This window comes from Aulostomus chinensis, chromosome 6 (genome assembly GCF_037954235.1).
Source record: "Aulostomus chinensis isolate RoL2024-O1b breed Wild chromosome 6, RoL_Achi_v1.0, whole genome shotgun sequence".
NCBI lineage: Eukaryota > Metazoa > Chordata > Actinopteri > Syngnathiformes > Aulostomidae > Aulostomus > Aulostomus chinensis.
The window spans coordinates 17,385,933-17,458,021 of record NC_141325.1 but is presented as its reverse complement, the minus strand read 5'-3'; the positions used below and the strand labels follow the sequence as shown (position 1 = coordinate 17,458,021).

At 41.8% G+C, this 72,089-nt stretch overlaps 1 protein-coding gene across 1 annotated transcript; it reads right to left on the bottom strand.

Moving 5' to 3' along the window:
• Positions 1-18,207: 18,207 nt before the first annotated feature.
• Positions 18,208-56,675, bottom strand: npffr2a (neuropeptide FF receptor 2a). The gene is made up of 4 exons (XM_086206879.1): positions 56,463-56,675; positions 45,402-45,736; positions 34,483-34,582; positions 18,208-30,130 (listed from the first exon to the last, which is right to left on the bottom strand). Exons 2-4 carry the CDS (start codon positions 45,727-45,729, stop codon positions 29,278-29,280), a joined length of 1,281 nt encoding a protein of 426 aa, XP_086063005.1. The 5' UTR covers positions 45,730-45,736; positions 56,463-56,675; the 3' UTR covers positions 18,208-29,277.
• Between the last annotated feature and the right edge of the window lie 15,414 nt (positions 56,676-72,089).

The window sequence follows — 72,089 nt, the reverse complement described above, 5'->3', positions numbered from 1 at the left end:
CAATGGAGAAATTGTCCACAAAGTGAACATATCTCATGATCTTCTCAAATCTGTTGACTGGCATGGCATCAGCAACCAAATCAAGGCGAAGTCCTTGCTCTGATGACCAGTACACCCTTGCTCTTGGGTACTTTATGTAGGACATTACCATGTTTATTCCCAGGAATGTTTTGAACTCTTCAGAGGTCAGTCCAAGATTCTCATTTCCTTTTTGGACGGCAAACAGGTTTGTATTGAAGACAATGTCATCGATCATCTTCTGTGTGAGAAGATGTGAGAAGAAGTCTATTGGATCCCTTCCCTCTACATTTATCTGGCTCTCTCCTAAGAAAGTGGGCAGATCTCCTCCAAACTCGTTTTCCATAGTTTTCCATCTATTTCTGACGCTCTGACACTTTCCTTTTGCTTTCTTCCCCTGAGCTCTGGGTGGTGGTGAATTCTCAGCTTCCTCAACCTCATCTTCCTCTTGACTCTCATCTTCTGCCTCATGGGCCTCACTTTCTTCTTCCTGGCCCTCATATTCTTCCTCCTGTGCCTCATATTCTTTCTCCTGTGCCTCATCTCCCTCATCGCTGTCACTGCTGGATCTGGCTGCTTCTCTGTTTGCACCCTTTTGTTCTGGTGTCCATTCCTCATCACTGCCACTATCACCACACTCTTCCTCACTTGATTCAGGAAATTCCTCTATAACTATGTACTCCTGTCTCTTGAAGCTCTATAAAATGTAAAGAAACAAATCATTTTCAATGCATAAAATATGCATTGAAAGTGCAAACATTCAGTGTTGACTAGCTAGAACACAGTGGAAATAGAGTATTTTCTCCAAATGTAAAATGAAAATTGAGATATTTATTGGATAATATGTTACCTAAGATGCTCATTGATCTTATTTTATTTTATTACCTTCAATGGATTTTTTTTTTTTTTATAGAAGGTAGACGCTGGGATAGATAAGGGGCCTGGTCTCTGTTCATCTCCATCAGCCATCTTGGGATCAGTGACCTCTGTACCCCTCTCAAAGGATTTTCAGTGGGTTTTTTTTCATGAAATGGTGAAATAGCACCACCTAGTGTTAACTATATGCAACATCGAACAAGATTTTATGCATTTGAGGAGATAAACCACTTTTAATCAGCTGTCCACTGCAGTGTCATCCATGCATAAGGGATTGGGTTTCATTGTCAATTTCCTCTGCCAGATATCACCGAAACTCACAGCCTCTGCCCCTCCCAATTCCTCACTGTTTTTCTGCCCACTTTTTTAGGATTTATCAAGTAAGATTCACTTGAAGGAGATACAGTATGGTACAGTAGTGCGATGATTAGCACTGTTGCCTCACAGCAAGGAAGTTCCTTAGTTCGAGCCCTGGCTTGAGCACAGGGTCTTTCTGTGTGGAGTCTCCATGTTCTCCCTGTGGCTGTGTGGGTTCTCTCTGGTTACTTCAGCTTCCTCCCACAGTTCAAAAACATGAAAGAGAGGACTAGGTTGATTGATACTCTAAATTGACCGTAGGTGTGACTGTGAGTGTGAATGGTTGTCTGTCTCTATGTGTTGGCCCTGCGATGGACTGGTGACCTGTCCAGGGTGAAACCCATCTCTCGCCCAAAGGCTGCTGAGATAGGCTCTAGCCCCCCTGTGACCTTTAACAGGATAAGTGGCAAAATGAGTAATAAATACCAATGAATTTTTGATGGTTTTATGTGGCCTTGTAAAGGATCTGAATAACTATCTGTATGTGTGTGTGTGTGTGTGTGTATGTGTGTGTGTGTATGTGTGTGTGTGTGTGTAGATGTTGTCATCGTCGTCCTACACATATCCGGGTCCAGGTCGCAGGGACAGCAGCCTTAGCCAGGAAACCCAGACTGCCCTCTCCCTAGCCACTTCCACCAGCTCTTCTAGGGGAATCCCAAGGCGTTCCCAGGCCAGCTAAGAAATATATAAAGATATGTAATCCCTCCTGTGAATCCTAGGTCGGCCCTGAGGCCTCGTCCTGGTTGGACATGCCTGGAAAGGGCATCCAGGACACACATTCACACACATGTAGACCTTGCCTGGCTGGCTAGATGGATGCCTCTCAACCTCCTCACGCATTGACGCTTTGATTTTTAACAGCTAATATCTCTCCTTTGCACCTCACCTTACACTCATGCACACACGCACCCACAACAGATTCTACCGACAAACATCCCATTGTTCTTTTAATGCATTTCTTTGTTTCTTGTTGCAGTTTTTGGTTAAATGAACTCATTATTTGGTCTTCATCCTGCATCTCCCACTCTTTTGTCATGGCTTCAGAGCCAGGTCGTGACAAAATTGGTGGCTCATCCGGGACCTCTCGCACCCCCAAGCAAGAATCATACCCCTAGACCTTTCCAGTGTCCCCATTTGTGCAGTTTCTCCGACTCAGGCAGATGACTGCTTCCTTCACCCTCAATTTGAAAGTTTTTAGCATGCTGGTGAAACGACTCTGCACTATCCCTGTTTCTAATGTTAAGTCGGGGCTCCCCAAAACTGCTATTGTGAAATAATTCACGAGAGCCGCCGCTTCACCTGCGTTTTTGTTTTAAACTCATTATTTGGTCTTCAACCTGCATTTCCCACTCTTTTATAATGGCTTCAAAGCCATGTTGTGAATATATATGTGTGTGTGTGTGTGTGTGTGTGTGTGTGTGTGTGTGTGTGTGTGTGTAATGAACTTACAATATAACTTATGATTCCACCATTGACAGGGACAGGATGGTGTCAAAGTGTTTCACTGCATAGTTTCCTCAAGTTGATTGTCCTTTTTTTCATATTGAGGTGAATTCCCTTGGATTTGGACAAACTGTAAATTCCTTTGGACATGACAGAGACATGAATGAAGTCTGGATTCTTTTCATACAATGTGCAGGAATAAAAATGTAGCCATACACTGGCCATCTTGGCATCTATTATTTCAGCAGCACAGACAGCTCCTTAATGTTGAAGGAGCCACAGGCAGCCAAGTGGACACAATCCTCTGAAGATAAGGCTGGTTGTCAGGAATAAATTGGCTTTTCTCGCCCGAGCCAGAAGAAGAGGAACAATAAGTCAGGCTATTATTGTTTAATACAGTAGCTGACCCAAAGTCTGACTTTTTGTTTTTGTTTTGTTACTCTGGTTGTATCGGGTCATTCCTGAAGGCTACAGTGAGGCTCTTGCAGCTGCAGCTGTTGAATTGCTGTTTGGGCACTTAGACTTACTGATGACTTTGTTGTCATCACATCATGAAACACAGTGGAAATTTTTCTTAGACATTACCATGTTCCTTGGCACCTTACCATTGCTTTTTTTCTTCTTTAAGAAATACTTCACAGATAGTTTGCCTTTGAAGTTCTAACAAATAGGTGTGTTGGGCTCACAAATACGGTATGTTCTTCCCCAAAGCATCACTTGTTTATGACTACAGAATGCAACCAGCCACCTATCTTTGAAAATGAACGGCAACCATCTCGACCAACTACTAACAGTAGAAAAGCTTTGTGAAAATATTCAAAACACTGCCTGTAGTCTGTGTGAGCAGCAGAGAGACTGCTGAGAATGCACTGGTAACATAACATCATGGACCATCACACTTAGCACAGGGGCCCCTCAAGGCTGTGTGCTTAGCCCACTGATGTTCATGCTGCTCACACAAGACTATTCTGCCTAGTTCCGCATTGTCAGCATCACATTTAGTTTACTGATAACGCCATTGTAATGGACCTCTATAGCAATAATGACAAAACATCACACAGAGTGGAGGTGGAGAAACTGGTGGGCTGGTGTAACAACAACTTCTTTGACATGTACAGTATAAAACCAAGAAGAGTGTCATAACCCTCAGGAGATGTAGCTCTGCTGTGGAGATGATCAAGAACATCAAGCGGTTTGGTATGCACATCACAGATGTTCTCACCTGGCCCAGTAACACTAACTCTGCATCCAGGAAAGCACAGCGGCACCTTCATTCCCAGACTGAAGCTAGCCTGCTTACTGATACCAATCCCCATCACTTTCTACAGATGCACTCTGGAGAGTCTTTTAACCAGCTGTATTACTGATAGTAAAGGGACTGCAAGGTAGAGCTCTAAATGGGTCAGGCCAGCCCAACAAACCAAAGTGGGTAGTGTCGGGTTGGATGTCAGAAAGGTTTGTTTTTCAAAAACAACAACAATAACAACAACAAAATCACCAGTAAAGAAAGACTGTCTGGCTGCTGCCTGCAACATGAATCATGGGGGGGGGGGCAGACCTGGCACTGCTGCGTGAACGCCTTTGGCTTGGCCCTGAAGGAAAAGATGGAGTTGGTGAACTTGCTACAGGTGAATTCACTGTTGCTAGACTTGCTACAGAGGAGCAGGGAAATCAGAGGAGTGGCGTGTTTGCAGTGGTTCTATATTTTGATGGAGTGGTTGCTGTGGATGAGAGGAAAAAAAAGGGGGGGGGTCAGGCTGATAATTCCTGCTGAGGTTTGGGCTTTAAAACCTGCTGGCTGGATCGGGTCGGGTCGTAATTTTCAGGCCCATTGAGAGCTGTACCACAAGGCAACAGAGCACAAGAACCTACAATGTATGGTGAGGTCTGCTTGGAATGTCATAGAAGTCTCGCTCAATTCGCCTCTGGGTGTTAATCAATGGAACTTTGTCCAATATTGTAGTGTCTAATAGATTTACCCCTGGGCTTTGTTCTTTCTCCACTGCTTTTTATCTTATACACAGACAGTTGCTGTTGTCTGATTCTTTTAAATTTTTTATTTGTATGTATTGTATGTATTTACATATCTGTACTGAACTTGAATTGCACTTAGTCCTCGTGTGAACCTTTTGCCCATATACTGGCCAAATTTCTCTAACATACTGTTGGTGTTTGCTGTTGTTGTAAGCTGGTGTTGTGTTTGTCTGTGATCTGGTAGACTGGAGAAACTGAATTTTTTGGGGGGGATTTTTTTTTTAGGACAAATAAATTTGTCTGAATCTGATACCGAATGAGTTCCATCCAGGAGATCTTCCACAGATGGTGTGTTCACAGATGCCCTCCCATCCCTCACACACACAAACACTCTTCCTCTGCCACCAAACAAAGGTTCTGCAGCATCACATATGGCTGGTATATTCATGGCAGTCAAAATATGACAAAATACTTAAATGTTGCAACAGATCTAAGGAATGGTTTTACAGTTCCGTTGAGATGCCACCAATTACTGTACAAAATTGCAGTCTTCTGGGATAAAACACAAGCAGAAAGCAGAAAGTGAATGCCTTGAGTATACATTGTGTCTTACTCCTGCTAAGTTAACTGCTGAACATCAGTGTTGCTCAGTTAAAAAAATTATATATGTGTGTGTGTGTGTGTGTGTGTGTGTGTGTGTGTGTGTGTGTGTGTGAGTACGATTCTTATCTACAGTTTCAAGCCATAATCAGAATTTGTTGTTTCAAAAATGGAATGAATCTAAAAAAAAAATAAAAGTAACAAATATGGAATAGAGAAAATCAATAGTTTGAGAAGGAAAAGAACACCAAAGGCTCTGGATGTAAAAACAAAACAAAAACAAAGCAGTAAAAAAACCCAACAAAAATCCACCATAATATAGTGGGGTAGCTATCAGATCTATCAAAGCCAATTATTTTCTCACTCCTACTTTTTGGATGCTCTTCTTGTTTAATGGCTTGGACGACCATGAACATGAACTTAAAGCAGATGACACAAGACTTGGAATAAATGGGAAATTTTCTTAAATCTACAACATATTTTTTTTTTGTTTCAAGATCATCAATACCTTTGCAATGCCTGTAAATGATTTCTTGAAGAATGTCTGGTCAAACAGAAAAGAGTATGTATTGTTGTTTTGTTTTATTTTTAAACACACCATCACGAGCAACTGAAGTCACTCTTAAAAGCAGCATTTGACATTTTCATTGACTATGACCCACATGCAGATTCGGATGCTCAACAAGATAAATGAATGCATCATTGACAGGTCACATATTTTGTGAAAATTGCTTTTGTGTTTAGGGAGGAAGACTCATAATGCCTCCAACCAGGTGAGGCAAACAAAGCGCACATTTCAAAAATCTGTGAAGCGAAGGGGGTCCAGAAGATGGAAGCAGTCAGTTTGATACACTTGAAAGAGAATAGCACACAATACAATAAAAGATTGTATTACTCTCTCTTGCTTTTAAGCTCACTACCTCTAAAACGACTCTTTAATACAGGGAGGATTTACCGTCTAGTATGAATGGCTGCTTGGATAAAGGCTTTTGAGATTTTTAAATGAACTGACTTTCAGAGAGACTGACTCAAGAAACACTTGGAAAGGTTTTCTTGCCATCATGCTACTGTATATGAGCTAAATCTGTTGTACAGTATGTGATGGCAGCAATTCAACTGAGACCAGTCTGAAGCCTTTCATTTAACTTGCAATCAACTACAATAAAAAGCTGTGCAAGTTTATGCAGGGCCATGAAATCCATCAATAGAACCAGTATGGACAAAGACCACGAAGACCAAGAGTGTAGGGCCAGCATAAAAAAATATATTTCTCTCTAAAATTTAGAGGAGAAGGAGGTAAGAATACCAAATATCATCTGTCATTTCCACTTTAAAACCAAAGAAAAAATCAATATTGGAAAAAGAACTCAGTAACACTTTATTCTCTGGCTTTATTACCCACCTAGGCACTCGGGGGTCAAAGGCCTGCCAACTGGTTCCTCAGTGTCATGATCTTTTAAATCCACCTGGAAACAGGAATGTTATTTCAGGTTATTGTCTACCATGGTCTGGAAGCCAAAAGAACAAACAAAATCTGTTGGAAGAAAATCCTATCATCAAGCCAGTTAATAACAAATATGTACTGGTGTCAAGGGCCTCATTGTCTTTAAGAATCATTTGTACTCTTTAGGGTCTAAAGGAATGCTGCTCATCACTGCTTCCCCCAGCCAAAAATAAAATCTTAATTTACTATCATAGGTCAAAATGTTTGAACTCATACTGTTTCCATCTTCTGCCCTGTCTTCTTTTATATCTGCTACTTTTGTATTTTGTCTTCTAATTTCCACAGAAGGACAAAATAACTTCCTTTAATCGTTAGATTGCTGTTTTTAATCAGTTTTATCTGTGCTACCAAGCTTAAATAAAACATGATCATCACCACTACAGCATTTATTTCAAAATGAGAACATTAAGAACTGACATATGAAGATCGGATGCATCATCTATCATCAGGATCGACGAGGGAAGGCATTATTTCATGGGTAAATCTTCAACTATTTCTTCTCGTCTTAAGTCAAGTCAATTTAATTTTATTTGTATTGCACCAAATCAACATCAAACCAAAGTTGGCATATGACACTTTACCAGTGGAGCAGGTACAGCACCACACTCCTTCAATTACTCTACACTTAACAATCTGCTATGAGTTAGCACATCTTGAAACAGCCTTGACAAAAGCCTTCCTGTCAACAGGGAGGAACATTGGGCTGGGGAGGACAAAGAGAGAGCAGGAAAACGGGGGGGGGGGGGGCATGACTCACAGGAAGAGTGGCTGTCTAGCAACTGAAAAGTTGCTGGTTTGATCCTCACTTCCCCCGGTGACCATGTCAAAGTATCCTTGAGGAAGATACTGAGTGACCCGTCCAGGGTGAACCCCGCCTCTCACCCAATGCCAGGCTCCGCCCCACAAAGACAAGCAGAGGGAAAGACGGAGGCACGGGGGCACTCAGCAAACACAAACAACAACAGCAGGAATACCAGCTACAAATGATAACATCTACCGGTTGCTTAAGCAATCAATTTCAGCATATTATGAGTATTTATGTGGGCTGGCAAATACAACACAAACACAATGATGATGTTAACATGAGTGCAGTATTGAGAATGCTAATATGAATACTACTAGTACTGATAGTACCAGTCAAGTGAAGTCAATTTTATTTGTATAGCACCAAATCCTAACAAAACTTATCTCATAACACTTAACATCTCCTTCAATTAATTAATGCCCAACAATTCTCCATGAGCAAGCACATCTTAGCAACCGTGGTGACTTTCCTTTTAACAGGCAGGAACATCGAGCAGATCCAGGCTTAATAGGAACAGACATCTTTGACATGTTGGGGGGGAAAGAGACCAGGAAAGCGGGGCAGAGACAAAGACAGATAATGGAGAAAGACCGATATAAAGACGGAAAGAGAGGGACAGAGATAAAGAGAGAAGGAGAAAGGGAAAAGACTGATATACTGTATGTTATTTTGAGGGTGACCTTAGCTGTGCTAACCTTTTCTAACATACCATTTCCTTGCTAGATGTCATACTGATAAGGCAAAGGTTTTGGCGCATTGCTTCCTCTGACTATTACACGGTTAAAGCCTGTATAAACCAGCTGCTAGAGGCCCCAGTTATTAGAGAGGGTAGTAGCCCCTATGACTTTCCCTTCACCTGTGTGTCCACTATTGGCAGTTAAACCGCAAGACGAGGAAAGACGCCTTTCCCCTCCGTCGAACAGAGGAGTACTTTGATGTGCTGTTTAGTGCTAAGTGCTTCTCCAGCATGGACTTATTCAGTGGCTTCAACCAGGTTCCAGTAGAGTATAGTATGCTGAGTTGTCTGTGACAAGAGGGGCTCAAAGTTAAACTAGAGATGTGCTTCTTCCTTACAAAACAATTAATATTTATTCATATTAGCATTCTCAATACTGCACTCATGTTAACATCATCATTGTGTTTGTGTTGTATTTGCCAGCCCACATAAATACTCATAATATGCTGAAATTGATTGCTTAAGCAACCGGTAGATGTTATCATTTGTAGCTGGTATTTCTGCTGTTGTTGTTCGTGTTTGCTGAGTGCCCCCGTGCCTCCGTCTTTCCCTCTGCTTGTTTTTATGGGGGTGGAGCCTGGCACTGCGAAGGCAGAGCAAAAAGTGAAAAGTGTATGAGTTTATACATTTTGGACTATAATGGTAAATTAAGATTTTGTTTTTGGCTGTGGGAAGCAGCATTCCTTTAGAAATAAAACCTAAAGAGTAGTTCATTATAATTGTTTTATTAGTTTTGTTTTATTTTATTGGGTTTTAATATGCGAAAGCATATATAGTTGATGATGGAGATGATTAGAGTGAGAGAATGGTGAAAATGTGTGTGCATATGTATGTACTGTATACACATTTACACACATAAATATGCACATCATTTATGCAGAGTTATCTTATAATCAAGGGAGGGCTTGTTGTGGTTTTATCTGTTGCTGTAACATTAGCACTCTTGTTGTGCCCTTTCAGTTAATTATGTTGAGTTGTTGCATTGAATTCATTTTAAGCCGGCCAATTTACTCCCCTTTTCAATTTTTTAACACTTTTGTATGTTTTCCCTTTTTTTTTTAGGTACAACCTCTACCATTGGTTTTATATTTTATATATATTGTTCTGCCCTCAGAGAAGTTTATTTAATTTCAGTATAATTTACTTGAAATGATTTAATGATTTGTAATAGGTTAAACTTGTGCTAGGAATATGTACATGAGAAACACACACTCAGTTGTTATTGTTCTGGAGAAAACGGGAGACTTTTATTTTGAAGCGTGATGGACGAAGTAGTGTTTCCCGTAGCAGCAACGGTAGAAGCCCGGCAGTTAGAAAAACGGCTAGTTTCATGAATCGTCTCTTCCCTTCTCATGCTCACAGAAGCAATGGCTGTAAATTCGTAATGAAGGACTTTATATGATTGGTTAGGAATGTGTGACGTTAAGTTTAGCAAGACAACATGTGAATGGTTATTTTTGATGCGCAGTTCTTATGCTACATTTGAATAGTATAATTGAACACTGTTTATATTAGGGACATGGCGGGAAAGATATTCAGGGTTTTTATTATGTTCTGTTACAGTTTCACTCGTGGTATTTCACCATATAAAGTAAGGAAATAAAGGGAGCAAGACGCTCCAATCCTGGCTCAAGTGTTGTGTTATACCTGAGTTTGGCTGACTGTTAAACTGTGGTAATGTACAAGAAGTACCTAACGCCCAGGGGGAACAGTACATATGTTTTTAGCAATTTTTTTTTTTTATAATCACGGGATAATGTAGAGACAGTTAGTTCTCCTTTTCCAGTTTTTGTTACAATAACTCTATTGGAACTGTTGATTCTTTCTGAGGAAAGAGCAATTACATTCATTTTATAAATCAATTAACACCACATCTCTGTCCATTTTTTTTAATGTGATCTTTCTGTGTGGGAAACCACTCGTTCTATATGTTAAGGATTTTAATGAAACACGCATTTATAACTTGGTGTATTTTCCTGGGTGAAACTCCCAGGGTGGTGTAGCTGGTTTTATAAGGTCACCAGAATGTAGCCGAGGCCTCACTTGGTTACACTAAGGAACAATCCGCCTTTGATTGCTTCATAAAGTTAGCTGTAAATGAAAGTTTACCCGATTACCCAGAGAGACTAAGATTGTGGATAATGTTCAAAAGACTCCGGATTGCAAACTTACGGAGCCGTTAAAGGGACATGGGGGACAAAAAATTAATGGGTGAAAAAAAAAAAAAAGGACGAACTTTTGCGAGATCTTGCAAAGGTTTTTTCTTTTAAAGTAGCGTCAATGAACCGGAATATAAAACAGACACAAAACGATGGAGGAATATACACATCATCCGCGTAATGTCCTCTTTTGGGAACTCTCTTGAGAGCAAGAACCGCTCCAAATCGTCCTCCATAATTGCAACTCAAAAACTTCTCCCATGGGTTATTTGGTGCACTCATGGGTGCGCTCCATTGTTGTGTCTGTTTTGCTTCCGGTTCACTGACACTGCTTTAAAAGGAAAAACCAGGAAAAAAAAACTTTGCGAGATCTCACAAAAATAATTGAAAATAATAATCAATTCGAAAATAATAATCAATTCGTCCTTTTTTTTTTTCACCCATTAATTTTTTCCCCCCCATGTCCCTTTAGGGGCTCCGTACTAAATCCTTTCTCTTCCTCCAGTAACTAAATTTTTTTAGACAGCAAGCTGTTGAGTAAAGGACCATGATAGTAAACAGCAGCAGTTCTAGTCTGACATGGAAGTTAGTTGACAAAATAATGTAATACAGCAGTGCCCAAGTTCCATCAAAACAAAAAAAATTAGACAAATGACTTTTTTCACGGACAAATTACAAATGCAGACGATCCAGACGATAAAATGTATTCACAAATGATTGTTCAGCCTTTTATATGTACAGCCTTTAGTGTATACCACAAAGGCACATTTGCGCCATTATGCATTGGCAATCAAAGGATCAGCAGAGAAGAATTACTTCAAATTTGACTTTCTTTATGTTTTTCTCTTTTTTTTTGTCTTCTTGGTGTGATATTCTGTTAGTCTGCACCTCTAACTGTTTTGGGTGTGATCCACTCCGTAGTATTTTTTCCTTTTTAATCAACAAACTCATTCAAAAATGGCTGGAGGGCATTATTAACCTCCATGTAAAGGACTAACAGCAAAGGTGGAGACACAAAGGTGATTTTACAAAAAGTTATAGCTTTATTTAGCGAAAAGAAAGATTCTAGGACTAAAAACGTCTAATGTCAATAACTGATATTTGTAGCCACATTGGGACAGTTTTTCTTTTTGTACAGTTCCTCTTGGAGATCTTTCTGGTCCAAAGATGCGACATATCCTCAGGAAACATCCACTGTGGAATGCAAGACAATAATATCATCAGGGTACAACATTTATGACTGGCAATGCCGGGGTGTTGGAACATACCTGGTGCCTGACATCTTTGGAGGCGTTCCATCAACAGTACAGTGTGACTGAAGTGGCATGCAGGTTTCCATCAGATCCTTTACTTGTCTTGAAGGACATTCTTCAGGCCTCTGAGCACTTTTTTTTTTTTTTTTTTTTTTTTACCTGCCCTGTTCAGTAGCTGAGGCAAGCAGCATCAGTGTTCCTGGTGCCTTGTTGTACTGAAGCAGTTTTATTCTGCATAGGAGGAATCTGATAAACTCCTCCTATTGCCATTTATGTTTAACTTTATTAGGAATGGTGTTGGTTCATTGATGAAGTTACCGGACTGAGGCTCAGGAGTGGACAGGAAGAGAGAACAGGGACAGAATAGGGAAGACAAGGGGGAGTGGGGAGACAAAAAACAACAACAACAGCAATAGCAGAAAACAACAACAACAACAACAACAAAAACACTAAAACAAACAAAGACAAAAAACCAACAACAAAACAAATAAACAAACAAAGAAAAAGTAACAACAACAAAAGAAAAAGAAAGAAAAAAAAACAAAAACAAAAAACAATGGTTGCAGAATTTCCGGTGCAGGCTTACCATTTGGTTTAATATAATTTTAAGATAAATGTCTGAGTGTGTGTTTATGGGTCAGCTGTGCGCTACATGCGTGTATGTGTGTATATGCGTGTGTACGTGTATGTGTATGTGCTACGGTTTATCTTGGATGCTGTGCGTAGCTGGCTGTAGCTGATGTGGGGGGCCAGGACATCGCACCCCCAGTCCAGGAAGGCAGGTAGGTCAGGACCAGGTCACCAGAGCACCCCGAAATCCCCAGGACACGGGGAGCCCCAGGCCACCCCTCCCCCAGGAAACAGCCACAGGCCCAACCCATGCCAGGACCCATAGGAAACCGTAGGAGCAGCAACCCCCACCCGGAAGCAACCCACAGAAAGACGGGGCAGAGATGACCCCGGTCCCGCCGGGCACTCCCCCCCCCACAGCATGAGCAGAGCCCAGGGGCACAGGGCCCCCCAGCCTGAGACCCGACCAGAGCCCCCCAAGGGGTCCGCCAGCGGGGAGGCCGACACCCACCCACACCCCACATCCAGGCGGGGCAGCCACAGCCCACCACAACAACCAGGCCCACCGCCCCCGAACAGAGCTATCCCACCCCCCAACCCTCGATCCCCATCCCCTCTACTCATCCCCTGTTCTCCCCCTCCCCCCAGAGCAGGAGGGTTTCAGGCTATAGGGCACCACCAGCCAGCCAACCGGGACCCCCCACTCCCCGGAAAGGTCCAGCCCACCCGCCGGGGTGAGCCGAAGGCACGCACGCCCAGGACCGCCACCCCCGGATAAAACAATCATACTCTCATCTTCCTCCATACAGGGGCTGACACCAATATCACTTATAAATGCAGATATTAAAGTCATCAGCAAGGCGCTAGCTAGAAGGCTTGAAAAAGTACCACCTCACATAATACATCCTGACCAGACCGCGTTTATTAAAGGACGGCACTCTACTAACAACACACGTAGACTTATCAACCTGATAGACTACTGTAACAATCAGAGCAAGGATGCCATAATTGTCTCCCTAGATGCAGAAAAAGCATTTGACAGGGTAAATTGGAACTTTCTCCTCACCACATTACAAAAGTTTGGGTTTGGAGATAACTTTGTGAACTGGATCAAAATATTTTACCGCGCTCCCAGTGCTTGTGTCAGAACAAATGATCAAACTTCTCCAAGCTTCTCTCTCCAAAGAGGAACCAGACAGGGTTGTCCACTTTCCCCTTCCCTTTTTGCTATATTCATAGAGCCACTCGCAGCTGCAGTCCGGCAAAACAACAACATCAAGGGAATTGACACTACAAATGTGATCCATAAGATAAGCCTTTATGCTGATGATGTATTACTTTTCCTACGGAATGCACAATCATCTCTCCCTGAAACGATAGCACTCATTGACAAATTCTCAACCATTTCTGACTATTCTATTAATTGGAGCAAGTCAACTGTTCTTCCCATCAACTCAGGTTTCCAGAGTACGCTTGCCGTACCACTACGGCCAGGAAACATTAAATACCTGGGCATCAACATCTCTGCCAAATTGTCTGACTTGACACAGCTAAATCATACCGCCCTAATCAAAGAAATAGAGGACGACCTCACCCGGTGGCGCACACTACCCATATCACTTATGGGAAGAATAGCAACAGTAAAAATGATGATCTTGCCAAAAATCAACTATGTTTTCTCGATGGTTCTGACCCAACCTCCCCGGACTTGGTTCAAAACACTCGACTCTAACATCTCCAAATTTCTCTGGAAAGCTAAGCCACCACGTATAAGCTTAAAGACTTTACAAAAGAGTAAAGACTATGGTGGCTTGGAACTACCAAATTTTTATAATTACTACTTGGCCAATAGATTGCAATACATACTAAAATGGTTAAAGCCAAACTCATTAGACCAAGCATGGCGTGATATTGAACAAACATTCTGCAAAGAAATCCAAATATCTGATCTCCCTTTTATCAGCCCTGTTATCAAGCATCACAGCTGCTTTAAGTACATTAGCATCAGCAACACCCTCATAGCCTGGTGGGAATTTCTCAAAAGCAATGGGCTCTCGAACACCCCTTGCAGGCTCACGCCTATCTGGAACAATCCTGACATCCTGCAAAATAAAAAAACAATACATTTTGCTGCATGGGCCAATAAAGGGATTAAAAATCTAGAGCATATCTTCCAAGACAAAGAATTCATAGAATTTAACCAAATTACAGCAAATTATGGTATCAACAAAAACAAATTTCTGGAATATCTTCAGCTCAAATCTATAATACAGGCACGGTTTGACCTTACCCAGTTAGACTTAGAGCTTCCACCTAGAATAACAGATTTTTTTTTAAAAATTTCACCCCCTAAGCTACTGTCTAAAATTAACTCAATAGTTTCAACAACAGAACTTATAATCTCTATTCCTTCATCCAAATGGGAGAAAGATCTGTCGATCAACCCACACCCTAACTTTTGGATAGAAATCTGCTCCAACACTTTTAGAATGATTCGCAGTAGTAACCTACAATTAATAAATTACAAAGTTCTCCACAGAACACACTACACAGGACAAAGGATGTTCCGGATGGGCCTCACACAAACAAACATTTGTCCATATTGTGCGACTGGCTCACCAGACTGCTATCTGCATGCTATATGGCTTTGTACACCTGTTCACAATTTTTGGCAGAGGGTTTGTAAAGACCTATCACGGTGGTTAGGGTACCCCATCCCCATCTCCCCCTCACTTTGTCTGCTAGGTGACCTCACTAATGTTAATATGGAAGTAAACAAATCCTGCATGCTTCTCACTGCTCTAAGCATCGCAAAGAAGGCCATCCTGATGAATTGGAAATCAAAGAACAACCTAAGCATTACTCAATATAGAAACCTTTTATTAGACCACATTTCCATGGAGAGAATGTCTGCTTGGGAGGAAAGTCGATCGTCAGAGTTCGAACAAATCTGGTCCCCGATAATTAAATCCATCACATAGTTTTGATTAGGGGGGGCTGGGCTTCGTGGCTCTGGCCCCGGGGCGGGTGGCTATGGACGCTGGCTGCCTTGGGTGTCCGGTGGCTCGCTGGGCTGGTGGGCCTGGGGTTACTGCCTTCTGGGGCGGCTTTGGGTCTCGCCTGTTGAGGGACGACGTGGGGGGCGTGGGGGCGGCTTCCCCTATCATGGCGGCACCCTATGGGATTGGGGGTTGGGGGTCCTTGGGCTGGGTCGGGGCCTCCACCCAGCATGGGGGGGTCGGGGGCCCTGTGCTCTGCTGCCGGGGATTCGCGCCGGTCCCCCAGTGGGGTCCTGCGGTGGGGGGCTGTGGTCGCCTGGTCCCCGGGCCCCGGCGGGGCGTGCTGGGGCCTGCTGTGGCAGCTTGGGCATATTTGCCCCCGGACGATGGGAGGAGGGTGGGGAAGGAAGGTTAGGTGGGGTTAGGGAGGGAGGGGGGTCAGGGGGAGGGGGGTCGGGAGGGAGGGAGGGAGGTAGGGGCTGGAGAGTGAGGTAGGGGCTGGAGAGTGAGGTAGAGGTGGACTGCTTGGCGCCTGGGACTTGCTGACCTGGGGCCCTGCCGCTCCCCCGGGGGGGTCGCACCCACATTTGGGAGGGGTTTGCTAGCCTCGGCCCACCCTCGGGCAGGCTGGGCCCTGGCGCGGTGTCCTGGACTGCCACCACTCTGGACAAAGGGAGGATGCTAGGGGACGTCTGAGGATGGGGGCTGACCTCCTTGATGCTGATCGAACTGGGGGCCCTGACCACGGGCTGCTGGCTGGGGGTTCCGCTGTGCACTGGGGGCCTGGGCCCTCCCTGCCCTCTGACTGCACGGTGGTGGGCCCTCTGCCCGGATCTCCGGACAGTGCCCCTTGGTGCTCCAATCTGACCTCTGGACCAGGGAGGCTAGACTCCCTGTCGGCTGGTTGCAGTGGTGACGGGGTGGTCAGCGGGGCCAGTCTGGAAGCTGACCCCCTGCAGGTCTGGCCCATTCCTCAGCTCCTCTCATTGCCTCTCTGTCCCATCACATCACATCTTATGTATCACTAGGCCTTGAGGGGCTGGACCCCCCAATTTTAATCACATCGTAGACATTTAGGGCTTGGGGGAGTGCATGAGGATGTACTGGGAGACTCTGCCGTCTGCAACCGGCGGGGCTCCCATGCCCTGGGTGCCTCCGCCAATTTTAACCACATTCTAGTCATCCACATCATCACATCTACATTCCCATGCACAACACGCACCCTGCACCATGTTGGGATGGGGGGGCAGCTGAGGCAGAGAGTGGGTCCAGTGCTGCCTCCTTTGCTAACTGCACCATTGCGGGCTTGGGGGCCTGGCCGGGGCTCTTCGGGGGAGGGGGGGGGGTGGTCCTCTTCCCGGCATGGTGGTTGGGCTGGGGTTGGTCACGGGCCCTGCTGCTGTACGGTGGATCACTCGCTGGCGGTTTCACTAAGTCTGAGGTGCCCTGGACCGTATCAGCATCTATGGTGTTCTCAGCGCCTCTGAGCACTTCTAGTTGAAACTTGGATGGCTTTTCTCAATTCATCTCATTGCCCTGCAGTAATCAGTTTCAATAAATACTCGAGCTTAAATTTCTTTCAGTTATTTCTTATTAAGAAATGTTGATGAAGAGATGTTGATAGCTGCAACTAAACAGCCAGTGACCTAGTATGACATTAGTCCCTCTACGTCTTAGGAGACCTCCTCCTGCCTGGAGGTTTTAATCTATTTTTGAGTCATTCCTTTTATTAAGCCTCTTCAATGTCATTTCAGTGGCACCACAATCAGTGCCAGCTGTTGGTGTCAAGACAGCTTTATTGTCATACAGCACATGTTCATCAGTTTTACAGGTGATTATGACTCAAGTGCAAACAATGTATTAACATATAGAGATCAGGGACAAGATGCTTGAAAGCAGATAAATGGATACCGACATTTAATTAGGAGGCTGTATGCACCTCACTGTGTCTGTGTGAAAGGGACCGAACATTATTATGTGTGTAAGAGCACATCAGTTTTGACTTTAATACTGCTTAACATTTTTCTGTTGCGGTATGGTGGTGCAGTGGTTAGCACTGTCGCTTCATAGCAAGAAGGTTCTGGGTTCGAACCCCGGCTCAGGCCCAGGATCTTCCTGTGTGGAGTCTCCATGTTCTCCCTGTTCCTGTGTGGGTTCTCTCTGGTACTCCAGCTTCCTCCCACAGTCCAAAGACATCAAGTGGGGACGAGGCTGATTGATACTCTAAATTGACTGTAGGTGTGACTGAGTGTGAATAGTTGTCTGTCTCTATGTGTTGGTCCTGTGATGGACTGGTGACCTGTCCAGGGTGAACCCTGCCTCACGCCCAATGCCAGCAGTGATAGGGTCCCCCCCCCCCCCCCCCCCCATAACCCCTAATGGATAAGTGGTATAGAAAATGGATGGATGGGCAACTCAATAGAGCACTGCACAACATAAGTGTATCACACGTTTTATTATTAATTGAAATCCCAGTATAAAACAATATCAAATATTAACAAAATGTGAACATTTCATTGAAATTTAGTCAAAGATCAGGCCCTAATTGTGATGCACCAATGAGGAAAAGCTCAGTGCAAACAGCAACTTGACCAGTTTGCAGTAAACACTGTGTCTAGGTAACATGGCCGTAAATGTACACTAATCAAACTCAACAGTGCAGCAAATTATACTAAAATAAAACCCTGACCCGAGCCTGAAGGGTACTTTCAGTAGTAGTAGTAGTAGTAGTAGTAGTAGTAATGTAGACCATAGAGGATTTGACAAGATATTTACAAATTATGTTCAGTTGTGGCTCAGGTTGGGACAAAAAAATGTCCAAACTGCAATCCACGCAGATGGAAGTGATGACAAGTAATAAAAAGGCAAACAAAAGTAGAGGCTACTTTTAATGTGTATGAATACTGCTGACATTGTGGAAGCTCTCCTTCATTCATCAAATGCAAAAAAGTCTGAAAAAATGGACATGCGCTTCCCCTCAGATTATTAAAAAGCCACGACAAGCTTGCAAAGACACAAACCAACTGACTGGAAATATAAATTGCAGCTACAAAGTAGTAGAAGTTTTAACAAAAAACATTCACATAGATCTGAACTTTTTACTGTGTGCTCAGCAATATTTACTGTTATGTCAGATAAACTTGGGCTCAGTGGGTCCTGTCTGAGTTTGAGTGTGAATTAGAGTTGAACTTGAATAGCCATTTTATTGTACTTTACCATGTCTGAGGTTGTTTTTCCCAGTTGTGAGTACAGTCCAAGTACTTTAAACTTGAGTGTTATCTTACTTACAAGGTCCCACCAGTGATTAAAGATTCAAAAAAGGAATGGTCTTATCATTAATATGTGTTGAGTTAACTGGATTTCTCTGTCCTCTGAGAATCACTCACCGTGCCAAGAGAGAGAAAGAGGTTAATACTCAATTTTTAAAGAGTGAAGACCGACATCTTTATTTGGAAATGTTACTGTTCACAACAACACAAATACACCCTCTCACAGTCTGGGCAAATTGAACCATCTCTTAATACAAAAGCAAGACAGGAATCGGCTCGGCAGTTTGACAAAAACAACTACATCTTGATTCAGTTTTTCCTAAATATCATTAAAACAAAAGGTGTTTATGAGAAAATAAAAGCTCAGTGACCAGAAAGCAGACACTTGGACCCCTGCACAGGACCATTTATTCATTGCCTCTTGGTGTATCTGATAAATGTGTTATCATAATCAAGACTGCAGTCCAGGGGCTGGCCTTTGGCAGAGCACTGTGAGAGGCACTGGGCTTTTCACCGTCATTCACTGGGTTCTTTACTTTCTATATGTTGAAAATGAGACACCAGAGCTCTAATTAACAATAAAGAAATGAGGTTGATGCATTCATGTAAATTATGTAGCACAAAATACAGATAAGCTACATGCTCCCACAGTATCACATATTCATTGTATTATTTTCTTTTTTCTAGAACAAGGCACACAAACCAATAACCAGTATGGTGGCGACTTATCACCAAACCACAAATATGTTTGGATTTACTCATCCTTGGCCAAAAATCAAACAAACGGAACATTATATTGAGCACATTTTTGAATGAAAGTGGTGAAAGTATCTGATTCTTATTTTGTTTGTCGCGTACCAGTCGGTTGGCTACTTTTACTCCTCGTCTCCTAGTCCTTAGTCACTAAAGCAATACGTCACTCATAATTGTATTTTTCTATTCAAGTACTCATAATATCTTGAGCTCACAGGTGTTTTTATCCTTTCTGCATTACTTCCTTGTGATTCAAGGGTGTAGAAAGAGCTAGCCACGTATATTTAACTTGAAGCTAATGGTGACTGACAACTGACAGCAAAACTATCAATGTACACACTCTTTTGTCCAGTGTGATCCACATCTTTATCCAAACACACTGATTTGAGCTAATCATAAAGAACCTATAATAGCACTCGTATACAGTCGTTAATGGTAACAAGGGTAACCGTAAGGGTTAGAATTTCTTTATTTTTAGCTCAAATCAAAGTGTTTGTGGGATACTGAGCATAAAACTGGATAAAAAGAAATGGATTAGAAAGCATGAGGCACTTGAGAGTGCAAAATATCAATTTTAGACAGTTTTGGGGTTTTTTTTAGCTGCCAGCTGCCATTAAGAGGAATGTATGTGATTGGCTCGCTCTCCATTCTGAAGACACATTGAAGTTTGTCATGGGGGGAAATGTGCTTGTGAACTCATGAAGGAAGTTTATGACAACTTGAATAATATGAACAAAAGTGCTTTGTCTTTATTTTTGATAATGATATGCTTTCTTTTCCCAGTAAATGAAAATAAACCTGAGCAATGGTTAGGAGAGAAGGCTTTTCGTGCCTGCCACAGTACCTACACGCTCTCATCAGAGTAGTTTGAGGAGGTATTAAACACAGGCCTCCATTGTTCTGGTCACAGAGTGCATTAAGCTTTTCACACAACTACACTGAAAAAAAGCATGGGAGAACTCAGAGAAAAAAGAAAGAAAGGATAGTATCAGAAATCATTCCATTTCATGATTTTTTTTTTATCAGAAAATGGCAAGCTCATAAAATGATGCTGGTCATGATCTTGTGCCAAAAGTATGGTTTGCCAGTTAGTACATGGGTAGTAACTGCTCTTTGACAGTTAGTTCAGGTTACACGGTGGGATTGTACTTGGGCACTTACAAACTGTCACAAGACTAAATCTGGTGTAAAATGGCTCACAAAGACTCAATGTCAATTTTATATCTCTGGTTAAAAATTATAGCTTTGCATCTTTCCTTTCACATAAAATCATAGAAACAAAATATTGACCCAAAAATACAGTTATTCTGAAAAGCATATGATGAAGCGGTGTTTACTAGAACCCACACACTTCTCTCATCACTTCACATCGTTCTGATCATCACGGCATTAGAACAAAAAATTCTTTGTACAAGCAACATGACTAGTTTTAACAGGAAACAGAATCTCTGGCTTTGTCAAAGGTACCAAATTGATCTGCTGAACCGTAAGAATTTCTCAAAGCACAAACTATGTAAATGTGTATAGTCTTAGTCATCCACAAAATTGCTGCTAGCAATCAAGTGTTTGATCGCCAAGTTGTCTCTCCCCTAGGCTGACAAAGCAGATTTGGCTTAAATGACTCAGCCAGTGTGAGGCAAGGTGGTGGGCTGGTGATGTTTTATTCTAATCTGCTTACAAGGAACCTGGGTGAATCACTTCATGAGTAATCAGATTACTGTTTCCTCTCAAGTGCTGCCGTTGTCGGCTGAACTTACTTCAGTTAGATTTGAAACAACTGGACTTTTACATTGACGGTGACCTGGATGGCAGCATATTCAGAAGTAATCTGATCAGGCTCTTTATATCTGCTCCCTGTTTAGTTACTCCATTGCATGATGTGTGTTTGTACCCCGGCTGATATTTCCATGGACAAACTCACATCTGACGAATTGAATAAGGAATATTAAAGTTATAGTTCATAACTTTTACATATTAAATATCCCTCACATTCAGAACACAAGAGCTAGACACCACAGTTATTACAAAAACACAACACACATCAACTGTGCCTAAAATGGCACAAAACTAGAAATTCACTCTCCATCACTTGTTAACCCCAATGAGTGAAATGACAACGAGACATTGAGACTTCAACAAGTACACAAACCCATGAAAATAACCAGCGTTCTTCTTTGGCCAGTGGCCTTGGTGTTCTCTGAGATTTTTGAAAATATGGCCATGTTTGGCCTCGGGTAGTAAATGCCACGCTGCCGTGTTATCATGGCTTCCATTACATTCCGTGGCAAGATCACTCTTACTCTCTTAACACAGTATTCAAAATCCAATGTTTATTTAATCAATATAAATTCTAAGCTGACTTTAATCTAAATTTTAAATCTGCAACGACTGTAAGGCAGAACATTTGCTGTGAAGGACACAAGTGAAATCAGATTTTGTTTTTCTTCTTCTAATTTCCTACAGCTCATGTGCATTGCCTATATCAGGCTAATGTGACTCTCGGGCCCATGTTGAGCGAATTCTACTGGGAAGCAGATATTTGGATCAGCATCTGTTTGAAATTTTATTTCATTAAGGGAGATCATTTTTCCCAATAGGCACAGCAATCCTACACACGTTCTAGTCAGTAAATTCTCAGTCACCTTCATACATGCAAAGTACACCAGAGGACAATAGTACCATAAACCTTGTTTTTTGTGTCGGCAATCGAAGAGGTAATAGATAATGTGATGAATAGCCCTTCACAAATAAATAGGACACAATTTACTCACTTTCTTGTTATAAATACTCTCTTTACCTTTTTAAAAAACTATTGATATTTGTCCCCAACAATTACATATTTACAATTGAACTAGATACATTGTTTGAGAAGGTGAAGACATAAGAACCACACATGCTACTGCACAAGATATTCACATGCAGACGATACAAAGCTACTCTACAAAGTTGTTCACAGTTCTCCTTTAACTGCATCGAAGGAGAAAACATTTTTTTTGTTTGTTTTGTTTTTATACGTCACAGGCACACAAGCATATATTGACTACATTCCAAAATAGAGGATCACACATAATATCTAATGTCTTATGCAATTCTTGTGGAATTCCCATGTATTACAAGTGGCAGGAATTTTTTTCTGGAAGAATGATGCATATTAGTTAAATATATGTATGAATATCTTTATTTTAAGTGTGAAAGAGCATGATTTAGCTGCAGGGGCTGTGACAACTTAACCTTGATCATTGAGTCATGGGTGGATTTACATATGATTTGATTAAAAAAAAACGACAAACTCTTAACACTTCAGGTTCGCCACAGTGAGAGCAAGCATGGACGAGCTGTTTCAACCGCTCCAGCTAGTCATGCTCTTCTCTACCTTTAACGAGCACTGAACTAGAAGGTTTTTTGTTGTTGTTGTTGATTATGAAACACACAGCTGGAAAAAGAAGATGTAGATTGTACTGGAAAGTGCACCTGAGAGTTTTTCAATTGATGTTTTTCAAGCAGGATGGGTGGCTCTTTCTGCATTCTGGTGTCACAAAGAAATGATGCAGGAGGAAAAAATACATATATTTTTGATGTCAGTATACCTATTTGTTTGAAAAGCAAGATACATTTGCTGCTGAAGTATCACTATAAATGTTGGAATTCACAATGGTGGTTCAATCCCTTAAGTTTGTGTAAACTTGAGATTTCTGGTTGTTTGTCCATTTGGTTCCAGATTTTGAGTTTAAAAATATATGAGACATATATTAATATTCTAAAAACCAAAGTACTCCTAAGGGATTTCAAAGGATGCTAATTAGCTACTGATGGCGATCAAGCAAAAAAAAAAAAAAAAGCCTTGTATGGCAGACAGTAATTGTAGCTTACATAACACTCATGAATGCCCTCAGCATAGTTTGTCTAATTAAAACTTTGTGTGATGAATGTTTCCGGAGGATCAGTCAACCAGGAAATCACAGTAGGAATTCTGTTCTAATTGATAATAGCCCTTCTGGTAGCACAAGCGGCACAAAATGTAGGTGTATATCTACAGAGAGGGTTGGAGTTCAGTTGTTAAATATCGAACAGCCTGTGAAGAGGTAAGAGTATCACTGCGGGGTTGAGTTACAGTTGCGGAGTGAATACAATGAACAAGGGTATAAATACTTTGTAAAGGCTCCTCCTCAATTTCTAGTGCCATTTTAGAGGTCCCCTTTAGATCTAGGAATTAGTAATTGCAGTAAATATTCGTGTGCAGTATTTTATTTTCATAGGTAGAGTATGGTAACCCATGTATAACCTCAATGAATGTCTTGTGACACGAACACATCACCAAACATTAAAACGCCTTCCGGCCAGTCAATAGAGATGGCTTCTGTTTTATAGTCTGTTTATTCTAACAGTAGATATCCACTGATATCCAGATAGCTGGGAATCTCAGTCCATCACGTGGTCACAAGCTCCAAAAACGTGAGTAAGAAAAAGTTGGAATAAATTGTCTAAATGCTGTGAGGGTGCCAACAACGTAGCTATAAGATTAAACGAATGCAACCTTTTGGACAATGACCGCAAAATTTTAATATCTCTGATACACTGTGTATATGGTGATAACTTATCAAAAGATAATCACCTTATCTAAATATAACAGGGAGATTACAGAACTGATTTTTGTCATGACAGGATATGACTTTATTAAAAATGGCCTGTCTCATCTTCCATAGTATGTGTTTGTGTTCATGCTCTTGTATAATCCAGCAATGAAGAGCTACAGTTTCAATTTCTTTCCTTTCAAAAAAAAATTAAAAATCAATACGGGCAAAAGTAATTTATGTGTATTCCAACACTGCTGGAGGGCAACTGAGTTATTTTTGGCCAAAATAATTAAAAGATGAATTTTATTTGAACACATACAGGATGCTGTTGTTTGGGGTTTGTTTGTTTGTTTTTTGCCTGTTGTTGTGATGGTGTACCCTCACAATTAAGAGTGAAGAACATTTCCTAGCATAACAATCTGATGCTGCTATCGCTCAGCTTCATATCCAGTCACAACATAAGTTAGGAGCTTAAAATGTGTATCACTTGGGATTTATTTCAAGTGTTCCTTTTCTCCCTGAGAGCAGTATGCATTTGAGTATGAGGATAATAGTACAACGTCATGAATCAAAAACTTGAAGTATAGTGAAGTAACTGTAACGTATTATTACCACTGCAACCACAACTGTCAATAGTGTTTAAAAGTTTCAATAAAATAATCATTAGGTTTACTTAATGTTTCAACAATGATGACCTCTGGTCTGTTGACTAATCAGATCGTGTCCAATCAGGAGCAGCCGAAGATTACCACGGGAAAGGATAGTTATCTGCCGGTTTCTCTTTTCATTCTTGTGGAGCCGTTGCTTGGACATGCATGACACACAGTGGAAACCAAATCATTAGCTAAAAAGGCCTTGGTTAGTTTGTGTTTCACGCAGGCCTACTACTTTTTTGGCACCCATTCAAACAGTTAAGAGCAGTCGTGTCTGTTGCAGCCCAATACTTTTGCTCAGGAGGCTTGCAGATTTTTTTTGGGCAGCTAAAATAGACAGAGAAAAAAAAACAAAAACTTTTTTCAGCCATATTGATATATCATCAACATTCACTGTGGAGTCAACATTTTCAGTTTGTCTCTCAAACATACAGAGATATATAAGAAATAGAGCAGTAGGTTGAGACTGCCTTGCAAATGTGCTTATTTTTTCGATAACACAGGCAAGGTGAAGAGAGATTTCTCTCTCTCTCCTCTTCCACTTTCAGATACACAGGATTCATGTGGAAACTAAATATGAATTAAATTCATTATATGACATGAAAAAATGTCATGCCGGTGAGAATTATTAAAATAAACCTGACGGGCACACAGACAGGGCAGAGGCAGTGTTGCCTGCAGATGCAGCTTGGGTGAGCAAAGATGTGAGGGGAGACATGGCTGACGCGCTGCAAAGCAAGACACAATATTTGTGTCCTAGTCTAATAAAACAAAGACATTTAGAAATTGATGTTTTACATTTTTATTTTTTAAGTGGGATTTACAAGAGCCACAACCAGCTTTAAAGTGCCGCATGTGGAATGTGAGCTGCAGGTTGAGTGTGGCAGAGTTAAAGGCTTGGTTTGAACGCTTGTGAAAGGGATGGGCTTTCTCTAAAGCTGTTATTGGAATGGCACAACAGTGTCCTTATGGGCCATATAATTGATTTTCATAGTTGACCTCATTAACCTCAGAATGTTAATTATATTTAGCAATATAAAGTTGTGCTCCTTTGGGTTTATAGGGGGTTGTCAAGTTACGAGGACAGCTGGGGGACCTCCAAAAGGGCAGGTGTCCTATCATAGAAGGCCCTTCACAGTATAGGCAACATATGTCAAATATATCCAACAGGAATTTTCTTATTGAGCAGTTTGCATCGACAAACAGGATGTTTGTTTTTTGTTTTTTATAACAGCATTAGACTTACCAAGAAATACACCAACAACGGTATGTGATCGTGGCCTCCGTGGGCCCTCAGTCCCAGTTATTTTACAGTTTGACTGCAACCGCAAAACACTTTGAGATTTACATGGAACATTCATAAGAGCCTTGTGATATATTAATGAATAAATAACATTTAATCCAGCATCAGTACAGTTAGATGTACATGTTTGCAAGGCAGATTTCAGAGTAAAAGCTGATTTTAAAAAATACAATTGAAGCATTTAAGTGTTTGACATACTTTACCATGAAAATTAAGTCTTTTATCTCCCTCACCAGGTTTCAGGACTGTCAATATCAATTTATACCATTGATATGTGCTACTGTTGTTCCGCTAATATATTGTAACACCAACATGACTGAATTTTTTAAGATTAGTATAACAACCATAAACATTCCACAGTTTTGTTGTCAGATCTGATGGCTTGCTTAAATTCATCTCTTCTTCTCATGTTTAGTCTTTTTTTTTTTTTTTTTTACAGTTTTAGCAATTTAAATGTCTGTTAACAGAAAACTGTCTAACTCAAGTAATAATAACTAATAATATTCTAATAATATATAATATGGAGCGGTGGCACGGTGGTGCATTGGTTAGCACTGTTGCCGCACAGCAAGAAGGTTCCAGGTTCCAGGTTCGGATCTTTCTGTGTGGAGTCTGCATGTTCTCCCTGTTCCTGTGTGGGTTCTCTCTGGTACTCCAGCTTCCTCCCACAGTCCAAAGACATCAAGAGAGGACGAGGCTGATTGATACTCTAAATTGACTGTAGGTGTGACTGTGAGTGTGAATGGTTGTCTGTCTCTATGTGTTGGCCCTGTGATGGACTGGTGACCTGTCCAGGGTGAACCCCACCTCTAATAATATATAATATGGAGCGGTGGCACGGTGGTGCATTGGTTAGCACTGTTGCCGCACAGCAAGAAGGTTCCAGGTTCCAGGTTCGGATCTTTCTGTGTGGAGTCTGCATGTTCTCCCTGTTCCTGTGTGGGTTCTCTCTGGTACTCCAGCTTCCTCCCACAGTCCAAAGACATCAAGAGAGGACGAGGCTGATTGATACTCTAAATTGACTGTAGGTGTGACTGTGAGTGTGAATGGTTGTCTGTCTCTATGTGTTGGCCCTGTGATGGACTGGTGACCTGTCCAGGGTGAACCCCACCTCTCGCCTGAAGGCTGCTGGGATAGCACTTAGTCATAATAACTAAGGTTTCCCTCCAGTCTAGATCCTTGCTCGTGTTGTACGTTGCTTTGGACAAAAGCATCTGCCAAATGAAATTGTAGAATTGTGGAAAACAAAAGTCAGTGTGCTAATCAGGGTACAACCGCCCTGTTGTGCTTTCAAATTGAAGAAATAAGTGAATAAGTTTAGTTTGGTTTCTCCTTCAAAAATGATTTTTCATTGTGAGATGAAACTATAAAATTTGTGGGACATGTGGATTGAAATTTTAGAAGTACAGGCAGCATAAGATGATTCTCTGCCATTGGTGAATGCTAATGATTTTTCTTTGCTAAAATGAAAAATAGTGAAAAAAAAACACTACTAGCCAGACAGCAGTTGTTACCAGTTCATGTTGTATTTGTGGTTTTCTGCATTTTCTTCATCCAAATGTGTGCATATTCTGAACTGTCCTCTTGTGGATGAATTGTGTAATATCCAAACCAATGTCAGGGGGGCATGGAAGCATAAGGGGCTGAGTTTCAGATAGGGCTGTTAATTTTTATACATAAGGGGGGCATAAATAAGCCTTGAACCTTATTTCCACATACGGTTGTTAGGTGCCTGTATTTCAGATGATACACGATGTATACCACCAAAATACAATAGAAATGCCTGATGATTTGCCTGGGCTGACGGGCTAAAATTTTCAGTTTTCTCAATACTAACATGAGTGGAATCTCCAAATGAGACATTGAAGCTGCAGAGAAAAGCCTGTTATTCAGCTAAACTGTTGTCTCTTTTGCAGGTGCTGTCTATGGTCTGTCTGAATTCCACAGCAAAATTCAAAATAAGTTATGCAAGAAAAAGGCAAAAACTAAACTGAAGATAAACGGAAAGAGAACCTTGACAAACGCATATGAGATCACAGAAGTTTCCATGGGAAAAAAAATACTTCTAAGTTATTAAAACATTTACTGGCATCAAACGTTCCTGTGTAGAAACACAGCTAACAGGTTAATTTAGATCTTTCAACATCTGATACTCAAACAGGATTCACTCCTTGCAAACCATGCTGTTGTGATGAGGATGTAAGAGGAGAAAAGCCTTGATGAAAAAAGATCTTCCCTCTCTAAATATAAATATATAAATACGGCTGTCAGTGTGAAAGCTGTTGAATGATTATTCCAACGTCTGATTTCATGTTCCATGTTGAAGCCCTTTGATCGTTAGGCTTTGATTACAATTGCAAGCAAAAATTCAATGTGTTTTTACAAATGTGCAACCTAGACTTCTCAATATATCCATTAGTCCTGCAGACCTGCAGAGCTATGGTGCCTTCACATAACATTTAATTAAAATTTTTTATCTGTGTTTTGCTTCTGAAATCTGCTTTGAAAATGTCACCTAAATGTCTAAAGCATATTTATACATTTATACAAACAGATTAAAAACAAGACTTTAGTCAGCTTGGTAACATGCCTGATTGCATTAATAACCAGATCAATGCAACCGTTCTTGGCTGGGATAAGAGAGTTGTGTTCCCTTTCTTCATTAACAGAATATCCTCATTCCATTCACACCAATTTCAGGGGGAAATATGTTTATTTGCCATCCTCCACAGAGCCAGACAAGAAGTTTCTCTCCTCTGGGTGATGGCTAGTTAGCTTCGTGAAATGGATGGTAGTGAATGGGCTTGGTCGCATAACTATGTCAAAAGTCACTAAATACATTTCTTTCTTTCTAAAACTGTTGTTGCCTGCATTTAACCTTTTAGAATCAGATACATAGCCAGTTTCCTGACTGGCCGTAGTGATTTGATGCTGCTGATTTGATGCTGTTTCTTGGCCACTAGATGAGTGACTGCTTCGACTAATCATGGCCGACTTAACTCTTGACAAACCAAGATCCTTAACCTGATCTGTTTGACGTAGAATACACAGGAGGGGGTACCACAGGTTTTGGGATCAAAGCAGGAAAGATGGAAGATGCTAACTTGCTAACTTGGAGAGAAGGGTATCCATCTTTTTTGGCTTTGGGTTGGATGGCAAATAAGCATATTTCCCATAAAAGGGGGGGGGCACAATGTGTGCAACAGACATTGTGGGCCTTAAATATGAATATTGCAAATTTTCATTTGTTATTCTAATTTCAGGGGGGCAGACACACTGAGGTAGTATATTACTTTATATCTATGGTCAATTAAAGTAAAAAGGCCTGTATATATGTTGGCCTCTTTTCACCTGTTGTTATTGGCACTCAGTGAAGGACATTGGTTCTAGTGATACTAAAATCCGCAAATCAACTTGAGGAATGTGTCAACTCAAATCGACACGGCAGTAACACCCCCACTGCTGCAAGATCCTTTTTCCAGGTCTTCCATGATCAAGTCGTGTTCAGTGACATGGTTGAGTCGCCTGGAACTGTTCCTGTCCAGGCTGTTGAGAGAAATAGGCTCCAGGGAGGTCTGTGCATTATTCGCAGGGAGGACAGAGTTTGGCTGCAGCCTGTGAGAATAGGTTTTCCTCCGCTGCCCATCAGCTGTGCAAAGACTGAACTTGAACACCGCCTGGAATCCCCCACGGAAGTTCTCATTGAAGAAACCATAGATGATTGGGTTGACGCTGCTGTTGAAGAAGGCGAGCCAGTGGGCGAAGGGGTAAATATAAATGTTGATGATCCTGTACTGTTGCTCAGTCAGTCTGGCATAGTCGCTCAACATCATGAGGGTCCATAAAGGCAGCCAAGAGAGGATGAAAAGCAAAGCAACTATCAGAAGCATTTTGATCACTCTTTGCTTCTTCTTTGACACAGTATGGCGGTTGTCATGGCCAGGCTTTCCTCCTGTTGGAACGGATGTTTTAAAAAGTGTAATGCCAATCCGGGCATACATGATCACAATAAGGGAAAGAGGAGCAAGGTAGATATTTGCAAACAAAACAGTGGTGTATATTTTTCGCATCTCCTGGTTTGGCCAGTTTTCTCTGCACCAGTAAAAAGGACTGGTTTTGTTGTCGTAACCCAGTAACACCCTGATGGTTTGCTCCTTGGTCACTTGTAGCATCACACCAGATGGACACATGATGGATATGGCCAGGACCCAGATAATGACTATTATCAAAGTGGCTGTGGAAATGGTCAGCTTTTGCTTGAATGGGTAGACAATGCATCTGAATCTGCAGGAGGATTAAAAAACAAATACAATGAATGAGGGAAATGCATATAACACACTTTAATCCGATTATAGTTTTCATTAAGGGACCTTCTAACGACAATACGTAAGACCTCTATATATACATATACTGTATATATAATGTGAAGGGGTCATTAGTAACTCAGCCTCCCTTATGACTTTTATTGTGATGGATTCTTGTATTGAATCCTTTAATACGAGGTACTCAACGACCAATCAGAACTGCACTAAGGTTGTCTTGGCAGCCCTCGAAGGCACCCCATTCTATTTTTCCCTTTAAAAACAGTTCATGAGTAGCTGACCGTGAACCGCATTGATTTCTGGAAAAAAAGTTTACATGAAAATGAATGTTTATTGTCATCATTATTTTTATTGTATCAGCTGGTTTAAAGGAGGGGTAGGCTCTCAGATTTACATATACTTTTTGTTATAATCCCTGAATTTGTCATGATGTCTTGATGGTAATCAGTAAACTATGATGTTTAAAAAAGGAAGCATCAAAATCCCTAATACTTAAGTGATGCAGGGCAAAATTTACTTCCACCCAATCAAAAACTGCTACCAGCTTGATTGGCTGGCCTGTTTAGCTGTCCATCAACAGCTGAAACCAGAATGCACCTGATTGGGCAGATCATTTGTCCGTCAAAAGACTGAGACCGAGAAGACTAAAGAGGTAATTTATTGTCATTGTAGGTAGTGAGCTAGGATAAAACGCGATGTAATGGTTGCTGATCTATTTAGTGACATACTTTACTGATTTATCATATTTTGTAGCACTGCTAGAAACGCCTCTACAGTTACTGACCAAAAACTAGTGCATGTAACTATTGATCAGTGCTTAGGTTGCTTTGTCTTGGTTATGTTATTGGAAGAGATTTGAATGTACAGTGTGTAAACGAAATAAATAATCTCACAAAAAGTAGAACATAAAATCATCTGCCACGAGGTGGCACGGTGGTGCAGTGGTTAGCACTGTCGCCTCACAGCAAGAAGGTTCCGGGCCCGATTCCCGGCTCGGGCATGGAATCTTTCTGTGTGGAGTCTCCATGTTCTCCCTGTGCCTGATTGGGTTCTCTCTGGTACTCCAGCTTCCTCACACAGTCCAAAGACATCAAGAGGGGACGAGGCTGATTATTGATACTCTAAACTGACAGTGATTGTGAATGGTTGTCTGTCTATATGTTGGTCCTGTGATGGACTGGCGACCTGTCCAGGGTGAACCCTGCCCCCTGTGACCCTTAACAGGAATAAGCGGAAGAAAATGGATGGATGGATCATCTGCCACAGTAAAAGCCTCTTCATGCTGGGTTTGCTATTATGCTTGCTGGCTTGTCATGCCCCTGTTTATGTTACTGGACATTGATGGCCAGTAGTCTTTTTGTGGCTGCCATGGCTGAAACATTCAAAAATACTGCAATGCGCTGCTTTAAAAATCTTGTTTGATCGCAAATAAATTAGTATAACATGCATGCTCAGTACAAAAAAAGTCTACCCTTTTGGAGTTGCAAGCTAGTGACTCTTTCTGCTGCTGTAAAGAGAGCCAAGAAAAGCAGAAACTTTCATCTTCATGTATATGTCTTCTTAGTAAAGTTATTGTTTAATTTACTTATGTGTTTCACTAAACTCACTTTGTTTCACATAAGTAAGCTAGTATGTTCTTGCTCCAGGACATTAGAGAGCCCTTTAACGCTCCTTAGCTCTTCAAATCTAACCCTAAACCAAATGTCTCATAGATGTTTAAGGTGACTTTGGATTTTACATGTCAAAGAATTACAACTCCATCTGTCCTCTCCAGAGGCACAGACGTCCTCCAGTGATTTTAGATTTTGATGGTGACATCACAGCATGTCTAGTGTCTGAGGAATGAACGATGATAAAATACCAGCTCTGTCATTTTTACAGCTTGAAGAACTGTTGTCGTTCCCTCCACTGGCTGATCTCTTGTGTCAGCAACAAACTGCATTTCCCTGCTGAGTGATTCTGCAGATTCCTCCAACAGCTTGTAAACAGGATTAATAGGGCTCCGAAAGAAAAACAGTGAGGCAACTGGGCTGGATTGTGAAAAACTGCCGACAGATAAAATGTTAAAAATGTAAAATTCTGCTCATGTGAGTCCAGCAAGTTTGTGTCTTCATGTGTATATATGGGAATTTCATATTTATGATATCTAAGCATTGGAAGTCCTTTACTTAGCACTATAAGATATTCCATGTCCTAGACTACGACTAAAAATCTCTATAGTGCGCTCACTACCACAGGTTACTCAAAGGGATGTATGTCTCATCCGTGGCCCGCTCTGCTGCCATTAGTAAACTAGGCTATTATCCTCTTTGCTAATGCAGACTGGCCGCAGCTTGTCAGCCGTGCTGAAGAGATAATCACATCACCAAGCTAATCACCATGCATTCATGTTTGGAAGCAATTTGAATTGGACAACAGTAATAGAAACATTTTGAGGGAGGGCTGTTTCCCTGATTTTCATGAAATGCATCTGCCAATTATGTAAATGTTGTGTGTGTTCTTTCTGTGTGAAGCAATAATGGTGTTTTTTTGTGCTGTATAAACAAACTCGCCTTACATTACCAACAGTCATGTAAAAGCTGCAAAGAGCCTCCAAAGGAACACACTTTAACATTGGTGCAATTAATATGACACCCAATATGACAACTGATAGAAACGGTTGGTTTTACATCTGTCAAACTAATGTATGGGTTATTTGGTGCCTACTGAATCATTTCCTGTTGCCAGCAGTAAGGGGAGACCAGCTGTGATGGTATTTGCAGCAGGAGATTGCTGTTTGTTTACTGTTGCCAACAGCAAGTGATGATTTACTTTCATTGCAAAAGGAGATGGATGTTAATTTCCAGTTAGAAGCAGTGGATCAAAACAGTATTTAAAAAAAAAACATGATTGTTTCTTACATTTAATACATGTCCTTATTTAACCTTTAATGAACCCTAATTGTTTCTGTGCCTTAGTAAAACAGACCTTAACCACAGTGCACACAATATGAGACATCTACTTTTGCACATTGACTTTTAATTTATAAAATTGTCTCTTGTGCAGTGTTAGAGGGTCAGAACAATTGATGCAGAAATGCTAACAACCATTTTCTTTGGAGGGCAGGGGAGCTGAGCAGGTGGTGCATGATGAACACTCTAAAAATATCTGAATTTGCATTATCACAACTTGTCAAAACAAGAATTTCTTCTTGGGGATCAATAAATTATTTCTGATTCTGATTGCAATCATGAACTGTCAAACTACCCTGAAAGTCACTAATAACATCATCACCAAAAGCCAGGCGTGATCTGTTGCCTCCAAACAAGTTCTCTACCAACGTGACCTGACAGGTTGTTTGTTCTTACCATAGAATATTAGCCAGTGGAGTATTTCCTAAATTACTAACCCCCCCTTCCCAGTGGAATATGCAATTCTTTAAAAAAAAAAAATTATTGTTTAGAAATCACTATGGCTATGGTCTGGTTGGATCCAGGCTTAGGTAATGATCGTAGTTGAGGTTAAACTATAACTCAATGAAACACAGCTGAAAATGTTACAGTGTTTAACGGAGCAAAACTGATATCCATTTTCTTCTTTCAATGACCTTTCAGTGCAAAATGACACACTGAATGTCATTAAAAATGTTGTAATTGCTCATTTCCAGCTATTATAAGACATGTTGCATCCTGTTGCATGATGGGAATATTCACGAAAATGATGATGATGATGATGATGATGATAGACAGAAACAGCTGGTCTGTCACCCGAGTTAGTATTTATCATGACAACTTTCTCTAATTGACTCTGACTCTGATTGACTTCCATAACGAAGGTGATATTCAACATGTAGTAGAGTATATCTCTGGTACTCTTTGGCATAGAGAAAAATTATTCTGATATTGTAAGAAAAGTAAAAATGTTCCTCTATTTTACAGGGATGAGATTAGATTTAGGCTTTAGTCTCACTAAAAATGGTCTAAACTGCCTGTTTGACACATAAACTGATTTTAATGGCCCGTTTAAAGACTATGCATAGTATTCTTACCCAGATTCTTCTGATTCTGTATGTATGACAATATGTTAATTTTTCATAAATGTGTACACAGATGGTCAAATTACATTCTTCCATATGTGATTAATTGAAGTTACATCAAATTAGGTTGAAAACCCCCAAATAAGGCAGTATTGTGTGCATTTCTATATTTTTCATATATATTTTTCATATATATTTAGACAACTTCAGGTTTTCCCATTTGTAATAGTGCATGAGAAGTGAGGTAAAAAATGAAATGCATTATTCTTAGATATATTGCAGTACTGATATGTGTGTACCTGTCAACAGCAATAGCGACCAGAGTGAAGACGGATGCTGACACGGAGATCCCTTGAACCATGCCACTCATTTTGCAGACAAGGCTTCCAAAAGGCCACCCTGTTGACAGAAGAAAGGATTTCAGCTGACATACCCAAAGAAAATTCAGAGAGAACAGCTTGGTATTGCCATCTACAGCATGCTTGATTTAAACAACCGACACATGCTTCATACAATTTATTCTACTTTATGTAGTTTCCATCAACATCCTCATGACAGCGCAGGGGAAGCGATCCATCATGATACCATTTTTGGTGCCTTGATGGTCGGGGCAGAGCTTAATTAGAGCTCCTGGTGACTAGTAGTGTCACAGTCCCTGTCAGTGTCTGTGTTTTGTGAGTGGGCATGTGTTTTTGGGCGGTGGCTTGGCTCCGGCCAGAATGGACCCAGCAGACGTTGATAGGATGAAGGCGGCCCTTACTAATCAAGGACAGCTACTGGGGAGCCATGAGATGACGCTTCGGAAACTTCTCGAATCAAAGACATTAGTCAATGAACAGCTTGGTGCCCTTCGCGGTCAACCTCCAGCACAGCCATCTGAAGCGCCCGCTGTGCTACCTCCCCATCTTCCTGCTACTGAGCCTAATATCCCCCCACCTGCTAAATATTCCGGAGATTCCAACACCTGTTGTGAGTTTTTAGCACAGGTTCAGCTTTCTTTCGACGCTCAGCCATCTCGTTTTGGCCGAGAGGCAGCCAAGATCGCTTACGTAGCTAACCTACTTCAGGGTCCTCCGTTGAAGTATTTCAATGCCCTTCGTGAGCAAGGTGCTGCTGCAGCCCAGTCCTTTTCTGTGCTAGCCACAGAACTGAAACGCGTCTACGACCAGCCCATCCGAGGACAGCAGGCGGGGCAGGCTCACCAGTAACAGTGGGGGTTCTGGTGAGTCAGGCAGTATCCTCCCCCAAGTCCTTGTGCCGCATGCAGTTCTCTACTGCCCTTCGTTGGCAATCCCAGTCCCGGACACTGTTAGCTCTGGTGGATTCAGGGGCGGATGAAAACTTCCTGGATGCAGGAGTCACTTCTCAGATGGGCATCGCCATCGAGCCTCTTCACTCACCTCTGCAAGCCAATGCCCTAACTGGTCGATTCCTCGCTCGAGTTACTCACCGCTCTGAACCTGTTCATCTCCTGGTCCCCGGCAATCATCACGAACAGATTCAGTTCCACATAATCGCCTCCCCACATGCTCCTATAGTCCTTGGTCAGCCCTGGCTGAGGCTCCACAATCCTCACATTGACTGGGCTGCAGCCAAAGTAGTGAGCTGGAGCTCTTACTGCCATTCCACCTGCCTGCGGTCTGCTCGCTCCCCTGCTGAGGACACAGTTTCACCTGTCATCTCTGAACTCCCAGATCTATCCAAGGTCCCTGCTGTTTACCATGACGTGGGAGAGGTCTTCAGCAAACAACTGGCCTTGTCACTCCCTCCTCACCGTCCTTATGACTGTGCCATTGACCTGCTGTCTGGGGCTCCCCTACCATCCAGCCGGCTATATAACCTGTCTCGACCTGAACGAGAGGCTATGGAGAGTTACATCCACGACTCTTTGTCTACAGGCATCATTCGACCCTCATCTTCCCCAGTGGGCGCAGGATTCTTCTTCGTGGGTAAGAAGGATGGTTCCTTACGTCCTTGTATTGATTATCGTGGACTCAATAATATCACCATCCAAAACAAATACCCTCTTCCATTACTAGCCTCTGCTTTTGAGCCCCTGCAAGGAGCCACTATATTCTCCAAATTGGACCTCCGTAGTGCTTACCATTTGGTTAGAATCCAAGCTGGGGATGAATGGAAGACGGCTTTTAAAACACCCCTTGGTCACTTGGAGTACCTAGTCATGCCCTTCGGATTAACTAATGTCCCAGCAGTTTTCCAAGCATTTGTGAATGATGTCCTCCGAGACCTGCTTAACCAATCTGTTTTTGTTTATCTTGATGATATCCCGATCTTCTCCAGGACCCTGGAAGAGCATGTTGGTCATGTAAAACAAGTACTCCAACGTCTTCTTGAGAACAGGCTCTATGTAAAGGCGGAGAAATGTGAGTTCCATGTTCAGTCAACAAGATTCCTGGGATTCATTGTCGAGAGTGGCCAGGTGAAGGCAGATCCCGAAAAGGTGCGGGCAGTGGTGGACTGGCCCCAACCAACCTCGGTCAAGCGTCTCCAGAGTTTCTTGGGGTTTGCCAATTTCTATAGACGGTTCATCAGGAACTATAGTCTAGTGGCTCAACCCCTCACCAGACTCACCTCTCCGGCCATTCCATTCACTTGGACCAATGACGCTGATGCCACCTTCAAGGAACTAAAGAGGCGTTTCACTACTGCTCCTATCCTCATTCACCCTGATCCCTCACGCCAGTTCATCGTAGAAGTAGATGCCTCGGAGTCCGGAGTGGGAGCGGCCCTTTCCCAGAGATCTGCCGAAGACCAGAAACTCCATCCTTGTGCATTCTTCTCCCGCCGTCTTGAGCCTGCTGAGCGCAATTATGATGTGGGGAATCGAGAGTTGCTTGCTGTCAAATGTGCCCTGGAAGAATGGAGGCACTGGCTCGAAGGAGCAGAACATCCATTCACCATATGGATAGACCATAGTGAACGCCAGTTCACCTCAGAGGGTGTCACCTGTCCCGAGTCCATCCTTCCGCCGTCCTGTGTGGTGGCTGCAGTGACATGGGAGATTGAGTCGCTGGTTCAAGGGGCTCAGCGAGATCAGCCGGACCCAGGCAATGGCCCTGACAACCGTCTCTTTGTGCCTGACTTTATCCGTTCTCAGGTTCTTCTCTGGGCACACACTTTGCGGTTTGCCTGCCACCCGGGAGTTGGCCGCACCCTGTCCCTCCTCAAGTGTCACTTTTGGTGGCCTACCATGGACACTGACACCCGTGCCTTTGTGTCCGCCTGTGCTGTGTGTGCCCGTGGGAAGTCCTCCAATCGGCCGCCTGCTGGTCTACTCCATCCGTTGCCAGTACCCAGTTGCCCCTAGTCCCATATTGCTTTAGACTTTGTCACTGGTCTCCCTCCTTCTCAAGGTAATTCTGTTGTCCTGACTATTGTGGACAGATTCTCTAAGTCTGTACATTTTGTGGCTCTCCCCCAGCTCCCCACAGCCCTGGAAACTGCTGACCTCCTCGTACACCATGTGGTCCGTCTTCATGGAATTCCCCTGGACATCGTTTCCGATAGAGGACCCCAGTTCATCTCAAAGGTTTAGAGGGCTTTCTGTCGGGCCCTTGGGGCCTCCGTAAGCTTAACATCAGGATTTCACCCTCAGTCCAATGGACAGACAGAACGAACAAACCAGGACCTGGAAGCCGCTCTCCGATGTGTCGCAGCCAAGAACTCCTCCTGGAGCACCCACCTTGTGTGGGTCGAGTATGCCCACAACTCCCTGTCCTGCGCGGCCACGGGGGTGTCTCCATTCGAGGGGTCCTGTGGGTACCAACCTCCGCTGTTCCCTTCTGAGGAAGTGACTATCGCTGTTCCTTCAGTCCAGGCGCATCTACGGCACTGTCGCAAGGTTTGGAAGGATGCTCGTGCAGCCTTGCTCAGCTCTGTGGACCGGAATAGACGCTACGCTGATCGCCGCCGTACTCCAGCCCCTGTGTACCAGCCAGGTCAGCAAGTGTGGCTTTCCTCCAGGGACCTTCCCTTGAAGGTGGAGTCCAAGAAGCTCTCGCCCCGGTATGTTGGTCCTTTTGAAATCGTTTCAATAATCAATCCAGCTGTGGTTAAGCTTAGATTGCCCCCTCGCTGGAGGGTCCATCCCACCTTCCACGTCTCCCAGTTGAAGCCCATCTCGACCAGCCCGCTTTGTCCTCCTGATACGCCCCCCCCCCCACCCCCCCGGGTCATTGACGACCACCCAGCCTACACGGTCCGGCGGCTGCTAGATGTGTGCCATCGAGGAAGGGGTCTGCAGTACCTGGTGGACTGAGTGGGGTATGGTCCTGAGGAGCACTGCTGGGTGCCACGCCGCTTCATCCTGGACCCTTCCCTGATCTCGGATTTTCGCCGGCGCCACCCAAACAAGCCTGGGTGCCACGCCTGGGTGAACGCCTGGAGGCGTTCATTGAGGGGGGGGCACTGTCACAGTCCCTGTCAGTGTCTGTGTTTTGTTAGTGGGCGTGTGTTTTTGGGCAGTGGCTTGGATCCGGCTGCCAGCAGGCGCACCTGGTTCCAGTTCCCTCATCGTCCAAACCTGCCTGCCATCAGCTCGTCACTGGAAGCCTATAAGTGTTTGATCTGCCCTGCCTGCGATGCCAGATCGTTGCACCAATTCCCCGACTGCACCACCAACTGCCTTGCCTGCCCGCCTGCTCGTGTCCACCCCTGGTCTACACCGCCACCTCCTATCTTCAGCTTTAGTTCAAATAAACACCCTTGAACTTTCATTGTGTTTGTCTGCTTTTGGGTCTGCCAGTTTTTGCAAATCGTGACAAGTAGGAGAGGTGCTGACAGGGCTAGTGTGATACTATGGCTGAAAATAATTACTGTGCACGGTGTTGTCAGCACAGTCTCTCGTAACATGTAATTCACTTTCATTATCATCCTGTACTGTATAATAAAAGTTGACTGGGGATACAGAGCAGTAATGACTTCAAGTATTGTCTGACATTGAATCAAAGATTAAGACAGACTAAGTGACTGAGCACTACCCTCTCAAAAATGACCCTGCATTACGGATTTACACAGAACAAAACAATGCTGGAGTAATTCTATGGCCAAGATCTTAAATAGCATGACTTCGTTTTGTGATCACAATGCAAGTCATTGCTATGACTACCACAGCCAAGGGGTTAAAGCCACAAGACACAGCAATGAAAAACAACTCTGTGAGCTCAAGATACCTATTTGTTGTACTTGAAAGACCAAAACAGTTCTTTTTCACACTGGCAATTGAAGACAAATGCTTCAGAGGAGAAAGGGTGAACATCAGGTACAGCGAAAACATCACACAAATTGTCACACTTGCAGAAGAAGAGGATTTTGCTCATGAAGTCTGATGAAGGTTGTGAGATTGAAATACTATTCTAATCCACCTCTGCTGCAAGTGTTACAGTGTGGGGGAGGATTTTTTTTTTTTTTTTTGCTTACCAGAAGTTAGTACTTGAAGTCAAAATATACATTTTTGGTGCAGTATTAGCTCCAGGATGTTGAGGAGTGAGGCACCCCCACACTACAGGCACAAATACCTTGCTGGGTTGTTGCTGGGCATTTGTAGAATTATACATAGATAGTCGCACATAATTTTTCATAAGATGTCATATGAACGTTTCATGACAAAATGTTTCTAAAGTTGAGGCTGTTTGTGGACTGGTAAATGCTACAACTGCCAACTGCCAAAAGATGTTCACAAAATACTTTTGCCATGTATTGAGATACAGGTGCTCATTTTGCAGTTTTTTTTTTGGCTGTAGCTATACATGCATGCAGTGTTGTGAGTACTACACATTTAGTATGTTGCAACAATTACTGTGTGATCTGCAGTCCCCTCACAACAGTACTAAATAGCCAGTTGCTCGTGTTCCTTTCATGTCCTGCTTGTGATGTGTCTCATTGTGGTTCTTAAATTGCAAAGGTGAGCGCAGATACAAATGACAAAACCTCCATTATTTTCAATTAAAGCATTATGTGACCTAATCATCTCAATTATGGCTTAGATGAAAGCCAGCCAACTGCTTGCTGTCCATTCTTAACAGAACATTCAGATGTTAAACAAGAGTCATACTGGCTGCACCCAGGAAAATGAGGAAATCTGACCTTAATGCTCAGTGAAACTAATTTTTATTGCGTTCTCATTAACTGCATAAATTAGATGTGCTCAATTTGTACATCTAATTAAAATCCTTACTCTCCTCAGTTATGATACTGACTGTCTTTGGTGCTTTCTGCTGGATTTATTTCACCATTTTCATCATTTCGGATGTCCCCATGTCATTTTCTGCTGGGGATGCTGCTGCACTGGTGATGAGATCTGCTGCGTCTCTGATCGACACGCTGCTCGCGTTATAGCTGAGCGAGCTCAGATTTTATCTCTGCAACACCAGCAAGTCTTTTGACCCATTTTCAAAATCTAAACCTTTTAAAAGCTACAACCTAACTCAACTTGACCATTTCTTTAAAAAAAACAACATCAACTCCTTGTGTCTTTTACTCCCCCTCAGTTCTGATTTAAGGATTTCAGTGCCGCTCTGACCGTTACATATCTGGCACTTTCTGTAAGTTTTTTTAATCATTGGCATTTACAGTATGTGTTCTACTCCAATTGATTGGTTAATCAGCTGTAGAAAAAATGGGATTTTCCCATCCGTCGAATTCCAGTAAACTGCAACAGAGTGGTGTAGCAATGAATACCTACACCTAGAAGTAAGTGAGCATTGTCAAACATCTGGTTTCCTCATCTCTAAGTTCATGAGATTTCTGAAATGAAGTGTGTGATTAACACTTGCTTATATTTAAGACTACTTGCATTTCAAATCAGTTGTATCTTAAAAAAACTATTGTTGCTCACAAGTGGCTCATTGAGACACAGAGGTTGACGCAGACATTAAACGGCATCACCCAAAACACAAGAACTGCTGAGTAGTGGTTGACTGATATTGGTTTTTCAATGGCTGATGCCCACTTGCAGACTGCAGGTTGACCGATGACCAATACATAATGTCGATATCACAGTTTTGTTTTGTTTGCATTTAATAAAACACAATAATTTGATAATAATAATGAGAAAAAAAATTGCTGAGCTTCTAGCTGAGCTGAAAACAAACCAAATATAACAATGACAAAAACAAACAAACAAAAACGGAATAAAACAAAAACGCATACGTTAAATAATTCCATTATTTCATGTCCATACACTATAATTTACATGGTAATCTTAGGTAGTAGCATGTTTCAGTCTGATTTAAAAAAAGAAACTTGTTGATCTTATTACCCTTCATCTAGCATGTCAAAAATGAATGGATGTTTGTTGGTCTAAAGTTAGGGAATATTACGAGGAACATTTGGAGGCAATCTTGACCACAGTGTAGACGCTGGATCCTGCAGAACATCATGCATGTAACTTTATTGGTTTAGTTCTAATGGAAGCAGTAACGATGTTGCTTGATTTCTTTCTGTGCATGGCTCATCTATGGTTAGAAACTGCTCTCTTCCTGCTCTCCACTCAAACACTGAAGGTGATGGTTTAGGCCCATTTCTTTTTGCCTGTTTCAACTGTTTGGATCAATAAATTAACAACTAGCTTTGACTTAAAGTTTACGCTGTCATCTGACAGTTATGGCCATGCAGGGATGAAGGGTGAGAGTCCTGACCTGTTTGTCCTCTGTATTATGTTACAATGTGAACATCTCTCACATGCAGCTCTGCTCAAAGGCAATGGAGATGGCAATAAAAAGACTTTCTGTATGTGAAAGAATTGAGTGTATTTACTGTAATTAAGAGGTTTTACATTTCTTAAGACCAAGTTCCATCCATCCATCCATTTTCTTCCGCTTATCCTGATAAGGGTTGCTTGGAGGCTGGAGTCTATCCCAGCGGCTTTCGAGCGAGAGGCAGGGTTCACCCTGGACAGGTCGCCAGTCCATCACAGGGCCAACACACAGAGACAGACAACCATTCACACTCACATTCACACCTACGGTCAATTTAGAGTATCAATCAGCCTCGTCCCCAATTGCATGTCTTTGGACTGTGGGAGGAACCCAGAGTACCTGGAGAGAACCCACGCAGGCACAAGCAGGCACAGGGAGAACATGCAGACTCCACACAGAAAGATCCCATGCCCGAGCCGGGACTTGAACCTGGAACCTTCTTGCTGTGAGGCGACAGTGCTGACCACTGCACAACCGTGCCACCTCGTGGCAGATTATTTTATGTTCTACTTTTTGTGAGATTATTTATTTTGTTTACACACTGTACATTCAAATCTCTTCCAATAACATAACCAAGACAGAGCAACCTAAGCACTGATCAATAGTTACATGCACTAGTTTTTGGTCAGTAACTGCAGAGGCGTTTCTAGCAGTGCTACAAAATATGATAAATCAGTAAAGTATGTCACTAAATAGATCAGCAACCATTACATCGCATTTTATCCTAGCTCACAACCTACAATGACAATAAATTACCACTTTAGGCTTCTCGGTCTCAGCCTTTTGACAGACAACTGATCTGCCCAATCAGGTGCATTCTGGTTTCAGCTGTTGATGGACAGCTAAACAGGCCAGCCAATCAAGCTGGTAGCAGTTTTTGATTTGATTTGATTTTGAAGTAAATTTTGCCCTGCACACTAAGACCAAGTTGAAAGATAAAATTTAGGAAAATGTTCCCAAGATCCAATGAATTCAGAATGTTCCTGCTGTCAGTCGGTCTGCAGCTCCAGTTGTCCACTCAAAGTGTAACTTTAACTCATCCTTTACACCACAAGCATGATGTTTCATTAACACCCAAATAGAGTAAGGTTAGGTAAACTCTGTTGAAAGACACAGTATACTTGAGTTCCTGCTCCAGTTTTCTTCTCATCCATTACTTTTACATTAAGAACATAGCTAGAAATTTAGCTATACATTCAATTTTTCACGCGTTTTCTGTCAGTGCTCTGATCCAGAGTGATACACACTCGAATCCTCTTAGAAAGGGTGACATCCATGTATTTCCTTGAGAGGACAAAAAAAAATATATCACAAAACAGTACTTCTTCATCATTCATTTTATCCTGCCATCTGTCAAGAGGGCGACTGGATTACTCATCCAATATCTACGTTATGTAATGTTGACTCTTCTCCTGCCTTTCAAAATCTGGAAGATTGGCTTTTATCCCAATATAAATGGTGCTCCTCTAATCTGCGAGTTTGGGATTTCCCCAGCACACTTTGCACCACATGCCTCTGTGAAATTGGTGTGTCAAAATAAGGGACTGTTTTCACAGCAAATGGTTCATGTTGTTTCACGTGAGCTTTTCGTGCAAGTAAAAGTGTTCCCATGTAAATGGCCCCTTCTCAAACAGCAAGCCTTTCTTTGATGGTACCTCGCGAGCCTTGTTGTGAAGTTCCCATTAATGATTTTAATATGAGGTTTTTTTTCCCACACAATAACCAGCTCATGTGTGAATCGAGTCTCGGCACTGCCGTCTTCTTAAAGCCCGAGCAGAAAGAGTTCAATTTTGCTTCAAATAATCTGCTGTGAAGACTATATACTTTCATTCTTATTCAGTTCAAGTAGCATATTTAAACACTTTAAATCTGAGTTATGTTGCTGCGGTGGGTGATGATGATTTTGTCAGCATCTGCTCTTGGGACGAGGAAGATGTGTGTAAGTGGTATGGAAGTATTAAATCAAAATGAACAATCTAATTTGATTTCTGGCGGTGTACAAGTCAATTTAATTGATCATAGTCACTTCAGTGCCCGACAGAATTGCACTATTCAGTCATTCTTATGAATAATTACAGGCTTTATCTTATCTTAAAGCTTGAAAACTCTAATCTGGAATGCGTTTGAGTCAAACGGATATATTCTCCCTAGCCAAAGCTGACTTGGAATGTCTGAGATGCTCCAAACAAAATGACCAAAGGTTGTTTTAAAGGAGCTACTCCTGCAATATTGTTTGAAAGCTCTGATTCTTATGAATAAATCTTTGCAAATCATGTGAATATACAACCACAAGAGCGGTTTAGCAGAAGAAAAACCAATGAACAACTAATTATGATAATAGTTTACAGTATCCTCACCAACTAAAGTTGTTCTAGTGGTCACTGATGGCCTTTTTACTTGTCAAAGATCCAGGTCATCTACATTACAATTTAATAAAAAAAAAAAAAATGATAGCCTTTTTACACTTGGAATGTGACAGAATGTTGGCTGATTTTCCAGATTATACTTTATTACCCTGCCATCATAAAAAAATACTAATTTTCTGCGATAGATTGATGAAATCTGAACCTGTATTAGAGAAATCTTTCATGTCGTGGCCTCATTGTGTCTCCAAGCTCTCATCTGCAAGCACCAGGGACTTCAGGAATAAAAAAAAAATGAATAAAAATTTCTAACTTTTACTAGTCAATGCCAGTAGCACTCAAAATGAGGCTGATTCAAGAGCTTCATCTTAAATTTCTCACAATTTTTGCATGAGGTAACAGAGTATCATGCCTGTTAGTCAAAGACCAATGTTTGGTTCCACAGCCAACTTAGAGGGTACCCCCCCCCCCCCCCGCGTCACATGGTTGTGTCTCTTAAGTTCACATCCATTTCAACCACCAATGCAGGACTCTGTCCTACAATTTTGTATTCTGTCTGGTCCTATTTGCTTACTGATCTAATATTCTTTGTGCAGTTAGGATTAGGGTTAGGGTTAGGGAATAGGGGTGACACCGTGCTGCCTGGATCGGTAATACCTTTTGTCAAAATCCAACAAAAACAGATTTGCCCTCTACGTTGGCAAGCAAGTTAAAACAACACAGCCACTGTAGTCAAGTCCCCTTATATGAGGAATGTGAACACATAACCAGCTATCACTCGCCTTGAGAATCACTGAAAGTGAAATTTGTGTCATTGAGAGCCAGCTGTCAAGTCAAATCAGCACAGCATGAAAGGAGCCCTAGTCTTATTCATGCATGCAAGGAAAATAATCGCCTCAATGACAAACAATTTTTACTGCCAAGCCTCCTTTTTCGAATCACCACATGCAGTTAAAGAAATGTTAAAACACTGGAAATATGTTGTAAAATATGTAAAAAATATGTTAAAAAGGCTGTTCATGCAGTTGAAAGATTAACATCCATCCAATGGATGGTTTCGCTCATCTGTGTTTTTTTTTTTTTTTTTTTACATTTATAATCCAGCAACACAACGGAAGCTTCTAGTTACCTGCTCACCTGTAATTATGTTGTCTAGGAGTGTTGTTGGCATGCAGAAAATCCCAACAAGGAGGTCACTCACAGCGAGGTTCAAGATGAATAGGTTGGTAACGGTTCGCATGTTTTTGCTGCGCAGCACAATGAAACACACCAGTCCATTTCCAACCATGCACACCAGGAAAATCAGCAGGTAAGACACGATGAAGATGGCTGCAGTGGATGGCTGATGTAGGTAAAATCCAACATAGGTGATGTTGTTCCTTGGTAGGACAGGTTCTACTGAGGATTTATTAAATGCCCAGATGTCATAGAGGTCAGTCAAATTGTTCTCAAGTTCTTCATTCATTTTAAACCTGAAAAAGACAGACAATAACTGATTAAATGATATACAATCAGAGAAGTCAAAATAACATCCTGACCAAACCACAGTTGCCTCTGGAATCATGTCTATTATGTCTGTGTGAGGCTATCTTGGCCCAATCACCAAGGCAGTTACGTTTTCCGTCAGGGTAGACTGGCATGGTCAGACAAAAATAAGGCTTCCAATCATTCAATAGGTCATAAGAGCCATGACATGAATCACTGGCCAGTAAAGGAGAAGTCGAAGGAAATCTGGAAGTCAAAGAGGAATGGACAGAAAAATATGTGTTGATCCTCTCACACAGTTCAAAGATGACTCTGTTACCTCGATACATGAACTGTGCTGTTCTACTGCCCCTCTGAGATCAAGCACAAACACAGCATTAAAGCTCAGAGGTCCAAAGGAAAAGAGACAACACTTATATGCATACATATCATTAATTGTATATTTGCATGTATTGCCATGATTATATGTGTATTTTTGTGAAGGTCTGCTTAATGTTTACCTTAAATTAATGAAAATTAATTGATGATAATTGAATAAAATGTGCTCATTGGCTCTTGCTGCACCTTTTAAATATAATTCATTAAACTCGGCCAGGTAGTTCTCGCCCAATCCTGTTGAGAGACAGCCAAATTCCCATAAAAGCACCAGGAGCGCATACCTTGGCCAAGGCAAACTCAGCCAAACCTCTTGTTGAAATAAAAAAAAAAAAAAAGCAATATTTCATTTAGATGAGCAGACAACCCCCCCCCCCCCAACTCCATATTTAATGGGTTCTTCTTTCGTCCATGTTACACCCACCAAGTCTGGTCTTAGATTTTTTTGTATAATCCTGCAAAATACAACGCACAAACGGCAGACGTTACATCTTTGGCAGCATCAATAAGCTCCTTGGAGGAGTTATTGAGGTTACATTTTGGTTTGCAATTTTGTTGCAGTTGTTTTAGCACAATGGAGCTTTATTTTACGTATAAATAAAGACAGATAAAATGTTGCAGTCATGAGGGGACATGAGGAGGTAGAGTGGCCTTCTAGTCATCAAAAGCTGCTGATAATATCCTTAAAGTGTCCTTGAGCATGATAGTTCCCCATGAGCTCGGCGTCTCATTGCATGGCGCACAAATGCATAAAGAGGGCCAACAGTGTTTGGGATGTGTGGATTAGGCAGCACTGGAGAAAGCTCTGAATACTGCTGAAGTACAGAGGGATCGATTTCAATGATATTATATTGCATCTAACAGTGGACTACTGATTTAATAGTTCATTGTGTGGCATTGTTGGTGTCATTATTCTCATGCTCTATGTCCCCCGAGTACAATACCTCATCATCAGATGAAAAGATGCAGCTGACAACTCAACACGTGACGCAGGGAGGTCATGGTAATCTGCCAAAGCGGTTAAGTGGTAGAGTAACAACCATGACACCTTAGGTATGGGGCACAATTGCGAATATATAATTGGGGAGAAAAAGTGAAACCAAAAGTGTATGAAAGGTGGCAGGGAGCCAAACAAACCAATAATTACAAGAAAATAAAAGGAAAAGGACTGAGTCTTGACAGGGGGCCATCCGTATTTTGCTGTGAAACCCGTGTGCCGATCGCGCGATAGTGTGCCGGCTGCTGTTACGACAAATTATTCCTGCTTTCCGAGGGTTACATGAACTCTGTGGAAGAACACACAGACGAGCAGTGTACTCCTCCCATGATGTGTCATGCATTAGTTAACAAATTAAAAGCCTCTCCAAAAAGAAATATTTTTCTTACGCATTTTTGTTCCTGAATATCAAATCCTGCCTGGACTTGAGGTCAAGTATAAATTTAAGATAAAATTTTTGCCTGTACTATGCTCTTTACATTCTGAATACCTAATCTAAGACTTTCTAAGATCCATGCAAACCCTGATATTCACATGAAAGAAAACTGAATGGTGGCTTAAATTGGAGCTGTAAGTCATTTATTGGTTCAGAATGAGAGGTGGTCTCTCGTTTCCATTTATAGCAGAAGTGTGCATAATTCATCATAATGCCATTGCAGTTCACCAGCACTTATATGAAAAATGAAAGCGCTCAAAGCTTCTTGCATATTTATTCACTGTAAATGTGGTGGTGGGTTGAAAAGGTGTCAGCAAAAGCTAAATGATTACGAAAAAACAAACCATCAAGATTCCTCACAAATGTCATTTTTGTTAATCATTTTCTAAGTGGAGTGAACACAAAAGGGTTTTCAAGCGAATCAGTCCATCAAACCAGTAGCAGCCTGACGTGAGAGTGACAAATAAGAGAATATTTGAAGTTCGCAGGCTGTAAAAACTGTAATTCAGTTCTACAAATACACTGAGGGTTCCCACAGATTCCTCGAAAGATTTTTTTTTTTCAAATTAAAGGTCATAAAATGTTCTTAAACATCTTACTTTAGGTACTGTAGCCGACATCTCAGAGTTTGAGGCCATGAAAGGCCAACAGCAGTACTTATTTCCAGGGAGGTAGTGTGTTTTTGTGTGTATTTGGTAGCAGGAAATCACAAACGCAAATGGGCGGCCTTTGATGGAAAGAGAGGTAAAATTACAAGGAATATATTGTTCACGTTTTGGATGCAATTTGGTTAAAATGATAGATCCCGGATTCTGAAGAATCTTCTGTGCCTTTGACAGGATGCAGCTCTTTTTTTTTTATCTATATGCCAGAGGTAATGTGATCAACAGCATTTGCGTGTCTGTTACCAAGATAAATAAATAAGATGTGGATATATTTTTTATTGAAATTAAATAGGAAGAAAGAATTTAAGAAAGCTGAGAAACAACCCCAGGAATCAGATCCAGGAACATGCTCGATTGCCTTCTACTTTAGACGTGTAAAATGTGTTTTTTGATTAAATTCATCCCAGTGAAAATGGTGAATGAAGACGGAAGAAACTTTTATCAGACGTGTTTTTATTGTATTTATTCTTATTATTTATTCTTTTTCTTGTCATGTTTGGAATGCACAAGGGTTAGGCAACAGGATTAAAATACACATTAAACACTGGAGTTGTGTGGAGACCAATTCCTCTTCTTCGTCTGATGGTTTCTATATTCTTTTTTTTGTGTGGATCCCCAAAAGATAACTTGAAGAGGAGGAGCAAACTTAGGTTGGGGATTTGCTTGCCTTTTCAGATTAGATGGACTGTTGTAGATGAAAGGGTACAAATGTGTATAATGTAAATAATGAACTATAGCCTACTGTTTTAAATGTCAGACTTGTAGAGACCGGTTGTATTGTGCAGAATAGAATTATCCAGAAACAAAATATACCTTTCAGTGTTTTCAAGTTGATTCTAACCACTAATATCAGCACTTTTGTGCATTCATTTTGCTGTGGAAAGGTTCTGTAGGTCTTAAAAAGCATTAAATTTTATTTTACAGCGTGTGCATTGAACTTTAATAAAAGGGTTCAGCCATTTTACTCTGATGTTCTGACTAGATGAAGCATCATTCTTTTCACTTCAACGTCAATCTGTGCTTTTCATTGGATCTCAAGAGTTACAATCCAGGGTGGAGTGCTATTATTATAATACTCTCAGCCACCCTCATCTACTTCTACTTCTTGTAAAATTTCCTCACGTGACTTTCAAGAGCCTTCTGCAAAGCTTCTGTTTCTGCTGCATATTTGCAGGTGAAGAGGGAGCAACTGCAGCATGAGGATGGGTTGTTTTTTTTTTTCCCTAGACAGAAAACTAGACAACAGACAAAACCCAAAGCTGAACTCATCCAGATACTCAAACAAGCAGAGACTTTGACTTAATCTGGAGTGTGTCTTTGCTCCCTCAGGATTAACCCTAACCCCAGAAGGGGAGTGAATAACACTGAAATGAGGGAACGTAGAGATGAGGAACTACGGCTTGTCACGGATAAAATGGTAACCCTATATTAATCTGTTCTGCCCCGATGGCCCAACCGTGAGTCCTTACAGAACAACTTATTTTGTTCTTATCACGGAATTAGAAAAGAAGTTACTCCTCTCTGACAGAATTTGTTCTTTCATTTGCATTTGTTCTTTTTTTTTTTTTTTTAAGTTTAGCGAGCACAACAGGTGCTGCAATGCCCCCTCAAAGATGATTGCACTCAGACTCCTGGTCCATTTTTTTTTTTTTTGGCACATACCAAAACAAGGTAATCAGCAGCAAGCAGCCGCTGTACCTTTTTTTAATGCTGGACTTATATTTCAAGACTATTTGAGAAACAAAATGACACCTTCTTCCACACAAGACAGTAAAATGTTTGTCTTTTTGTCCAGAAATGTCTTTTTTTTTCACAATAGCTTGGCCTGTCACGATGACTTCCCCCTTGACACTTCAGTCTCTGAAACGCTGCAGCAGATCCTAAGAACCATGCACACAGGCTGATTACTGAACAATGTGATTCCTAAGCAAATTATTTAAGAATTGTGTGCAAACAAAAGCAAATTTATTGTGTGTTAAGTCAAATTTTAAGTCCACGTATTGATTCACTCCAAGGTCAAATGACTCAGCTTTGCTACGAACACTAAACCTGGATGAACAGAGTAATTTGAAGCCGACATTCAATGCTTCCAACCCCGAAACCCCTTTTAACCAGCGGCTGGGGCCACACCATCAACAGCATAGTTGGTAACAATAACAGCTTGGCACCTCAGTCAGTAACTTCTGCAAGTTTTTCTCATCTTGTACACAAGTTCAGCCCATGTGTATTCAAGCAGTAACACACAAAAAAGGTGCTTTCTGATTCTTGTTTATCTGTTTTTCCAGTGCAGTAACTGCGTTTATGACGTTCAATGTGATGCACCGGGAGAAAAAACAGAAACCTACCTGCAATTGGAAATGGATCAATTGTTTTTGTATCAACACACACCCAGGTTTCAGAAATGCACGTATTTCGAACTGGAAACAGTATTAAATCCTACACAGGAATTTCATATCAAGCTCTTATGAACGCATGGGCTCTCTAGTGTCAGTCTTGCTTAGCAAGAAACCAACAGAACTGGAGAAAACTGAAAAATAACTTGTTTTTGAGTGAACATGTAATAGGCCCAGAAATTCAAAGACCATCTCAACAGTTAACAGTTGCTAATGAGGTGCACAAGGGTTTAAAAGGGGGTGTCTTTTCCAAGTTAAGGGTGAAAATACAGAGCTGTGACAACACCTACATGTAAATTAAAGGAATCTGGGATAATTGTAAGGTTATTAGATCTGACTATAACTGCAAGATTGGATATTGAATGCTTTTGGAGAAATTTCTGCTCTATTCATAACAAAATAAACACCACTCCAACTACAGTATGAGTCATTTCCTGGCTCCACGGCGGTGACCAGAAATTTCACAGCAGGTTTTATTGCTGCTTTCTTCATGTAAATGAACTGGGAAAAAATGTATGTTAATAATATATGAATGGTGAAAATAGGGGGCATTGGCAGCTTATTGAAATGAATGAAAAAAGTAAATGTCTGCTATTTACTGCACAGCCAAATCTGCAGTTTTAATTATTTAGTCATAGAAACAGGGACGTGTTCTAATAAAGGGGAGATATGGAGTGACTCTGAGATACATGCATTTTCCTCCGTCATGTACAAATAGAAAGACCCACTTGACCTCCACTTCAAACAGACTATGCAAAGCTGACTGTCGTAAAAGGAGCAGAGTACATCTGATGTTTTTATTTTTCAAGGAGATAAAATAAAGTGAAAGTGTCCCAGATTCTTTTCATATGATGCCATTTCTGGGAGTTCAGTCAAACTTTATATTGAGCTGAAATTACAAAGTAGCTCACTATATTCTGTTGACATGAGCTGATCAGTTTTCCCTTGCTGTTTGTCACTTCCTGAAAAGTCTAAAAGTACATGCCGGTGACAGCAAAATGAGATCCTCAAAATTGGAATAATCTAATATCCTTGGAGCAGATGTACACAGTCCTGATTTTCATCTCATTTTATCTTGTCCTGCCTATTTACTGTGTTTTTTTTTATTCATGCAGTTCTGCCTGTTACCATTGTTTGATATTGGTAATGCTAATTTCCCTTATGAAAGTAAAAGCTTCAAAACAAGGACCATAACAAACTGAGTCTTCAGTATCAAAGGTGAGCAAATATCCCAACTTACTTGAAAGTACATTTAACCAAGACACAAAGTACAAGTATCGATCTTTTCCTCAGGAAATGCAGATGCACAGTCAGACTGAAGACATTCCTCATTAGGTTTTAGAGTTGGGTCAGAACTGAAGAATGCCCCTAGGGCTATGTATTTTTGGAGGTTAACCCAGAGGTTAGCATTGCCATGGATTCCCTCGAGCAAAATCCATTGAGATTTTGACATTAGGAGTTCAGTAATTGCTGAAAATGAGCTCTATGGTGAGGAAATCTTTAAGAGACGTACACTGTGGCAAGATCATTTTCACATTTGAACACCGCTTGATTACGCTATCCGCAAACTAAGCCGCGATTGCGTAATTCTAACGTCTTCACAACTAGCTTCACAGTTTTGCTGCTTTTGGGGTGATGATTTTAGTGGTGTTGTTTTCCCGTTTGTTGGCAAATTAAGACACACAATAGCTTCAAAATCCAGAAATGACTTAGAGACGAGGAAGGAAGACATGCAATAATGCAATTTACCCTCGGGTTTTGAGAATTTGGAAAAAAAAAGAAAAAACCTGCTTAAAGAAACAGTTCAAAGTCTTGAAGGCAACGCTACAGGGACATGCAGCAGTCCAGTACCAATTAAAGCTGCAAGCAGCGTTGTTAGGGCCTGAGCCATTGACGTCATTGACGCCGGCCCAAATCCAACGGTGTGTTGGTCAAGTCTGTAGGCCTTGCAGTTTAGGAGTTAGAAGCCTGAGTCTGATCAGAGAGTGAGAGCAGAGCTGAGAGCTGGCCCTTTAAGAACCCCTCCCCCACTGCTCTCTGCTGTCTGTGTCAGAGTGGAGAGCAGAGCTGAGAGCTGGCCCTTTAAGAACCCCTCCCCCACTGCTCTGTCTCTGATCTGTGCTAGAGTGGAGAGCAGAGCTGAGAGCTGGCCCTTTAAGAACCCCTCCCCCACTGCTCTGTCTCTGATCTGTGCTAGAGTGGAGAGCAGAGGAGGATCAACAGAATTGTAGTGTGTAAAAGCTGAATAAGTCGGCATACGTTGGTATGCGTTGGTGACTCATAATACCATATTCTTGTAGGGATTTTTGTCAGGAATGCAGTGGTGTGTTTTTTAAAGCTGTGGGATGTATGGTGTAGACGTGAGAAGCGTTTGTTTGACAGTATGTACCCTGAGAGGACACGGTCTCCTCATAGACTTCCATTGGAAGCGTGAAACGTGTCTCCCCCACTTTGAGGGCTTGTAAAATCCAAACGGAGCGATTCGTATAAAAACTTTAAGTAGCTTTTAATCAGCACAGTTGGAGAGTAATGTGTGAAAGTTTGGAAGCGAAAGCATTAACGGCCTAGGAGGAGATAGATTTTGTTGGGGGAGTAAAGAAAGTCCTCATTTTGACAGTTTTGGCCAATTTGTGGACATTCTGTTGTAGATAGGTGAGGGGTCAGAGTTTATGAAATTTGCGTCTTCATGAGACGAGTCCAACGGTGTTGGTCCCATGTTTGTGGGACATTCGTGGGAGGAGTTATAGGCTCCAGATAATCTTTAAATTATCTTTTAGTTGTGTGGCTCCGTAGGTGGCGCTATAGACTTTTTTGTTGTTTTTTTTGGTAGATTAGTGAATGTTTAGCCAGACCGGACAAGTGGGCTGAATTTCAGCGAATTTCATGCATGTTCAGGGGGTGAAATTAGATTATGCGTGTTATGCGCAATATGCGCATTATCGCTCATTGAGAGCAAGAACAGTCCAGTACCAGGTTTTGAATGGGTGTGTATGTGAAAACCGGCTCCGGGCCGTCTGACCCAGTTGCCTCATGGGTGTTTGGTGGGGGGGGTGGGGGGGGGGGGGCTGGGACACTGTTTAGTGTGTGTTTGTAGTGTTTTTAGTGCTGCTAATGTGATGCTCTGCCGAGCAAACATAATGCGCATATTGCGCGCGCTCATTGACAGCAAGAACAGTCCAGTAGCAGGTTTTGAATGGGTGTGTATGTGAAAACCGGCTCCGGGCCGTCTGGCCGAGCTGCCTCATGGGTGTTTGGGGGGGGGGGGGGCTGGGACACTGTTTAGTGTGTGTTTTTAGTGTTTTTAGTGCTGCTAATGTGTTGCTCTGCCAAGCAAACATAATAGGGCCTGAGCCTGAAGTACCTTCAGGCTCAGGCCCTAATTAACACTCTCCTATCAGCAACAGGGCACCACTGAGGTGCTTATGAGGAAGGATCTTAATCCCAGCTGCTCAAAGTGAGCTGCTCAGTGGCAGCAGATCAAACTGCTGTTGTACTGGAAAGTGGTGTGAACGTGATATAGGGCACTTGTGCAAAAGACCACCCAGTGAGTATCCCAACAATAAAGGTGAAATAAAAGAATATTTCAGCTGAAGCCACAGAGGAAGTCTCCTTCAAAGTTAGTTGCAAGCACGGGGAAACATTAAAACCATTTCAAAGCAAACAAGTAATGTTGCTATGTACATCCAATACATCCAAAAGAATGTTTCTGTGTTTCAAAGGGATTTTCCATGTCCCTGCTGTGTGCCACAACACATGACAATTGAGGATGATCATTATGTCCAGTAGGGCATCTCATTCACAAAATGTGATGGCTGTGGGTTTGATTGTGGCCAAGCAAGTAGCTGGCATTTTAATTAGAAAGGTCTAGATTCTAGTAGGCGGATGTCTCAGTTTACCAACATATACTTGACTCAGTGGGGTAGCATACCAGTACTTTATAGTGCTGCAGGGGGTATGTATCGTTCTTCTTTTTTATTAAGTCCATTAAAAAGATATCTTCTTGATCGTCAAAATACTGCAATTTTGCCATAACTTCAGTAAAAATGTCAATGTAAGTTTGAAGCCCGTTTGATATTCGATATTCTTAATTTCAATACCTTCAACTGCTCCACTCAATAGCGTGAGTCCTTTTTTTCTGCAATGACCGTGATCAAACAAAGCAGAAGCCTTCGTTGTTCTCACAGCAGGGAGGCATCTGCAGCGATCAAACTCTTTCCTCGGCAAAGATTCTCGGTGAAGCACAAAAAAAAAATATGTTTCTCACTAAATTCTAAGTCCAGCAGTTCCGTTGCAAAAAATGCTGCCTTTTTTGTTATCACAAAAATGGTTACAATATACAGTATTTAGGATTCTAAACACCTGAAACATGCACAATCATTTCAGCTTTTTTTCTCCACTTGTAACATTATCAGACACTGCCGGCACAGCATTGTAGTCGTCCCTGATTCCATTTAAATGCTGAGATATCTCCTGAAACAAAAAAAATCAGTTCACGTCCTGCCAGAGAGCACAATCTTCCTATACTGACTTCACATATGGGCATTTTTTGTGGAGCATAATAGGCAAAGGAAAGCCTTCTTTACACTTCAGTACTCTATAAGCTATGTTACTATGTCACCCACAGACATTCAGCAGACTTTCATTTGTTTGACCAGAGAAAAATTATTAAAATTATGCCGTCTTTTGTTGTTCAGGAAAATATGACACCAAAGGGCAAAGCCATGACTTCAGTAATTTGAGATTTTGACAGAAATTTTAAGTTTCCAGTAAATCTCTTTGTTACCAGTGGTCAGAAAGGCTTAAATTCTCTAACCTGTGTCACCATTCATGTAAAGCTATCAGAAGCAGCTCGTTTGCATCGTGTTCTCATCCTGATCCATTGCCCAGATGGGAAAATTATTCTTTTTTTTTTTCTAAAAAAAAACACGGTATAGTTTCACACAGCATAGATATTAATGAGAAGTAAGGAATCAGTAATAAATGCATTGATTCAGGTGGCTCCGGATTTGCTTGACAAGGTTGAATAACTGAATAAAAGAAATGAGCAAATGTGCTCTACAAAAAAATTAATTAACTTTTCACAAATGACAGGATCTGGACAGAAATGACTTTGGTCTTTATCACGATGCTCATCTGTAAAGGTTTGTCGGATAAAGTGCAAAGACTCAACAATCACATCAGTTTATGGCATTTTTTTCAAATTTCAGCGGCTTTTATTATGTATTTCCCTATGTCAACTTTCAGTTGTCAAGTCTGAACTTTGTCATTTTTTTCTTCCGTAGTGAGTAAGTTCATTTCTCTCCATGTAAGAAAATGACCACTACAATCGGTGTATGTCCTTAATTGGATGTATCTTTCCACTTTTGCTTGCTATCTTCCTCCAAGCTCAGACGCACAGCGGTCATGGTTAGGGCAAATTGCACGACATGTCAATCTCATTCAGTTCTGACACGTTCCACAAAAGAACCAGGAGGAACCACAGCTGCACGGCTGCTTCAAAAGCTTTAAAGAAGCCTGAGAAGCTGATTATTTGACCCCACTCATGCATGACTGGCCGCTCAGGGACAGAGAGGTTTCTGTGTCCAAATTGAGATCGGCGAATGAAAGCGCAGCGGACTGACTGGACAGAGAGAACGACGGAGAGCAGGCGGCTGGAGCCGAGCGCGCATTCAAACAGTGGAAGCTCTGAGCCACAGCGTGCGGACTTAATGAGCGGCAACTGCGAGTTCAACTGACTCCAATTAAACAAGAAAACTGGTTTAACAACAACAACAAAATTACAACTAGCATCTTTGATTTGCAGATTTTTGACAACCAGAAACGCACTAACAAACTAACGGCTCTTACCTTGTTTTATTTTATATCAAACACACGATGGACTGTGCGCTCTAGGGAAAAGAAGAGCAGAAACTGTCCATTTTCCTCTGGATAAGACACACGAAGATCAGAAAAAAAAGAAACAACTTCAGCTATTTGAGGAAAAAAATCATGCTCCCGCGGTGTTGTGCGACTTCATGTGCGTCCCCGCAAAGCTCTTCATGTGGCTCAGGATGCGCTCGGCCAGCTGCTCGGTGCGCAAGTGGAGGATGTGGAGTCACATCCGCGTGTATTTGATGCGGTGACGTTAAAGGGGGCGGGATTAAGTGCTGGATGAACCGGCTAATGGTTGACTGATATGCACCTGATATCTGCAGCTGCTGTGATGCTACTGGAATGTGCGGATGTGATGCTTATAGTTAGGGCAGGTCACAGATGGGCTGAACGCGCGCCCACACACACACACACACACACACACACACACACACACACACACACACACACACACACACACACACACACACACACATCTGTCCCGAATCTGAATCCCATGCAGTCTCTATGGAGCATTTGAATGCAAAGCTCTGCATTTCCAATGTGCCATGATTTAAAAGAGAAATTAAACAAGTATTTCAAATAAGAGATTGTACAACCACAGCAGGCTACTCATGATCAAGCCCTTTATAAATTATTTAACACTCATAATAGCCTGCAGCATGAGACAACACCGAATGGTAAATTAAATGCAGGCTATAATATGGAGTTTGTCTAATTGAAAATGCAGTCATTGCTTCAGTTTTTTTTTTTTAATTTTAACAAGCAAAACGTGATTCAGTTAATTAATCTTTAGAGAGACACTGGTCGTGGTATGGAGCCTCAAAGGAAAGAAATAGTCAGCTCTAACTGGAGCTGGGATCCTGTATTTTGCAGCGGGTTTCTGTTGAAATAGATAAACAACATACAGTAGTGTACATATCCAAAACATGACACATGGCATCTGATGACCAAAATCCTATAGACGCATTTCCATTTGAATATAAAGCCAATCTTAAATGAACATGCCAACCTTCTCTGGAATAGCTCATCATTTTTTGTGTCAGTCAAGCATTGTGGTGCTCCAAACCTCAACCCAGACTTCTGACTGTGAATAATGAATGCAAACTGTGGAGTGTGGAAGGAAACTGTCAAAAAAGTAATCAAATACGCCTTAATCCAAAACATTTTTTGTTCATACTCATAGAACTAGGGTTCACCAGGGCCATCCATCCATCCATCCATCCATCCTGCTATTTTCTTCCACTTATTCCTATTAAGGGTTGCAGGGGGGGGGAGGCTGGATCCTATCCCAGCGGCTATGGTTGAGGTGGGGTTCACCCTGGACGGGTCGCCAGTCCATCACAAGACCAACACATAGAGACAGACAACCATTCATACCTACAGTCAATTTAGAATATCAATCAGCCTCGTCCCCTCTTGATGTCTTTGGACTGTGGGAGGAAGCCGGAGTACCAGAGAGAACCCACGCAGGAACAGGGAGAACATGGAGACTCCACACAGAAAGATTCCATGCCCAAGCCGAACCATCTTGTAGGAATTTTTCAACAAGTCATCATTAATCAATCAGAAGGACCCACAGAGTCTATATTGCGCTGTTCAAAATCTTGAGAGGACACCTTTTAGTTAGTTCACAAGAATTTATTAAGATCAACAGAAAAGAATACAGAGCTCTGGAGATGGTCTTCCCCTATCCTGGAGTCAGCATACGCAGATGCGTCGTCCCTGGCGTTGGGGCAAGAAGTCCAACGATCTCACTATCTCTCCAGGTTTATGTTACAAGGAGGTGTTTATGTGATCACTTCTGCGTGCAAGTGTGTATTTTTGATCTTCGTGTTATTTTGCAGTCTTCTGTCTGACCGCGTGCCAGCACCATCTGTTCCCATGGTATACTTCTTTGTTGCAGCTGTGAAGACAAAAACCTCTCTTTTCCCTGATTCATGACCTTGCTCTTATCTTGTCTGACTCCCACTACTTCATGCTACTGTAGCAATTCTGTGGACTCTGTTCTGACCTGATTAGCTTGAGGAAGTGATGCTAGCCATGAGCTACACTCTTGCTTTTCCCTGTTGTGACTTTTCACCTGTGTCCACTCTTATACAGTACAATCTGGTCCATGCTTCACTGCCTTGTGTTTCCTGCACTCTAATCTAAGCAAATATATGTATACATTTATCTACAGTTTAAGAAAATATATATATAAATTTATCTACAATCTCCAACCAAGCAACAGTGTTAATCACTGCACCACTGTGCAGCTCCAGCCACAGGGCCATCAGGAGCAATTGGGGGCTCATTATCTTGCTCAAGGGTACTTCAACATGATCACCAGGGGAAGTGAGGACTGAACCAACGACCCATCGGTTGCTAGACAGCCACTCTTCCTCTGAATAATGACACTGGACAAGGGTTTGTTTAAAATTTACACAAAAAAGACAATAATGATATGTTTTTATTTCAAAGTCTCATACATGTCATTCATGACATTTAAAAAAAAAAAAATTGCATGTATCAACTTCAGGACTCTTGGATCACGTCAAATGAGCAGCATGCAAGGAACCTTGGGGTCATTTTTGACCAGGACCTTTCCTTCAGCTCCCACATAAAGCATGTGACTAGGACCGCCTTCTTCCATCTGCGAAGTATCGCTAAGATGAGGAATATCCTTTCCCAGAGTGATGCTGAGACACTGGTGCATGCATTTATCACTTCTCGGCTGGACTACTGCAACTCTCTCTTGTCAGGATGTCCTAAATACTCTCTAAAGAGTCTCCAGCTGGTCCAGAACGCTGCAGCGAGGGTTTTGACGGGAGTTAAGAAGAGAGAACACATCTCTCCCACTTTAGCTTCTCTCCACTGGCTTCCTGTAGGATCTAGAATCAACTTCAAAGTCCTTCTGCTAACTTATAAGGCTCTCAATGATAAAGCCCCATCCTATTTGAAAGAGCTCATGAGTCCCTACTGTCCTACCAGAGCACTCCGCTCCCAGAATGCAGGTCTTTTAGTGATTCCCAGTATCTCTAAAAACAGACTGGGAGGTAGAGCCTTTAGTTACCGGGCTCCTCTACTGTGGAACCAGCATCTCTCCATGGGTCAGAGGGGCAGACACTCTGACTACGTTTAAGTCCAGGCTTAAGACCGTCCTCTATGACAGAGCTTTCAGTGTCTGCTATAGGCTTAGACTGCTGGGGGACACATCAGGTTACATGGAGCCCTCTCCTCTCCTCTCCTCTCCTCTCTTCTCCCCTCCTCTCCTCTCCTCTCATTTTTGCAACTGTCATTACCATTACTTGTTGCACTTTGTAGTTTGGCCTTGGTGTCTCGCAGTCCCTCTGTATTTTCACAGATCTACTGGAGCTCCATCTGTCTACACCAACCGCTGCCTGCATCGCCCCCCCTACCCCCCCTTTTTTCCCTGCTCTCCTCCCATGAACCAGTCTGCCATCCAGTCCCCCATCAAGCTGGCTTGCTCTCCCTGCCTCCCCTACCAGAAGCTTCCTTCTTCAGCTGTTATTAACATTTACATGTTTCCCACATTTTGTATTGTAAACTGTTTTCTTGTCTGTAACAACATCTACTGCACGTCTGTCCGTCCTGGGTGAGGGATCCCTCCTCTGTTGCTCACCCTGAGGTTTCTCAGATTTTTCCCTGTTAAAAGGGTTTTCTATGGAGTTTTTCCTCAGTCGATGTGAGGGTCTAAGGGCAGAGGATGTTGTTATGATGCCATGTGAAGCCCTTTGAGACAAACTGTTGGTGAAAACGGGCTCGACAGATAAAATTGCCTTGGCTTGGAGACAATTAAGGTTTATATTTTGTATTTTTTTCATTTTTGAATTGTTCACGCTTTACATTGTTTGAGAGATTCCTGTAATGAATATTTTCCTGTTGAACTCCAGCTGTGTTTGTGGTCCTCAACAGTTAACCTGACAATCCCTCCACATGAGGTGAGGATAATGACTAAATTTGAGTTTATATATTTTCTAATATCAGAATATCAGCATTGGATTTGCTCAAAACTTGAATCAGGCATGTCCTACAACATTCAAAGATCCATTACATAGCTGTAACTGTATGATGTCCCTGTTAGGGATGTGAGGAGTCAGCTTTATGTAAGAATTACGATCATGTAAAAGTGGACAATTATTTCCTATTTCCTAATTAAGCTACCGAAACTGAGGCTACCAAAATGAATTCTCCTTTGAGGATCAGTTAAATTTTGCTAATTCTAAATAAGTGGTAATTACACACTGGTACTGTAATGATAATAAAAGCTCACACAAGGAAACTAATTCATTTGAGAAATGAACCATGAGTACAAGAGCCTGACCTCATTTGAATCCTCATTTTTCTTTTCCACAACTGCGGTAATGAATACGAAAGGATGAAGGACATGTATGGAGTCATCGTGGTTCCAGGCTCTTTAAGGGTATAGTTTAAGCTCTTCTCTCTGGCAAGTCGTTCACATGGCATCATAAGATATACTTGAGCACCATGGCCCTCAAGAGTCTGTCCTGGAAAGCTTGAACTGATTGTCAATTATACGGCACATGAGAGTTTTAACGTTCCTCGTTTCCGTACTATCACAGCTGTATCCAAAAACACTGCTGCTGGGCTGATAATTACACCGTACTCACAAATCCAACTCAGCAGAAGTTTTGCAGCTTTCGGTGACTGACGTGCGGTGAACTTGAGAACAGCTTGTAGAGCATTATTAGATGCGCCTCACAGAAACACGGACATGATGCTCAGTGACATGCCAGGAGCACATTTGCTCACTTAAAGCAGAGCCAGGAGGGAATCTAAGCAGAGCAAGACAAGAAGCTCGATACCTTCGTCCTTCAACGAAAAGAAAACCTAAGGTAAAGTCAGACACTTAGTTGTCAAGATGCAGGACAACATTTGGGATCTTACAAAACTTGGTTCTGACCAAAACCCTTTGCCTTCTCGTCACACCTGTTGGTCTCTAGTTTACAGTTAACTCAGCTCACCGTGAGGTTAGTTAACACAGTTCACTGACTTTGTTCATATTATAGCCATTTTAGGTAAACTGCAATGGTCACTTGAGGCTCAGGTGCAGATGGAGGTCCCTGTCTCAACTTTATTATTTAGTGTTATTTCACAGTGGAAGAGTTCTAAAACCTATTCAATTTTCACTGCAGCCCACAGGGACATGGAGGACAAGACAAATAATCTGTTGCATTTTCTTTGGACTAAACAGAGCAGGGACGTCTACAAATGCCTGCGCTCAAACAATTGAGTTAAGATAAGAAATGCTTCAGGACTGGGATGCTTCAATCTTAAATTCAATGTCAAGAATTACAATTATTCCCTTCAAGTAGTTGTAGGGGGGATGTGGTCGCATTCAAATGTGGTTCTCTTGTGTTTGAAGTCATAAAATGGTGTTTTGACTCTAGGCAGCTTGCAAGGTGACTTACTGAATACTAATTTGAGTGAAGTACAGTGAATGCACAAAGGTATTATTTGTTCTCCTACCCTTCTTGTCTCATTTGATAAAGATGGGGCAAATAATAAGGTAGCTCTCCAGAGTGTGATGAGAGAAAGCCAGCTGAGCTCCCCCAACTTCATGCTTGGTTTCTTCTTGATTTATTGAATTAGTGGATTGTTTTCTCCATCTTGGTTGTAATCTTTAATTTGAAAATCTATTATTTTTTCTCTTGGCTTCCTCCAACTTGTTCTTTTATGCTCTATTTCTTGTATTTCATACATAGTAATTAGGGCCTGAGCCAGAAGGTACTTCAGGCGAAGACCCTATTATTTTTTTCTCTTTTTTCTGTTGTCTCTTTCATTTTATAGTTTTAAAAAAAAAGTACGTTAAACATGCAGTTTCCTCATCTCAAAGTCAATGGGTTGTTGGTAAGACACCAGAGGAAAGCTTCACATTTTCTTACTCTTTTTTTGCTTCGACCAAAAAAAAACACATCAGCTTATGTTTGCGTGTCTAAAAATGGTGGTTGTTAACATGAGGAGAAGAGACAGAAAGAAACAAGAAATGAGACTACATAGGTTGTGGTGGACATTAAACATCATCCCATTATGTTGTAGTTATGCATCCGTGAGGTAGTTCATTCATAACCAGTTGTTTTTGGTTGAGGGAACCCATGACAATGCTAACTACCAGCTGCGCATAAGTTATGAATAAACACTAAAATACTGTGGCGCGGAGAATACATGAGTATCTTGTTACATTTGTAGTTCCTCTGTTTTGCCAGTAATACAAGTAAAATACATTTGAACAACTTTTGGTCTGACCCAATGCTTTGTTCCACTCAAATACAGCAAATGTAGAAGTTCAGAGTTGGTAGCTTGAAGAATATGAGTTGTAGTGAAGTAATAAAGTGAACATCACTATTAGAGAAAAACATTTCCTTATGTGTTTAAATAACTGTTATATTCTTTCTGAAAACCAATCTCCCTTACTTGTGTGAACAGTGACTTTCAGTAGCAATAAATACATCAACAGTCCTGGGACTTGGCCACATCACCCTACTGATGTACATAGAGTATATATGAACATTTGTGAGCATCATTAATGAATATGAAACTTTTCCTCATTATGCTTTGCTGACAAATCTGCTAAAAATCCATCCCATCATTTTCCTGTTTGCTTTACCTGCAGCCATGGATCCCCAGCAACTGCAAGTTATCCGTTTTGAATATTGGGCCACTGCGAGAGCATTTACTCAGTTAGTATTCCTTTACAGGGTTTCACAGCATGACAAACGTGTTATTATCTCCCAGCATGTTCCGCTCCTGGTTATGTAGGAGGTTATCACCGAGTATGTCCTCATCTGAATCAAGAGAATTGGCTGTAAAATGAGAGACGTATTGTGTTTTGTTGTTGTTGTTGTTTTAAATCGTAAAGTTAAGATGCAAAATATAGACTTCTTTTCCATTAACTCCTTTGCTCACCTTCCCTCTCACCTCTATTCCCGATCAACTCTGGCTCCTCTCCTTCTTCCACTATCTTTTAATTTTTTTCTCTCCTTCAGTCTTTTTGCTCACTGTCAGTTCTGCCTCTTGTTCTTCTCCCATCATTACACATTTTTCTTGTCGTTCTCTCAATTTCTGCTTTCTCACTCTGTGCCTGAGCGCAGTCATCATCTCACTCAGTGATGTGATTCAGTTTTTCACAGACCTGCTGAGACCAAAACCATTACCAAAACCTCCAATGCCCAGAGGAGCTGCCACATGATCAAATTCCAGCTGAATAGAACAAAGTGGCACTTACTTCTTATCCCATAGTCAAAGAGATTGAGGGTGAATTACTTTAAATTTATTTTTTTTCTTTGTTTGTTTTTGAGAAGACATTTAGGACTGTCTGATTAGGTCTCATGGTGTCTTCAGAGTGGTACCCCAAATGCTCTTTCATCAGACCCTTGTTTTCTCGAAGAGACAAAAATAAGCTTACTTCTTGGAAGGGAATACCCTCTCACTGCTTTCTCCATTTTCAGTAGATAACCCTGAATTTTCACTGGGCATGGTTATATTGTATTCTGGCTGCCATGCTGTGCAATTTACACACCTTTGGAGATTTGCAGCGTGAGTGAAGCAGCACACCAAGCCATGCCTTGGATACGCCTGACATATGCCACAGCGCTTCTGGTGTAAACCAAATCATTAATTGGAATGGCTGCCATTAGCTTGTGGCAGAGGGGGGGTGTGTGTTGGAAAAGGAAGTGACATCATTGGTTGCATGGGGAAGGAGGAAGTGGAAGTAACTTAAGCTCCACCTGTGCACTAAAAAAAAAAGGAGGGAAATGAGAACAAAGGAGGCAGTGAAGGGAGAGTGAAGAAGCTCTACAGGTGAAGTGAGAGAAAGAGGAAAAGAAGGAAAAAAATATACAAGTGGAAAGTGGTAATTTAAGAACAGTGATTAAGCTCTGGAGGTGGATCCCAGGACCCACGAAACAGGGGAATTCCAGGAGCAGGTGGACAACTCTTGCTCGGACAGCCCTGGTCATTTCTGGGTTGGAGGACCTCGGTATGGTGACTCTAGCCCTTTCCAGATAAGTTTTCCCCCCTTTACTATCATCTCTCCTGGCTTCACCCCGTCTGGCCTCACAACCTCCCGATCTGACAACCCCCCTCACTCTCCTGGAACAGGAGTACACACTTCATTCTGACCTGACCAAACAGAACCGGATTCTCTCCATTTCCCCCCCCCCACCCCCCCCCCCCCACACACACACACACCCACATACACTCGAACACCCATAACCGCACAACTTTCATGAACCTGGACTGATTTCCTCCCCCCCTCTCCTTCCCTCCTCCTGTCATACTCTGGCAGACCTGGACTTTTTTTGAACTGTTAAAAAGAGACTTTAATTAATAACCCGTATATTTATGTTGATTTATGGCCTGATTTGTTACTAAACGAACTGTTGATATTTTGAGTTATATATTATGGTGATGTTTTGCCTGATTGATTGCTTTATTTAAATAATGTTTTGTGGGCGAATGGACTAAAAAGAACTTTGTGTTACTTAAATTCAAGGGTTGTGGGTTTTGTTTTGTTTTTTATACTGGAACTGTGCAATTGATTCTATGGGGAATTCTGTAGTTTGAAATGAACTGCCGGGGGTCCTCTCCCTATGGATTATTAGGAAATAGAAATTGACAGTTGAGTGGTGGATTCTCCTGTCTGGCGCCCAACCTATATGTCCTGTTTGGAGAGGTAGTTCCATGCTACAAGCTGGTGTAGCTGGAATGTTGCAGAAGTACACCCTGTGTGAATTACGAGTAGCGCTACAGTGTGATCCTGGACTACCAGCGGTCCAGCTCGGCTCACATTATTGCAGCGGCTCAGTATTGTGGGTTCTCTCCCTACAGCATCTATAAAATGTATCCATTCCTCAAAAAGAAAGCAATTAAGGTTCTGGTCTGGTTGTATATAATTTCCCACCCGGGTCCCTATAAATTTCTTTTGACCAGGCTACCCACTTCTGTCATAAAACGTATACAGCACATGCAGAACGCTGCTGCTCACCTGGTCTTCTACCATCCCAAATTCTTGTATCTATCTCCCCTCACTTAACTCTTTCCCCATCCTTGGACTTGGGAGTAATTCAGTTGGCTAAGGGAGACAAGTGGATTAGCTGCTTGTCGAGGGAAGTCTTGCCGCTACATCCGGGCTATTACTGTTTTGTTTTTGTTGTTGGTTTTTTTTTTAACGCAGTCATGGAAACCATACGGGAATGTGAAAAAAACAAAAAGACTGATAAATACAAATCAAGGCACATCATGGCACTTATTTTTCCAATGTAGTGCCCTACTAATTTTTGTTTGTTTATTATTTCTTTAAATATGTAAATTAAGTTAGGTCCTTAAACTGTATTTCTGGTAAGTGACTCAGTTATGGCTTATTTGAGTTAGTTTTTGGCATAAATAAGACGGAATATGTATTTTTTGGGCAAGTGTTGAAATATCCCACGGCTTGGGTAGACCTTGAACTTTTCAGGTCCTATCTTCTGTTCTACATTGATTAGTCAGTTGGTACCATGTTACTACTAGTCAATCAGTGCCAAGTCGGGATAATTTTGGTAACCTACCAGATTCTTAGAAGGGCGGAACACAACCAGAATGCAGACATAAGTGCAGAGAAACGCTAGAGAAACGGGGGGAAAAGGGAGAGATGTGAGGTGCATTTTGTAAGTTCCTTAAATTGTGTTAAATTGCTATATCTAATCATAGTTGAGAGCTTGTAGTTTATTAAGCGAGTGTGGCCTGTTAAGATGGGAGGATTAGCTGTGTTTGAAAGAAATGTCAGAAATGTTGTTTTATGAGCACATACATCATAGCCTCGTGTGGACTTTGTTCACTCGCTAGCTGTGGCCTTGCTGGATTGGTGGACTGGAAGCCTGTGAGAAGCACTTTTTTTTTTAGATTCTATGTTTGTATAGATTTTGAAAACTGTAAAGATGTAAAAATTCATGGTTTATCGACAGGATGTTTATTAGTGGTTTTGAATCTTATTGATTGTGCGCTTCAGACACTGCCACACGCTGCTGCAGTGGAGACGCTCAGGACTCGCCACTGGCAGAGAAACCTGCTTCCTGCATACACAGACCAGGTATCAGGACTGACTGACAAAATGGTATTATTTTTAAATTTTGTTTAATTAATTTTGTTGATTTTATCTGGGGTTTGAAAAATAAATATTGTTCTATTTTTGTGTAAAAAAAAAAAAAAAAATCCTTGTTTGACAGTTATTTGTGCTCCAAAGTGATTTAATTCATATGATGGTTATTTGATTTATTGTTCAAAATATTAGGTATTGCTTGTTAAAATGTGATGCATGGGAGTATGAGGTCACACGACAGTAGAGCTATTCAGTGAGCTTACCGGGCCTCTCTGAACTTTAGTGGAGGCCATTTCCATTTAACAGTTACAGAACTGCATAAATTAATGTTTTTTTTGTAGCTCTCACCAATTCATCTTCCATGAAGAAGGACTTTAAAGGTGTGTCTCATCATAAAATCCTTTCCTAAAAGGAAAATAGAATTTGAGAGAGGGGGTGTACACAAAACAAAAGAACTTTCTCAACTGGTTGCATGAAAATGATTTTCACAAGATTGAAAGCATTAAACAACCAAAGGAATAAATGCACATGGAAACTTTTTTTCAATAAAAATACAGAGAAAAATCTTTCTTTTGATACGTTCATTCTTTTTTCACAACCATAGAAAAGATATTGTGTGGGTCTTGAAAGAATAGAAAAAACTTTTTCATCAATGCTGGTGGTTGCTGGCAACTTTTAAAAACCACTGGCAGGGAAAGAGTTAACAGGCTACTCATCGCTACATTAGTAAAATTCATGGTAGCACTGGTACTTCAAAGCTGTGCATATTCAAGACTGTACAATCCCCCCTACCCCCACCGAAAAGTTCAAAAGTTTATGAGGTGATGACTTCTCTCAGCTCTGATACTACAACGGGGGATGGGATGCCCTGCTTCTGTCAGTCACAGCCCAACTTAAGACACATCTGCTCAGACCAGACTGAGGCTCCTTAAACTTCTCTAATTTAACCCCCCCCCCCCCCCCCCCCACCACCACCTCAAAATAAGTGAGTCATTCCTCTCTAAGGTCATAAGTGGAGAGAGAAAGCTGGTTCCACTTCTGACAAAACACGCTATTTTAAATTGCTTAGGACAAAGATTATGCCATTTAGCTGTTTGCTAAATGGCATAATCTAATTTATTATAATGGCTAAAGCCCGAGAGGCCCCCTCTGCTCTGCCTGTGTTAATTCATGGAAGTTAAATAATTGTGCATCAGTCTTTTATGTCCATGACATTGCTTAACAAAGGGCTGAATTAGTTGCTGGGCTTCTCAATTGTGAACAAGCCTGATCTGTGGAAATGAACAACAACAACAACAACAACAACAACGTATTTCTCTTCATGTAATCAATCGCATTTCACAACATCAAACCAAACCAAACCTCCAGCAACACCTATTAGGGGAGGATGTGAAAATAAATGTTAAGTCTATCTTTTTAGTGGTGCATGGTACATTTGAGAGGATGAGATCAGAACTGACACCCAGGAGTGCATCATCATCTCATCAGCAACTGGAATCTGTCTCTGAAGTGTTTGTGGATAAGTTTGGAGATTTCTTCTCATTTGCATCAAACTTCTTCCTCTTATATCCAAACAAGCCCAAAGAGGATGAAACTGCACTCCAGCTGTCTAAGTTGCAGCTCAGCTATAAAGCTGGAGGATATGAGAATCTAAACTTTTTGTTCTCGCCTCCAAAGTTTTGTCTGAGTGAACAACCCACCATCAAAGTCCAATACAGATGTGTAGACAGACCCAGCCAGTGGGAAGGTACGTCAGCCAGCTGGCTTTGTATAGTCTGGGCTCAGTCGGCCTTTTAGCGTTTACATTTGGATTTTGTTGTGAAGTTTTGTTACTTCTTCCATATTTAACTTTCATTTTAACTGTTTCTTGTTTTTAAATATATGCTTTTAAAAAATACATTTTACATTCAGGGGCTGCACGGTGGTGCAGTGGTTAGCACTGTGGCCTCACAGCAAAAAGGTTCCGGGTTCGAGGCTCGGCTCGGGCGCAGGATTTTTCTGTGTGGAGTCTCCATGTTCTCCCTGTTCCTGTGTGGGTTCTCTCTGGTACTCCAGCTTCCTCCCACAGTCCAAAGACATCAAGAGGGGACGAGGCTGATTGATACTCTAAATTGACCGTAGGAGTGACTGTGAGTGTGAATGGTTGTTCGTCTCTGTGTGTTGGCCCTGCGATGGACTGGTGACCTGTCCAGGGTGAACCCAGCCTCTCGCCCGTTGATGCTGGATTAGGCTCCAGCCCCCCCGCGACCCTCACTAGTAAGGAATAAGCGGAAGACGACGATGCATTCATATCCGGGTAAGTCGTGAGGATCCATCCATATCCAAAATCGTGTCACAACTCAGACAGGGAACTCCAAACTTCCCTTTCCCTTACTAGGGATCCCGAGGCATTACCAGGCCAGCATGGAGATGTAGTCACTCTGCATTCCTCTCACTGGACATGTCTCTCAACTGGACATATCTGAAACACCTCCCTCGAGAGGCATCCAGGTGGTATCCTGACCATACACACAAACCACCTAAAATGGCTCCTTTCAAGTAAAGGAACAGCAGCTCTGCCCCCTCCCTCACGAATAACCAAACCTCTCACCTTATCCCGAAGGGAGATGACAGCTACCCTTCTGAGGAAACCTATTTCTGACACTTTTATTCAAGATCTCATTCTTTCAGTAATGACCAATATTTCATGACAATGAGTGAGAGTAGGAACAAAGGCTGACCAATACATAGAGCTTTGCCTTCTGGCTCTTCTCGCTTTTTTTTTAACAACATAGTTGCTTTGGCTTCTCCAATTTCTCAGCCCATCTCGTGCTCCATAGTTCCCTCACTAGAGAACAGGATCCCAAGATACTTAAACTCCTTCACTTGGGATAAAGACTCTCTCCCTACCTGAAATGAACCATTTTCCCTGCTAAGAACCATGGTCTCAGATTTAAAGGTTCTGATCTTCATCCCAGAAGTTTCACATGCGAATGCCAACTGATCCAGAGAAGGTCACACACCGATGATGCTTACAAGACCACATCATCTGCAAAAGCAGCAGTCCAATCCTCAACCCACTGAACTGCAGCCTCCCACAACCACAACTGCACCTCAAAATCCTGTATGTGACAATCACAAACAGGATTGTTGAAGAGGTACAACCCTGGCAGAGGCCAGCCCGCACCAGAATCGCGTCAGACTTACCGCTAAGAACGCAAACACATCTCTTACTTTGGGAGTACAGTGATTGGATGGCCCTGAGTAGTGCCCTCCTCACCCCACACTCTCTCACAGCAACTCCCACAATGTCCCTTGAGGAACCTGATCATAAGTTTTTTGCAAAACACACATGGACTGGATGGCCCCCCTAGGGATCCTTGCTATAGTGAAAAGCTGGTCGGTTTTCCATGGCCAGGATGGAATCCACATTGTTCCTCTTAAATCTATCAGCCAAACCCCCCTCGCCAGCATCTTAGAGCAAACTTTCCCAGGAAGTCTGAATAATGCCTCATAAGTCATGAAAAACAAATTCTTATTTCCAAAGACAGCCTAGCAAAAGGCAAAAGCCTCTTTAGGAGAATGGCAGTAGGGATTAAAGGGGTTTCAAAACTTAAAAGACAGCACAATAACGCAATAAAGACTACATAAAATCTGTAACAAATTGAACCCTATCTTAAGCGTGGCATGCATGAGCAGGTCATCATTAAAGCACAAATGTTATTGCTTGTTTCATCAGTCCTTTCAACCATTTTCTATACCACTTATCTGTTAAGGGTCAAGGGGGGGGGGGGGGGGGCTGAAGCCTGTCCCAGCTGACAATGGCCGAGAGGTGGACGAGTCGCCAGTCCAGGGATTGCTTGTTTCAAGTGAGCACAAATGACGTTTTCATGCCAAGCGCCCTCACCTTTTCATTTGCGAATGGACTTTCACTCGAATCTGGGACAATGTTTACGCCATGGACCAAGAACAGTATGGTCTCTGGTCAATAGCATTTTGTGTGCAGCGCTAAATATAGGACAGATCAATCAGATGAGCAGTTGCATAGCATTACAATGTGCTTCTGATGATGCCCGACAACCTAAAATCTTTGGCTGCCTCTTTACCTCAGATGCCTCCCCTATGTACATGAGACGTGCTTGAACATCTTCACTTGGCTCGTGAGGAGGACATGGGAGGCATTTTCTTCTCCATCACACCAAGACCGGGCACAACATGGGCTTTAAAGGGAGGATGGTTAGTTTGAATGCTGTCACTTCCCAAACACACCAATGAATAATTAAGTGTCTGATGACTGCATCTTTGTGCCAACTGCCAGGATTTGTGTTCAGATTATGCGCCCTTTAAATGCCAAAATGAGGTTGCACATGCCCCGAATCCACAGCCCACAACAGCCCCATGTTCCTTTATACCTTTTATGGGTATAAAGCAGGGGTGGGCGATCATGTGCCATGGAGAGCCGTGTGTATGCAGGTTTTCCTTCCAACCAAACACTTTAACAGGTGATTCCACTGATTAACACTCTTCTGTTGCTGAAGGAGTGTTAATCAGTGGAATCACCTGTTAAAGTGTTTGGTTGGAAGGAAAACCTGCATACACACGGCTCTCCATGGCACATGGTTGCCCACCCCTGGTATAAAGGAACGATTCACGTTAATAGCAATTTGATAGGAATTGTTGAAATTTGACCAATATTACTGTAATGTGAATATTACTTAAGAGCACTTAAAGGATTTGTCTTTATGACTAAACTAAACATAATTCCTCTTAGTTGTCCATCTCTCTAACCATGGCAGGGGAAATAACCTCCAAAAATGCATTGTTCCATCTCCTTGTTTAGATACCAGAAGATCTCTTTTGCAATTCTTTCACTGATGAAAGTCACCATGGTCACAAAGTTCAGTTTGCTGTTGCAGATGACAGACATCCTGCAGTTACAACAAATATAGTTTTTTGGCTTCCCTTTTCCCACAAAGTGAACACTGAACATGACGAGCATTGCTTATGCACACAACCTGCGGAGAGTGGAGAAGGTTCAGTAATCCTGTGAGTGTTTGAAGTGTCAAAAAACGAACCTCTGCTGGAGCTCTATTACTGTTTCATTTGCAGTTAACTGCATAATGGTGCAGAGTTTTGTGTAAAAGTAAAGGAACTGAATTATCATAAATGTTTATGTCCTCACATCAGTCTTGGCATTCGTTTGTAGAAGAGGATGATGTACATCTTTTTTGCATGTCAGGTACCACAAACACTATGAAATGTTGAAAAAATATCGATACATATGTCTTGTATGTGAAAAGATCATCTCAAGCACAGTTAGAATTTTGCTCCCCATGGAAGAACTTGGGCTTTAAAATAGTACGGTAATTCAGAGGGGTGAGAAGTGACAGAATATCTTTCACCACACATAAAGTTGCCTTATTACAATGTTAAGGCATCTAATACTACAGTTGACTTGGAACATGTACTATCATTCAGTGAAACTTGGATATCAGTGTTTCAGTGACAGAAATAATGACATT

Coding starts and splice junctions, on each gene's coding strand:
- npffr2a (XM_086206879.1), bottom strand. CDS start 45,729: ATGAATGAAGAACTTGAGAACAATTTGACTGACCTCTATGACATCTGG. Junction 34,583..45,401: donor CCTAGACAACATAATTACAG/GTGAGCAGGTAA, acceptor TTCTGTCAACAG/GGTGGCCTTTTGGAAGCCTT. Junction 30,131..34,482: donor GTCGCTATTGCTGTTGACAG/GTACACACATAT, acceptor ATCCTCCTGCAG/ATTCAGATGCATTGTCTACC.